Source organism: Nelumbo nucifera, chromosome 3 (genome assembly GCF_055504915.1).
Source record: "Nelumbo nucifera cultivar China Antique chromosome 3, China Antique-T2T, whole genome shotgun sequence".
Lineage (NCBI taxonomy): Eukaryota > Viridiplantae > Streptophyta > Magnoliopsida > Proteales > Nelumbonaceae > Nelumbo > Nelumbo nucifera.
Genome location: NC_142651.1, coordinates 21,340,894 through 21,412,982, shown reverse-complemented (window position 1 = coordinate 21,412,982; position 72,089 = coordinate 21,340,894). Strand labels below are relative to the sequence as shown.

The following is a 72,089-nucleotide window of genomic DNA, read 5'->3' as shown; positions in this document are numbered from 1 at the left end:
CGTTGGGGTCGAAGGACCCATCATACTTGTCCAAAGGTGGGAGCTTGAAATCTCTAGGCAAGGGGACCGCCAGAAGTTCTGATGCGAGGGGGGAAGGAACTGAGAGAATCGGGGCAGCTCTTACCTCGTCCGAGCTCATCTCTTCCTTACCTCTGAGCTCGGGCAAGACACGGGTGGCAGTTCGGTGACTTCGCCGGCGCCTTCGTTGTTGAGTGGGCCTGGTACTGGCGCTGCTGGCCTCTGTGTTGCCGAACTCGATGGGCCCGGGATGCTGGTAGTCTGCTGCCAGGGCGCCGAATCGGTTTTCTGTGAGCGTGAACTCGGAACTGGAGCGCTGAGGTGCTGACCTTGCGGGAGAGGTTTCTGATCCGCCTGCGAGCTACGAGGCAGGGGTGATTTTTCTCTCTCTTCGGCCTGGGGACGAGGCCTGGCTGTTAGGGGGGTTCTGGGGCCGGGAGGTTTCTCCCCGGTGAGGGCGTCCACCCTGAGGGGAGGCCTTAATTGGCTTCGGGGCAGGATGCCGAGGTGGAAGCAGTGACTGGTTCAAGGGTAGTTGGGGGAACTGCTGCTGATAATGATGTTGGGAGATGTTGTGCAGTACTTGGTGCTGCTGGAGCTGGTGTTGCTGGAATTGTTGCATTTGGGCTTGCATTGCCCGCATGCGTTGCATCAGGTCATCCAACCGGTTTTGGCCGGTTGCCAGGGGGACGGCAGTTGGTTCAGTAAAGGTTGTCTCGATCGGGGGAGGAAAGGGGATGCTCGTGGCAGGAAGGTTTACGGGCGCCACCACTTGTGGCGCATTCAAGCTGGGGATCCCATCCACCGAAAGGGGAATGGTGAACTATCCGACGCATGCCACGGGGACTTGAAGTTGTTCCCCGGTGGTGTTTGTCTCCGTGCCACGTCCGGCGTTGCTGGAAGAAGCCATGAGTGTTGGGGTTTTTGAAGGAAAGAGGTTATGAGAGTTTAGGGGGAGGCTTTTAGAAGCGTTCCCACAGATGGCGCCAATTGATGGTGCGCAATTCGGCTGGTCCAAGCTGTCAATGACCTTGCCTCTGAACGGAGCTACAGGGAGCCTGAAACAGAGAAGATGAGGAAGCTCCAGGGGGAACCCGGTATGAATGCTCCGAAGCTCAAGTTAGAATTTCTTTCAAAGGCTAGATAAAACCAGATGGCGCAAAGTTCACGTACCTTGTTCTTGGGGGTAAGGAGCCTTTTATAGCCACCTCGTGCACTCACTCCTAAGCTTCTGTCAGGTCGGGTACGATTACCTCTAGTCTCCTGCCAGTTCGGGTGTCATCCCCTCTGCTGGTCAGAACCGCCACTGCTCCCTTTTGTCGGAGCCGTCTCTATGACTGGTGATGACGGTGGCAGGTGGCGGTGGTAGGTGACCGTTGAAGTGCGCCTGTCAAGCGTCAGATCCCAAGTCAGTCAGATGCGCCGCCCTTGGATACGGACCTCCTCGTGTCAGGTATGGTACGTTTGTTCAGTTCGGCGTCTCGGAGGCGAAGTGTTGGAGTGGCGAACGAGGTGAAGTCTTGGGTTCGGATAGGGGAGTGTCCCGAACTGCCATGAGGCGGGCCAGTTTGGGTCACTGCCTTGTGTGGCTCGGGGCCTAAGGGAGAGTTCGGGCTCCTCGTAGGGAGGTCGGGCTCCTCGTAGGGAGTTCGAGCTCTTAGTAGGGAGGTCGGGCTCCTCGTAGGGAGGTCGGGCTCCTCGTAGGGAGGTCGGGCTCCTCGTAGGGAGTTCAGGCTCCTCGAAGGAAGTTCAGACTGCTGGTTTCTTCCCTTTGGTGCTTGTGCTCTGGGTGCGCTGTTGTGCCGAGCTATTTGCTTTTGCCACGTGGAGTGATTGCGAGGTCGGGCCAAATCTTCCTTCATCAAATAGGATTCAATGAATGTTCTTATCCTATCGTATCTCTTATCTAATGATCTAATCTCAATCTTCTTATCTGTCTAGGATTACATTCAAGACTTTAGATCTGATAAGACTCTCTCCTTGGAGATTACATTCGAGATTTGGACTCTTAACTCTTGAATTCGAGTTGGGCTGCTTCAAGGTACTTCTGCGAGTTGGGCTTAAGTTGTGAAATGGGCTTGGCTGCGAACTTGCTCCGACCTCGGGCTTATTTTTATACTCGATGTGGGCCGAATCTGTCAAAACCCAAATCATAAAAGTTGTGGGACTTTCTTTTATCTTTCTAATGCTTCTTGAATTATTCAATTCGGAGTCCGGAGTTGAGAGTTAGGCCCAGATTACTAACTGTCGCCGAAACTGTGCATAATCACCCGATTTGCCCTGTTTTCTTCCAATTGCCTTCTTTGTTGCCCTGAATCAAAATACAAGAGTAATAAGTTCATTTAAATGCTAAAGTAATGTAAACAGATGAAAATTAGGGGACAAAAATAGGGTTCTTTTCAGTCTCATCAGATATAAACCGTTATACTATTAAAATTATTATGTATTAATCTAGTTAATGGAATTTAGTGTGAGAAATAAAAAATCCTTAAATATGTAATTCAATGAGGGAGAATGGAAGTTAATACTTAACAATAAAGATGTACCATATTTCAAAATGAGATGTATTTTTGTCAAGAAAAAACTAGAAAATCAAGACTCTATTATTACTTTTTATAGTAGTATAGATATAGATATAGATATAGATTAATTTCTTAGTATTGCACATTCCCAAATAATATCATAGCCCATATTATTAAAAGAAGAAATTTAACATTAAAAGTCCTTAAAACATGGATGGCTTCTATTTAACATAACTTAAAAGCTCTCAAATTATATCTAGAGCTAGACATGTTCACGGGCTAGGCCAGACTTTGCGTCTTTATCAACAAAAAATGTCCAGGCTTGTGCCCGAGCTTGAAGCTCGATCTCTACATAAAATGTTCTATTTTTAGTGTACTAATAAATTAATATTATATTAATTTGGTAATAATTTAATAAATTAATAAACTAATTTGTATTTCCTGAATAGTAAATTAATATTTGATAATAATTTAATAAATAAATAGATAAATAATATATATTTTTATTATATGTAATAGCATCAGGCCAGGCTCGGGCCTAGGCCAGCTTATTTGAGAAAGCTCGACCCCAACCTGAAAAATAGTCAAGCATGGTATTTAAAGCTCAGGTCCGAACCTGTGGGCCTGAAATTTTGTCCAAGCCCAAAAAATAATGGGCCAAATTGGGCTGGCCCATTGGCCACTTGGTCCATTAACAGGTCTATTTGGAGACTAGATCTCTTGCAAGATAAAACTATGTTCACATAGCTCCAACCATACACTCGGAATATCTCTTGTACATGAATATTAAATTCATGGGGAGATGTTGCTAGATTCTTTGCTTTCAAAGTATGTGCAGACTTTTTGCTTGAGTGAATCTTGTCACTTTTGGTGGTGTTTGAAATCAATGTTGTTTCTTGAGAGGTACGTTTTGAGAAAATGGTGCTGCATTGGCATACATTTTCTCAGATAACATTTTTTATGTTTTTCTATTTGGTACCATTGTTGTTGCTATTACATAGACATTTTGAATGCCATGTCAACATACTATTACTAGCAATAGTAAAAAAAATGAGAAAACACCAACCACACTTTTCCCAATTTTTGAAGTGTAGTTTCAGAATTCATTTTTCGAAAAAATGAATAATCAAACATCAGGCATATGAAAAAATAGATTTCAGACGTGATTAGGACTGGCAATCTTGACCCTAACCCATTTGACCCACCCAAACCCACCCAATCTATTGATGAGTCAATATGTGTCGAACAATCCATTAGGGTCAGGATGGTGATGAGAGTAGAATTTATCATATTTTTATCTCCAAATATTCTGTCTTTCATACTGAATTAGTACTTAATTGGACTCATATTTGTTGTATTTCGGTTCAGGGCATGAAAGAAGGCATCAGAAGCAAAGAAAGGCAAATCGGATGATTTTTCACAGTTTCAGCATCATTCAGTAATTTGGGCCTAACTCGCGTACCCGAACTCCGATTGGGCTGATTCAAGACCCATTGGAAAGATAAGAGAAAAAGCCACAACTTTCGTGCTTTGGGACTATGTAGATTCGGCCTACATCAAAGTCAAATTTGGGCCCGAAGTCAGGGCAAATTCGTAGGAAGGCCCAATCCGCAACTAAAGCCCAACTTGCAGAAAAGCTTGGCAGCAACCCAATTCGCATAGGAGGTCTAATACGAATCCAAGAACAAGAAACTGAGAAAAGTCCTTTCAGATCTAAATTCTTGAGGTAATCTTAGAAAGATAAAGGGATTGAGTTCACTGGATAAAGAGATAAGAGTAGGATTAGACTAGGACTTTCTATTCTTGCAAGATAAACTTCAAGAGGAAGTAGGAGACCACCCCCTCCCCTTTAAGCTATATAAAGGGGGGGGGGGACCAGCTTTAGCATGACTCAATCTCTGGATTGAATCACGAATTGCAGTGAACTATCTATCAAGAAAAGAGAAAACAAATCAGGAAACTTGGGGAAGGTGATCAAGAATTCAAGAAACCTCAAGAAGAAGGTGGCGGCAAGAAGAGGAGATCTCAGCATCATAGGCGAATTCATGAGTTATTTCTTTCCCTTTGTTTGCTTTAATTCTTTATTCATGAACTGATTTGTTTTTAGCTAGGGCTGTGGGAAGCCTAACCCTGTTAATGAATACATTTTTATCTTTATGATTTATACAAGATTGTGATTTCCATACAGTCTATGAATTATTTTGCTTAATGCGATTAAGAGCTTGGCCACCTCTTAATTGATTTGGTTTATGTGAATGAATCGAGAGAGGAATTCACATAATCGACTGAATAATTCATAGTGTGAATTGAATGGTATATAGAGATTTATATACATGATTCATCTGAATTTAATGGTTTTCCTCGAACTTAATGCACTTCCATTTTGAGAACTCTACTCGAGAGATCGAAGGGTTACCTGATGGGCGTAGTTTTAGTATATCTCGATAGAGAATATTAAATAAAATTGGAAAAACCTCAGCTTATGGGAATGACAAATAATCTTGGTTAATCGAATCCTTCAATATTCATTACATTGGTTAGGTGGACCAAAAGCCCTAGCGATTTCATCCATTGCATATTTATTTTCTTTTTCTAGTTTTTATTAGTCTTTGCTCTTTCAAATTTGAATTGCGATTGTCCAAATAGTTAGGGAAGACTGTGGTTTTAATACATATTTTGTTAAATCCCCGTGGAAACGATATTTTTATACTACTTGATAACTAGTGCACTTGCTACGGTTATATTCATAGCTATCAGATGGGATGGGTCGCGTAGGTCAAGATGAGTTTGGTCAAAGTCAATTGTACCTATACTCGCCACATTACACTTCCAAACAACTATGCCAAATTTCATTTTGTTAATGAAAGCGAAACAAAATAGATTTTAATACCTTTCGTGTTCACATGCAATTTTATACAAAAACACTTTTACAAAAGCAATTTTACAAAGTAATTTTATGAAAACAATTTTACATAAGTACTTATAAAAGTTACTTTTACAAGAAAGTGCTTTTACAAAAACACTTTTGTGAAAGCATAAAAGCACTTATAAAAGTACTTTTATGAAAGCACTTTTACAAAAGTACTTTTACACGAAAGCACTTTTATTAAAGTATTTTTACAAAAACACTTTTATGAAAGCATAAAAGTACTTTTACGGATGTACTTTTACACAAAAGCACTTTTGTGAAAGCATGAAAGTACTTTTATGAAAGCACTTTTGCGAAAACACTTTTGTGAAAATACTTTTGTGAAAGCATAAAATCACTTTTATAAAAGTACTTTTCTGCATTTTTTGTAATTTTTTGGTATTTTTCTGCATTTTTTATAAATTTTGGTGCTTTTTTTTTGCATTTTTCATGCATTTCCTACAATTTTTTGGTATTGTTTTGCATATTTTCTAATTTTTTTGTAAAAGTTTTGAATTTTCCTATAATTTTTTAGTATTTTTTGTATTTTTCTACAAATTTTTTATATTTTTTTGCATTTTCTGCAAATTTTCTGAATTTATCTACAATTTTTGCTTTTTTGGGTATATGGGTTGACCTAACTCGTTTTTGTCACATGACAGACTTGAGAGAGATTATTCTCTCAAAATTTAATACTTTGTGTGTACGGGTCGTCCCTACCCATTTTTTTATTTATAAGTGAGGGTGGGTGGGTTAGTATGGGTGAGGGTTGTTAAAGGTCAATATGATGGGTCAAGTGGGTCAATATGGGTGGGTCAGAGTGGGTTAGGGTTAGGGTGGGTTATGACCCTTTAATTAGGATTGATGATGGGTCATGGTGGGTTGGTGGATCAATATGGGTGGGTTGATATTCAACCTTACCCAACCCAACCCAATCCACCCATTTGCCACCCCTAGACGTGATGTTGATTTGACACTATTTTTTGAAAAAATGGCATTGGTTCCAAACATCCATGGCCATATTTGAACTAGATCCTTGAAATTAAACCCATATTTGATCCATCCAAAATTACAGGTGGAAATTGCTTAGCAATGGGGTTGATAGTGTGCAAATTTCAGTATTTGTTTGGCATTGTGCTGTAGTTGCAGCATTAGAAAACGGTGCTGCTGATATGTAGCTTGGAGAGAAAACGGTGTCTTTATTTTTGTTTGGAATCGTTGCTGCTAGGTAGGACGTTTCCTGGAGAAACAACAACTTTTCTATTTGGTACCATTGTTCCAGGAAATATTTTCATCACTGGTACCCATTATCCAATGCCACATCACTGCCTTGTTGGCAACAACGAGCTGCAGCTCTAGGAAACGCCAAATTTGGCATTGCTCCAAGCCATGGCTTCCTGATTTCCGAGGTGTGGCTTGGATAACTGTTTTTTATGGAAAGGCGGTTCCAAATAAATACCCGTTTCCTGGAGCACCGTTTTTTCCGATATAGCGCTGATGTGGCACCGTTGCTCCAGAAAACGACAACGATGCCAAATAGCCACTCAATCAATCAACTATCGACTTCACTTCAAGATAGTCTAACGATTGGACGTGGATTAGGGTTCAAAATATCACATTTTATTGTGGGGCTAGGTTTAAGAAATTCTACATTTTAAACATTAGAACACCTCCTAACATGCTTATCATTTTTTGTGTATTGTACATGATGATACTTTGAACCATGACACAAACAAGATAAGGTCTCTCAGACACGAGCGACCAACAAAGAAGGATAAAATATAAAAGCCTACCTTGAGTGTTCTGACATTCATATAAATCTTCCTTGAGTGCGCCAGTTAATCAGCCGTCTGGTTTGCCTCCTGATAGACATGTCTATACATCAGACATCTTCAAAACTCGTCATTCAGCTTGATGCAGTTCTTGATGATGTATCTTATCTAGGGTTGGCAATGAGCTGAGCTTTTCACGAGCTGCTCGAGCTCAGCTCGATTTCAGCTGAGCTTGAGCCCAATTTAGTGACTTGATTATTAAACGAGCCAAGCTCGAGCCTAGTAGAGTTTAGTTTGTGAGGCTCGCGAGCCGGCTCGAATATATATATATATATATAATTTTTATTTTTATAAAACATTTTTTCTAAATATTTTTTATAATAGAATATTTAAAAAATATATAATAAAATATTTTTATAAAATTTAAAACAAGCCAAGCTCAAAGTTCTGGCTCGAACCAAACTCAAGCTCGAGCCTGATACTATTCGATTTGGCTCGGCTCGTATCCACCCCTAGTCTTATCTTCCAAGGAGCATGGATCTTCTGTTTGAGATAAGCAATGACAAGTTAAGAATCACCTTCAATAATGATAAAATAATCTCTAAAATTCAAGGCCAAATTATGGGCTTCTCAAGCTGCCCATTCAAGGATAATCTCCCTAGGTTGATTGTGACAAAAACCTCCCTTTTAGTTTTATAAATATGCAATCATGCACCTCCATTCTATCATCTTTCCGGTAATAGAGAGTTAAAGTTACAAAACTGCCCTTACTAAGCATCATTATATCAACTGAGTGGTGACTCGATTGACATATTAGCTGAGTAGTCCCAGCAGAAACATGGATTCGAATCCCGCTATTTCTAGCTATGCTGAAAAGCTAGTGTATTGTATTAAATATCAAAAAGAAAATTGTTAATTTAAATTTTCAAATTAAGTAAACCACCAAGATGATTAGAGATATGAAATTATGCATTCCTAAATTACTAATCTGCTACCCACAAACTGTTTCCATCCTATCCACCACAGGAGTGTATTGAAAACATCTCTCTCCATGATTGACAAGTGAAATATTCCCTACACAGCTGTAATGGCAGATGAATAGTGACGTGGGAACAATTGTGAGCAGCAAATCCGAGCTCAGAATTACTAGAATACTATTTGTTTTCCTAAGGCTGCGTTTGGTAGAGGTATAAAATCGAATGGGGTAAACTTTGCACCTCGGTTCAATTTTACAAGAATTTGGTAAACATGTAAATCGGTGTAAAATTATATTTTACTGTTAAATTACATCGATTATCGATACATCAAAATTTTCGATGTATTTATTACATCTCGCGCGCGCGCGCTCTCTCTCTCTCTTCTTCTTCTTCCCCTTCTCTCTCGCTCGCTCTTCTCCGTGTCTCTCCTGACGTTCTTCCCCATACCCTGCGTCTGTCTGCTCCGGCCGTGTAAATGGTTCCATCGACAGAAACAGCAACGGCGTTTATGGCATCTTTGTGCGCTTTCACGAACTCCAAGCAGCAGAGATCCAATGCCCGCCATACTTTCAAGCACTTGTCCCAGGAAACGGAGGAGTACTCTCGCTCTCTTCTCCTTCTCTCTCTCTCTTCTTCTTCTTCCTCCTCTCCGTCTCTTTCTTCCTCTCTGTGCTCTCTCTGCTCTGCTCCAACGACAAGGACAGCATAGGGCACCCACAAGCTATCCAACGGACACAGCCGCCTTGAGTCCAGTCTCAGCCATGGCTTCCCCTTCCCACTCCAGTGTAGTAGACTCACCGGCCTGGGGTGCAGATCCCTGCACAAACCTTCCAGATTATCCCCACCAAGACCATGCTGGTTTCACCTGTGCTCCACCCCTCTTACATCTCCGGCAAAGACCAGCAAAAATGGAGGCAAGGAGCCCAACTCGTATATACGCTGCCGCTTCTGAATCCTCATCCATGATTCTAGTTTCTCTGTGTATTTCCCTTCCCTCCATCTACGGATATTAATGACCATGACGCCAGTATTGAAATAACACGGCTCTCAGCCTCGAAACGTTTGGGAGAAAAATGCGTCGAACCAGAACTTATCGTTGAAGTAGCTGGTGAAGTTGGCGTGGCACTACTCGGGTGCTCCCAGAATGTGGGTGCCCAGATCAATTTCCCAGAGCTTAGCCACGTCGTCGACCACAATGAGATCAGAATCGAAGTAAGTAATCCGACGAATGCCGGAGGGGAGGGATGGGATCAGATTCGTGTTGAATGTCGATCCAGAACATAACTTGAAGTTGCTCTTCTCTTTTTCTTCCTCTCAGACCAGAACAGGGATGGGACCATGATAAGATTCAGAGCAGAACAGACTTTCAGAGTTTCACTTTTACACCGAAACAACCAAACAACATGAGAAAAAACTTTCAAAATACTCCGATTCAATTTTCCATCCGTGTAAATTTAAATTTACACTTAAAACAAATGCAGCCTAATACATATTTATATGAAAAGGATACAAGGAAACAAAATTCCCTCCCAACTTCGATCTGCAGATGAGCATCAAGGGTCCGGAGGAATTGGATTAACATCAGTGTGGCCCACGCCCCACCAACAGCCCATTTGGACATTTTTTTTTTTCTTTTGCTTGTATGAATAAATTAATGTAATCTTCAGTATAAAATTATAGCATAGGTATTTAACAGACCCTTGTCAATTAATGTAATCTTAAGTATAAAATTGGACAGTTGGATTCATTACATTTATCTTTTAATTCAAGGAAATAATTTTCAAAGTTAATCTTATTATATTTGATTTGTCAATTGTCAGGAATGAAAAAGTTCTTTTCTTTTTTATTATAATAACCATATTTCTGTCCAATGGGTTTATAAAAGTAAGGTATTACTTGTAGGTGTGTGTATGTTGAACGTTTTGTGTCTCAAGTTGGGCCTTACTCTTTTTGTTACATTTACTGAAAATTTAATGTTGCAGCTAAGCCCACTTTGTGGCCCAATATGCTAAACCCACGGAGGAGCCCTTTTATAGTCTTACTGTTGTCGAGTTGCTCCCCTGTGAAACCACGTCTACTTCCTTGTATACATGAACAAAAAAAATATCAAATATTTCGCTGGAAAACCATACATTCCCTATTAGTTCCCATGTCTCACCTCACCTGGTTTTCTGTCAGATTCCGATGATGGAGTATTGCTTGGATGTATCTTTTCTGGCCCTCCATGAACGATGATTTGCTACTACCGGCTTCTCCTCAGTCCTCACTACTCCATTTCTTTTTCACATCACGTAAACTTCAACCAAACTAGACGACTTCGGATCTGCTCCTCATAGACCGCCCCTCAAACCCAACCTCAGAGCATGTTTCAACCTTGCATCTGAAACATCTCGTACTTGTAAATTTTTAATTCATGGGAGATGTTTCAGATGCACAAGCACAGCTGAAACGTGCTGTGAGGTCGGACTGAGGCGCATTGTGTGAGCAGATCCGATCTCCACACGGACATCACTAGGAAAGAAGATGGAATCACATTATGTATGAAAGGAGTTCACACTGGCACCCCACGTGCACATCTCAACGTGTATTAGGAATATCTCCCGTAGTCAATAGAAACTGTTCCCAATACACGGTTAGGATGTACTGTGGAGCACTCTCTGTGAGGTGCAGATGCAAATTCGTATGAAAAATGCCCGAAATCTCTCTTCTTTTCAGCTTCTGTCACCTGTTTCCGACAACCCGTAATGTGTGTACATTTTATTTTTTCAAAATCAGAGGTGAGGCTTTTGTTACGAAACTTTATATTTTACCCTAAAAAAAAGTTAGGATCAGACTACAAAACACGTTCCAAAACCCCCTCATTATCTGACACCACAAAAAAAAAAAAAAAAAAATTGGGATCTCCCCCTGTATGAAATGCATGGTTTTCAAAATCAGACGGTTGGACCAGAAAAACCGGGAACCGGTGAACTGACCAGTTTCATTTTTCCCTAAAACCGTTGATTTCAGTAAATCACTGAACCGGCTGATTAACCATTCAAGCGATTTTGGCCGTATTTCAATTTTTTTAATTTTTTTGTCAGAATGGGCCAGCCGTTCAGATCGAACATTCGGACCGCTCGAACTGATAACCAGACCCCCTAACCGGTTCGGTTTTAAAAACCATGATGAAATGTGCTGTGTCCAACAGGAGATCTAGACTCAAAAGCAAATAAAAAAAAAACATTCCAACTCCATCTACAAGAAAGCCCCAAAATAAGCATGTCTGTTCACAGCCAGACTTGATTCCGATTTTCTAATTCTGTAGTAACACCAACACCCAATGTTCTAAAACCGACCTGGAATCAAAACCATTCTGGTCACCAGTTTTTAGATTGACAATTCGACCACTCAGTTCGAACGCGGCCTGTTCTGACAAAAATAAAAAAATAAAGATAATTAAAAAATAAAGATAAAAAACCATTGAATGGGTCAAACAGGTCAACTGTCTAAGTCAACAGATTATTAACTAATTCAACAGTTTTTGGTGGAAAAACAGATTTGGAGTAAAACAGAACCGATTAGTCCAAATGGTCTGATCGTCCAAATCAACAGCGGTTCGAAAACATTGCTAACACCAGGACAAGTTCACGAAAAACAAGCATGCTGGTCTTTTAATGCGTTAGTTATCATCTAATTCCCATCCATTCCATCCATGCAGCATCATATTCTGTATTCCACAGATTCCTTTCTACTCTTATTTGGATACCATCAACGCAAGGCAACCAATTGTAGAACTCCAAATAGCTTGCCCTCAACAAGTGTTCAGCACTGCTAAACCAAACTCTTCTCCCTCAAATTGCTTCAGCACCCAATCAGTCTTGCACTGAACTCCACACAAGGTAACACAACCTCTTGTATCCAGATATCGAAAAACAAAACAAAAACTGGTCTCCGGCAATCTCATGTCATGCAGACGGGTATTTCTTACACACACACATATATATTCATTTTGTAACTGTCTAAGCAAGATGATATATGATCGTTTTAAAGAACCATCCTCATTAAGCAAATCCAATGACAGTGACAAGGTTGCAGTTGGATAGTTTTTCTTCAATTTCTGTAATAAATACATGCTGGAAGAAAATTACACAACACTTCCTTACACCATTAATGGCATTTTTTTTCCTTTTCCCATAATATTGTGTAGTAGTGTATATATACAATCAGAGAACAAAACAGCTTTACAACATGATCAGAACAACCACATTCTCCATCTCTCCTAATGCTTGCTTCTGTTAATTTAACAATAAACAGGTTAAAGTAGTAGAGGCCTCTGTCAGCGTCAGGACTCTGTAAATGCAAATTTTATGTAAACTATATATGTCAGGCCCCTAGCCCCAGCCTTAGTGAGGGAAGGGAACAAGTACAGTTATAACTCTATACATCATAGACAGGCAAGCGCTCCTCGATCACGACCCGGCAAATGGGGCATTTTTTACACTTTTCACAGCAAGTACTGTAGCACACAACAAAAGAATTAAAATAACAAAATAAATAAAACATACTAGACTAGTCATAATCATAGATGCAGAGTCTAAACCTGCAAAGGATGCGATGCCTGCATGGAAGCAAGACTGTGCTTATCTCTCGCTCAAAGCAAACCCTACATAAGACCTTTTCCTGAACAATGTATTGAAATACATCATGTAAGCATGTAGCAGACATCAGGACGAGGAATTAAAAAAGGATAAGAATAGAATTCTTAAAGGCAATCCCAATCTCCCAACCACTCACACACTTAAAAACAGAAATATCCCAAAATCCAAATAGCATAATGAACACATGGAATTGGATTTTAAGTTATAACTCCATCCTCGAATGAATGACGCCAACAAAAGGAGCGATAGATAGATAGATAGATATAAGGCCATTTACTAAACATTGGTACCAGCTATTTGGGGTCTGGGAGGGGTAGACTGGATATGGACCAACCTTTGGCATTTTGTTGCACAAAGAGGCTACTCTCAGGTATCTATCAAAAAAAAAAAAAAGAGGCTACTCTCAGGCTCGAACCAGCATTTTCATACTTCACAGCCTAAGATTTTACCATTACACCAAGTAATGGGCCCTCCCTATTATGAAAATCTTGGGTTTCCTCACCCTATTAACGCATGATAAGACATTCCAACTTTGTATTGTGGTGCCCCTTTTCGTGGGTCCCATCATGTCAGTAAGGCAAGTTTCCAAAAGTTGCATAAACTCTGTTTACTGTAACTCTGTTCCGTGCACAATCAAATCCGTATGGTCATATTGCCAAAGTATGTTTGAACATTCTTAGAGATCTTACAGACAGAACAGTATATATAGCATAACATGCTATTAAAACATTGGGAGAACACTGTTGCATACATTTGTGGATTTCAAGAAATGATGAGCACTATTACAGTTTCTCAAGGATTCATCAAGTCCGGATGAAATATTCAGAAGTCTGAGGTTCAGAATGGTTACCAAAACAAAGATTACATATAATAAAATATTAATTTCAACTCAGCTTCTTGGTTAAAACTTGATGACAATTCGGGTGAGGTCAAAACCTAGTTTCAAAATTAAAAAGATACGAAATTGCTGTTTTGCATATTCATATCTATCGGGATCCTAATCTGTGGTTGATCCCATAGATCAATTGATTGATGAACATGCTTGCCCTAGTATTGATATCATGACAAACGGCAACCCTTCTAAGGTCATTAAAAAATTCCACATTTGAAATTGGTGTCATCAAACTTGTATTCAATAATCTATACAAGTATAAAAATATCCATGCAGCAGATTGGTTATACTCCAATTCATAAAGCTTAACAATCACAACACCCATTGTAAACATACTTCTTCCTTTTACTGGCAAATAGGGAGGAATAAATATACAACCATCAAATTTAAAAACAAGATCAAAATTTTCAAGGAAATGATGGGAACAACAAGGCAGCTCGGTGCATAAATGCAGGCTGATTATCTTTTTGCCATGAAATTGAAGAGTTAAATAGTTAACGTCTTTTTTATTTCTGTTATTGGCTTCCATGAAATTGATTATCATTTCTGAAAATTAGTCATAACAGACATCATATGATGATATGATATGAACTATTCATGTTTGAATCACACTATACTTCTTCATTCAGAAAATTTATCATGCATCTGTTAATTTTTACTACATCATCTACTGTTTATAGAAGCTTTTGCATTTCAGCCTTCCAAAGTCACCATGTCAACAAAGTAATCAATCGCTGCTATACCCTATGATGCTCAGATACTTGCAAGGGTGCAAATCAGGTTAAATAGTTCAGTTTGTGGCATAAATTCATATCCAACACTCTGTCCAATCATGTCCTTGCCATGACTAGGTAACATAGGCTATATTACTGGAAGATGTTGGTTTACTTAGATCAACTCAAGTGGAGATTTCTATATGAAAACCTAGGAAGAACGAACTGTTTGGGGATCCTAATCTAAGCAATCTCAGAAAGTTCTCTAAGCATTTGAAATCTGTAAGGCAAGTTGTAAGAAATTGATTAAAAAAGACCACTTACAGTGCTTTCAAAACCTAGTCACTTATTTTAGGGAAGCCCTGAAAGCTAAATTAGAAATTTAGAATCTTAGTAATTAGTCTTGAGTCTTGATCTCAGAGAGCCTAGAAATGCATACCAACATGGACACTATCAGAAATGGGGACAACATTTGCTGATGCAGATGTGCAGTAAGCACATACTGAACTATTCTTTTGCCTTTTATTAAAGTTAACATTTCCTGAAATCCAACATATACAGGTACATGTAACATGTCCCATTTAGCATGTGCCTAAAGTATTTTATTATCACCAATTGTAAGGAAAAAGATCATTAGAAATGTATGAAAGAATATTATATACAGAGATTTGTTGGCAACTTGGCTTAGTTACACTAGCCACCCCCTTGTTCTTATAATTCCCCGTAGGGAACCATAACACAACATATTCACCCCTCTTTTGCTAACCCATTTTCCATACTGTTAGACAACTTTGGAGTTCAATTGAAAATATTGTTCAGCTACCCAGCCAAGCATCTATGCTCTCCCTCAGAACCTGTCTGAGAGTCCAAAAATCTATTTTGTTCTGTCTCTGCTACCACACCACCGCTTTTAAGCCCCCTGCCACAATTATCCCTCTATAGTTCAGGGATTTCACCATTCTCAGCCCTTGTAATGTTGCCAACAATTCTGCTCTGGGTGAGTTCTCCGCATCAATGGGTTCTGAGAACAAAGCTAAAATGTTACTACCAGTACTTCTAAAGACCCATACGATGCCGGAAGGGCCCAGGTTCTCCATGCTGTACCAGTCGAGAAGTTCAGAGGTTCATACAGTGCTTTTGTCTTATTTTTAAGATAAATATCATTTTTCAATGGGTTTGACTATGATACTGAAAAGAGTAGTAACAGTAGAAAGGTTTGGACAACCTGTTTTGATATAAAAACTGTAAAGGAAATAAGAAAGGAAAGAGGAGAAAAGGTTTCAGCTAAGAAAGAGGGATGAGAGATAGAAGAGAACGGGAGAAGCTCAGAATTAGGTCTATCCGCCCCTTTCATTAGATTATATACTGATAAATAAAAGAGAGTACAAAGACAAGCATGCCTTAAAAAACACTCTTAACTTAAAACATAAACTAATGGGCCTAAGGCCCAATAACTCCCTAACTATGCTATGTAAATAAAAAACATGTTATATCAGCCCAAAACTCAACACTCCCCCTCAAGTTGGGAATGAATGTCACACATTCCCAACTTGCATAGATCATGTTCCAGCTTGTTTCTTGCAACTCCTTTTGTAAAAACATCAGCAAGTTACAAGTCAAATGCAACATATGGCAAGCAAACTTCTCCGGATGTCACCCTTTCCCTTATAGTGTCTATCCACTTCTATATGCTTCGTCCTATCATACTGAACTGGGCTGTGGGCAATGTTAATTGCTGCCTGATTGTCACAATATAGCATCATATGTTCTTCAGTCTCAATTCCAATACCCCCTAACAAGGAACAAATCTAGAGGAGCTCTGAAACACCATGTGCCATGGCTCTATATTCAGCTTCTGCACTTGACCTTGCCACAACTGTCTGTTTTTTATTCTTCCATGAAACTAAATTACCTCCAACACGAGTACAAACTCCTAATGTAGATCTCCTGTCATCTAGGCACCCTGCCCAATCAGCATCTGTGTAAGCTTCTAACTTCAATTGTCCATGGTCATGGGTGTCTCTTCAAATAGGAAAGTATCCTATCAATAGCCTCCCAATGCTTTACTTGTTGGGTATGCATGTATTGACTCACCACTCACTGCATATGAGATGTCTGGTCGTGTCATACATAAGTATAGCAACCGCCCTACTAACCTCTAAAGCATTTATCATGTGGTTCTGATCAATAGGTGTATCAGCTGCCTTTGCCCAAAGCTTTCCTATTTCCTGTAGTAGATCTAGAACATAATTCCTCTATTAAATGAAGATCTCATGCTTGGACCTTGCCACTTCAATGCCCAAAAAGTACTTCAGCTCCCCAACATCCTTAATCTCAAACTTTTTGTGTAGATTCTTCTTCAGGGCATCTCAATCTCACTCAAATCATTTCCTGTAACTACAATGTCATCAACATACACCATCAAAACTAACACCAGTGAACCCCTCCTCTTCACAAAAAGAGTATGATCAGATCGAGTTTGAGTATAGCCAAATACAAACAATGTACTTCCAAAGCTATCAAACCAAGTTTGGGGTAATTGTTTTAAACCATATAGGGACTTCTTCAACCTGCATACCTTTCCTTTTTCCACATTATTGTAGAAGCCAACTGGAAGGTCCATATACACCTCCTCCTGCAAGTCCCCATTGAGAAAGGTATTCTTCACATCAAGTTGGAAGAGTGGCCAAGAGTATGTAGCTGCTAGTGATAGAAGAATTTGAACTGAACTCATCTTTCAAGTTAAAAGAGTGGCCAAGAGTATATAATTGCTAGTGATAGAATTCGAACTGAACTCATCTTTCAACTTTGAAGAGTGGCCCAAAACTCAACAGCATAGATTTTTCCTTTTTCAATATGTATATCTTGTTTATTTTATTCCTTTTATAGAATGATTTGTTCAGATGTATCACTTAATGATTTTAGAAGTCTTTATGCCATGCTGCATACTCTGGAAATACTCATGCAGTATCAAGTGTCATATTGGGCACATACCATGTTGTTCAGAGGTATACTAGTAGACATTTGGTCTCAGCTATTCCTTCATAGCAACTTCTGTGAAGTTCTAAAACCAACTAAATTACCTCTAGAAATTGCAATTAACAGCTAGACTGTATTCAAAGTTCTAATTCGATCTTTGGCACCAAAAGTTGGAATTAAGATGCAAATAAGATTATAGATTTGATCAAAGAAAGTCAAACAATCCCAAACAGATTTATAGGCATCTTTAGGGAGTTCATGGAATTGATGAGCTTAACATCCTTTCTCTTTCAGAGAATTGAGAAACATGTTGGTGCTCCTTTGTTACATGGGCTTTACATGTCAGAATTGAATAATAGAATGGCATACTAATTCATGATGATCAAAACAATATCTTCACGTTGGAACTTGCAACTAATGTTGCAGTTGTAGCAGATTGCTAACAAGTTACAAGATGAAAGATATTAAATAAATGAATTCGCATCGTGGAAAATAAAAATGTGAGGCAAGTTATATTACATTTTGAAGTCTTTCATACTCCTGCCGACTATATTTTGTGATTTCTGTTTGCTCGCCAAGAGCGACCTGCAGTCTCCAGACCTGATATAAGAGTGAAATTAATTAAAGGAACACAAAAGTCAGCAAGCTAAATAAATATTCGAGCTATAACTGCAAAATGAATGGAAATACACAAAAGGGAAGAAATTTACCTCTTCGGCAAGATCCTTTTTAGGCATTTTCTTCACTATCTCAGGAGGATAACCACAAAATGTGTTGTATCTGCATAATCAGAACATAACAATGCAAAGATCAGAATAAAGAAACAATTGACAGACCTTTTTCAATACATGTCACATACCTTAGAGATATCTTGAAACACAAAGACACAGCAAACAATAAACACATAATAATATTAATAATGCACATCATTATAGGAGATACATCATACAGATACTATGACCATGAGACATGAAACTCCCCATTTTGCAGATCTGCCCTAGCTGTCAGCTATAAGTGATGATAATATATAGCCCACACAGGTAGCCAATTATGATTAATAAAAACCAAAGTAAAACATCCACTCAGCATTTACCACAATTAAATAATGTCATATCAGTTAAAATTTTGTTTGTGGCAGTTGCAAACAAAAGTTTAAGACTTTAATAAATAATCAATCAAATTACAAATTTAAATGGTTTAGCTAGCTTTCTCACAAACTTGACATTTTAAACGTCAAATTGGAAGCCTTTCTTATAGAAAAGGGTAATGTTATTGGTGAATGTTCTTCAGATGCCACATCTAATGGAGTATCCCAGTCTACTTTGGCATCAAATTCTCAGATCTTTAATCCGAAATTTCCCTCTATTGTGCCTGCTACGCAGCAACAGTTTCTGCATGAAACTGCACTTAATGCCCCTACTCCTATAGCTGCAATTCAAGAAAAAGTTGAAAAGGAAGAAAGACAACCAGATGGGTTACCACCTATTGTTGAAGTGATAATATCTTATTATAAAACTGTAATAGAAGTAACTAGAGATGGCCTCCCTAATTACAACTGATCCCCAATTACCCCCTGCTTAGCTAAAGAATCAGCAAATGCATTGGCCTCCCTCCCCACCCTTTGTATAACCAGATTCATATTTCTTGTTAATCATTTGAACTTCTTCATTTCGTCCCTATAACACCATACCACTGAATCTGGATCTATCAGCCAAACCACTACCACCTTAAACTCCCCTTCAACCACCAAATTCTCCAAGGCTCGTCTCTTTTGCAATCTGAACACCTTGTACTGCACACAGCTCAGCCCTTAAAGAGTCCCCACTACCCACCAGTCCTGAGTAAAGCACTACTACATTCCCTTATCTCTTATCAGCCCTAATCAAAATTTCCAAGTCCTACACCAATTTCAGATTTTTGGGGGATAGGAGATTGGTATTGTTTCAATTATTCATTTATTTTCTAGTTGCAGATGACTTTATAATAAAATTTTGTATTTCAGAATTCAATTTCTATTTCAAAATTACTGTTTATGTGTAACTTTTGGACTTATTATTTATAGTAATCCTTATAATTACGATTTTTAGCAACTTCTGGTGTCTTTGAATTTAAGTTAGTTTTAGTAGGATTAGGAAAGTGTTATTAGAGTTCTTTAGGAGGTCCCTATAGGTTACCTATGAATTTATTTTAGTTATAACGCAATTCGAATTTGATTTGGGTAAGTTTCCTAGTCCAAATTGGAGCCTGTAAAAAAGACATCCAAGTTTATAAGTTGTCTATAAAATAGTCATTGAAACTGCAACTAAGGCTGTCAACAGATTGGGTCTGGGTTGGTTCTAGGTAGAATCAGTCCTGAACTGATTATTAATTGGGACAAAAGAATGGACCCAGAACCATCCTGATTAATAGTTGGGTCCTATGGGGTCTTACCTGATGGACCCAACTATTCTGAAAACTATATTTATTTATTTAAATGATAACTTAAAACATAAATTTCGATAATATAATCTCGATAAAAATAATAGTAAAATATTAAATTGTTTGTTATCTATCAAATTTACCATGTTAGACATGAAATATAATAAAAATTATAATAAAATTAGGAAAACATTATATATAATAAAATAATCAGTTTGGGACAAGAAAGAACCGGAACCGACCCAATTATTAATCGGGACAAAATCATGGAACCAGAACTGGCATAATCTGTTCGGTTTGGTTCGCACAGTTGGGCAGAACCGACCCATTGACAGGCCTAACTGCGACTATAGAAGAGTTGGTTTGAAGAAATAAAGTTTGGTTTAGTGAATTCTGGTTGTTGTCAGGAATCTTTCTCCCCTCCCCCCTCACTTATTTCTTCTATTTGATTTGTCTTTTTACCATTTAACAGCAAGAGTTTCTCTCTCTTTCTAAATTCTTACTCATCCCTTTGTAAACAACAAACTGTTTACTTGCCTTCTTACCTCTATTCTTCTTCTGTGATCACCCATAGCCCCTCCCTCCTTCACCCCATAAAGCCCACAACCAGATCTAGAATTAGTAGGACCCCTACCCTGTCCTACATCAATGTGGATAAGTGGGAGAGGCAGTAGGGGTATAAAGCAGGCAGCCTAGATTGATGGTGAAATAGTGGCTAACATATTGCTTTGGAGGCTTCTGGGTGGCTGAATGTTGGGAGAGCCAATGGTTTTCGTTTGACTGTTGGTTTTGGTCTCAAAGAGATGCTTGTATAAATTGTCTCTGCTTTGTTTGGATTGTGGTTGATTGGATATTCCCTCACCATCCAAGGGAGGCCATTGTGTTGGTGCCCTAGAAGCCCTGTTATCTTTGTATTTTTCTCTTGGTTTTGTAAAACATTATTTTATTATGAAGAAAGGACACAAGAATTTGGAAGGGAAATTGACAAGGTGTCTTCTCACTTAAACCTTTTTACATGGTTGCTCAGAGGGAGTGAGGGACAGAGTATAAGAAGAAAATTTCCTATACAAAGCATCCTTCTCTTGGAGAGCAGTTCTATGCAAGATATTGACAAAAAACAATTTAATATTTGGAGGAAACAACCTTGGAAAATGGGTGTTGACTTTGCAGTGTGAGACTGTGAAGGAAGAATCAGTATCCCATCTACGACTATGTTGCCTTTTCTATTATAAGATATGGTGTTACTTTGAACTTCTCCTTAAGTGACATCTGGTTTTCCTCTGACAAAAAAATTTACCAATTTCACTTTTCTTGTTACCAGTTTGGGGTTACAGCAAGAGATCAACGTATGGAATCTCCTTCCATTTTTCATAAGTGGGTTGTGCTTATTAGGCCTCTTCTTTCGGCTGCATCATGGGCTTGGAACTTATCAACTCGCCCTTCGTTGACAACCACCTTGTCCTCAAGGTTGAAAGTTGGGTAACGCTCCATAAAATCTGAGTGGACCTCCCATGTTGCGTCCTCTTGGCAGCAGGTGTCTCTAGGCCATGGGAACCTCCCTAATCACCTTTTTCCCTTTTTTGATCCAACAGTAGTCTAAGACCCATGATGGTTCTAGTTGGAGTGCCCCGTCAGTAGAGAATTCAGGTAGGGTTGGTGAGACATGAGTTGCAGCCCCGATGTGCCGCTTCAAAAGAGATACATGGAAGACAGGGTGTAGATTGGCTAAGGGAAGTAGATCCAGGCAATATGCCACGGGTCCCGCCCTTCCAATGATTGGGAAAGGCCCAAAGAATCTAGGGCAAACTTGGGCCAGTTGCAATGGGCCACCGAGAGCTGTCTGTAGAGCTAAAGCTTGACATAAACCAAGTCACCAGATTGGTATGCAACTTCTCTGTGTTTCCTATCATAATGGACCTTCATTTGTTGTTGGGCCCGATGCAAGTGTTCCTTGAGTGACTTGAGTATCTCATCCCTGTTATTTAGTTTCTCTTCGACTTCTGCTATTGTAGTCGATCCTTGTTCAAAAGGAAGTAGTGTTGGTGGGTCACGCTCGTACAATGCCCTGAATGGTGTAGTGCCAGTGGATATGTGGTAAGTGGAGTTGTACCACAGCTCGGCCCAAGGTAGCCAGCGAGTCCATTGTTCGGGTCTTTCCCTGGTGAAGCAACGAAGGTAAGACTCCAAACATTTGTACACTACTTCGGATTGTCCATCTGTTTGAGGATGGTAGCTAGTCGAGTGGCCGAGCATGGTACCTTGGGCCTTAAAACACTCTATCTAGAAACGGCTCATAAATGTTGGATCTCTATCTGTGATAATGGACTAAGGGGTCCCATGTAGGCGAGTTACTTCTTGTACAAAAACATAGGTGACCTGTGTTTCTGTATATGGGTGGGAAAGGGCTGCAAAATGGGCATACTTCGTGAGCCTATCACCAATAACCATGATAACAGTCTTACCAGCCGAAGGGGGAAGATTGGTGATGAAGTTCATCGTGATGTCTTCCCATACTTGATTGGGAACTGGGAGAGGTTGTAGGAGGCCCGCGGGTGCCTAAGTCTGGCTTTGTACTGTTGGCACACTTAGCATTTACCCACGAACTTTTATACTTGTTTATACATTCCAGGCCAAGAAAAATGTCGATTGATCCATCTATAAGTACGCAAAATTCCAGAATGGCCACCCAAGGCAAACCCATGATAGAGTTGTAACACCTCTATGAGAATAGGTAAGCTTTGTGGAAGCACTAGTCGACTCTTATATAATATGTCGGGGGCGGTGAGGGAGTAGCTTGGGGCTGTTGTGGGATCCTTTAGAAGTGTAGAGCGGAGTTGGGACAAGGCTTCATCTGCGTGGGCAACCTCCCTCAGCCTTTGGGTCAGGGGGTGAATGGGCCTAGATTCCCCTAAGAGATTCAATTCGTGTCGCCAAGAGAGAGCATCTGTTGCCCGATTAGATGGGTCGGGTTTGTATTCCGCCCTGTAATTGAACCCCAATAGTTTGTAGAGCCATTTTTGTTGGTCCGAGCTATGGGCCTGGTGCTCTAGTAGGTGCTTAAGACTCTGGTGGTCCATCTTGATGAAAAATGGACGACCCAAGAGGTAGGATCACCACTTCTGTACTGAAAGAGATACTGCCATCAATTCATGATCATATGTGGACTTAAGTAAGGCCTATGAAGAAAGGACCTTATTGAAAAAGGCAATGGGCCGCCCTTGTTGCATAAGGAATGCATCTATACCCCACTTCGAAGCATCACATTCAATGATAAATTCTTGTGAAAAAACAGGGAAAACTGAGTGTGGGAGGCGAGGATACCGCTTTTTTGAGTTTTTCAAATGCCTCCTGGGACTGAGGGCCCCATGAGATAGAATCTTTGCGAAGCAACTGGCTTAGTGCGTTGGCAATGAGCCCATAATGTTGTGGGTCTGGCTTGAATTTTGTTTGGGTCTGCCATGACTTGACCGACCGAAACAATGTGGCCCAAGTAGTGTACTTGGGTCCTGCCAAAGGTGCATTTGCTCTCCTTAACATACAACCTGTGTACTCGTATTAGACTTAGGGTGGTTTGGAGGTGTTGTAAATGTGAGGCCCGGCTGTCACTATAAACCAATATATCATCGAAGAATACTAGGATGAATCGACGAAGATGAGGCCAGAATATTTCATTCATCTAATAGTTCATGGACCTATATCTGGTGATACTCTACCCTGAGATCCAATTTAGAGAAGACAGTAGCCTGCTTGAGTTCATCTATGACCGGTATTGAAAAACGGTCCTTGATTGTGATTTTTGTTCAAAGCTCGGTAGTCCACACAAACACCACAAACCATCCTTTTTTTTACAAGGGCGGGTGCTAAGAATGGGCTAGAACTGGGTTGTATTAGGCCATTGGCTCTCATCTTAGTAACCATTCTTTCTATCTCCGACTTCTAGAAATGGGGATACCAATATGGTTTTATGTTGGTGGGTGTGGAGCCTGGTAGGATGGGGATATGGTGGTCATGTGCTCATGATGGGGGAAGATTATTTGGTTCTTCAAACACAACAGGGGACTGGTTAAAGAGTTCTTGTAGCTACAACCCTTTTGGAGTGTGGTCAGTAAAGGGTTCTGAGGATAGATTTGGGTCAGACAATTCCGGGCTAATATACAATTGCACCGGCCCATTATCATGATGGCATTGTTTTAACAACTTGGGCTCAAGATGCTTCGGGAGCCCAGGTCGTTGGCCCCTAAACTTGTGGGTTTGGTCTCCCAATGTGAACTCCAAGGTCAACTTGGCCCAATCATGCAGAACTAGGCCTAACTGTCTCAGCCATTGCATTTCGAGTACCATGTCCGCCCCTCGGAAACTCAATGGGTGCAGGTTGACAATTAGATTCGACCCTTGAATCCGAAGCTCAACCCCTCAGTAGATGGTGGTACACGTCAGGCGATGTCCTTTAGCCACATTGATCAAGAAGGCCTCTAGGGGTTCTATGGGAAGGCCCAATTGTCTTGCGAGTACTCCAGTTATGAAATTTAGCGAGCTTCCACTGTCTACCAAAATGGAGATGGGTCGTCCCCGTACAAACCCTTTGATCCTCATGGTTTGGGGGGAGCTAGATCCCGTGAGGGCTTGTAGGGAGATTTCAGGGGAGTCATTCACTGGGTTGTCCGAAATGTCAAGTCCCTGGGTCAGGAGGGTCATCTTCGTCCTTGGGTTCGTCGAATTGTAATAAGTCAAACTAGGGGTTCTTACAACAATAACCGGGACCGAATTTGTCATAACAATTATAGCAAAGGTCGTGTTCCCATTGTGCCTGCATCTTATCCAGGACAACTTCTTCACTGGGAGTGGCTCGGTCCCTGGGAGTTTGGTCGGGGGCTCGGGCTGGTTAGGGGTCTTTAATAGTGGGCCAGGTGGTCAGCTGAATCAACGAAGCCGGTTCAGTCTCTCTTCATGGAGTCGGGGGGAACTAGCCGCTGATAAATCAGTGACCAGTTGAAGGGCCTTCACCTCTATTTTAATATCCACCCATAAGCCTCCAACGAAGCTCCCCACAAAGCCTTCCTTGGCCAACCGTAGACACGGGAGGTCAATTTTTTGAATTCGTTTTGATACTCCTTCACCATAATAATCTGTTTAAGCTTGGCCAGACTTTCATCCAAGTCTTCATAATTCGAAGGTCCAAAACGAGAGCAAATGGCCTTAGTAAAATCTGTCCAGCCAATATGGGGGTGGGAATGCCAGTACCATTGGAACCATAACATGGCTTCTCCCTCTAGATAGATAGAGGCTAGTGCTACTCGCTAGTGTCTTGGAACTTCATGACTCTCAAAATATCATTTGGCTCTAAAGCACCAAGAGATAGGATCATCACCTGAAAACGAAGGAAAGATCACCTTAGGAGATTTGTCGAGACCAAACTAGGATTTGCAAGCACTGCTTGGGTGGAGATTTCTGCTTCTCCATCCTCCTAGTTGATCAAGGCCAGTGTTTTAAAAGCGCAAGGCACAAGGCAAGGCGTGCGCAAAATTACAAAAAAAAAGCTAAAAAAAAAAGAACAAAGTCAAAAAATTCAAAAAAAATGCCAAAAAAATTTTAAAAATGCAAAAAAATAAAAAATTATTAAACATAATGCTAATAAAAAATATAAACTTAAATTTTAAAAAACCTATTATCTAAAATTAAAATACATAAACATAACATGTAAAGCGTATTCAAATGAAAATATAAAAATAAAAGCTAACATATAAAGCATTTTCAAGCATGTAAAACCCACAATCTCTTTTTCTCCTTAATTGCATTGCTTCAAGTAGCTAATGTGATGTAAAACATATTGCATACCCCAAAATGCACCTCGCTAGTGAGCCTAGGCACGCCTTTTAAATCACTAATCAAGGCTGCCTTTTCCAGGTGAGTTGTCATCATCAAGAGCACCTCTTTGATGTCTTTTAGGTCTCCCAACACCTTGTGCACGTCTGCTTTGAGCTTGTCCATCTACTCCTCCGCAACGGATGATCTAGTGGTTGGCATGGTCGACTGTGGATCATCTAAGCAACACTATGATACTACTTGGTGAGTTACTTCTCACTTCAAGGATCCCTTCGAGGGAGATCCGACCTCCTAAAATGGAAAAGAGGGGAAAAGGGGAATAGAAGAGACAAATGACTTGATTCTCATGCTTCCTTCCTTGATAATAGTGCTATATATAGCCATCATTACAAGATCATGCAATAGAGTGTGCTTCTAGAGAGGTTGGCTGACATGGCCTCCTAGTATAGAGATTTACCAGGGGGTGCACATTGTGCCTGAGGGGGTGCTGGTTGATATGCCCACACTAGAACTCTGGGAGTGGGCTATGCTTGGGCATCTTCTGTTTTTTTATCAAGAATTTCTTATTCTTCTTTGATGTTGTTTATGGTTCTTCTCACTCATTAAACATGTAAAATCCAGTACTTTTGGAGCAAAAGACTCCCTTTGGTTCTTTATATGCAATACATATAAACTCATTAAAGAAAACAATGTATGAGAACTAGTAAACCCACTACCTATTTTCAAAAAATGGAAAATGCTAGAAGAACTAATTAAATCAGATTATTGAGGACAAATGGTGAAATGACCAAAGATACAAATAGAATCAAAACAGCAGTAATACAGTAGTTCGAGAACTTACACAAATGAGTGATGGAAAAGAAGGCCAAGGGTGGATGGGTTACAATTGAACAGATTGTCAGATGAAGATGCATAAGATTTGGACAAGTCCTTTTCTAGGGAAGAAGTGTGGGGAGCAATTTCAAGTATGGAGTAATGGAGGTGACAAGATGGATTCACAATGGAATTCTTTAGGCTGTGTTTGTTCGTAGTATAAATACTGGTAAGGGTGTACAATCGGTCGATTCAGTTCAAACTAAAGACCTAACCGACTATTCGGTTTAACCATTTCTAATTGTAAGTACATGTAGTTCACTATCACCGGAACTACGATGGAGATGTTAAAAGAAAAGCGAAGACATCCCAACCGGGACACCTCTGAAATGGCACAATGACACTTTATCAAAGTAATGTAAGGCCCACACACTTGAGATGAGCACAAAAAGCCATCCTACACTTGCAATGAGCATGAAGTGCCATCCAAGACTTGTGATGAACATAAAACACCTCCCCAGACCTACGATAAGCAATCAGCGTCACCTGAGACTTGCGATGAACATAAAATGATATTGCAAGAGCCCAATGCACTATCAACACCTTGCGATGAGCATGAAATGGCAACTCCTGTTGTAACGAACGGAGGACAGACCCCAAGGCCGGCGACACCCGCCTAAGGGAGATTGGCATTCCTTCTGTTCACAACCAGTTGTGACAAGGCACCTCAGAGGCGATTGAGTAGAACACTTGAGCACACCAATCAGATCCATGTCTTGCCCTTGATACGTGTCCACAGGGAAACCTACAAGGGTACGTAGCCTAAATATGCCATGCGAGAATCCTTAGGAGAAGGGAAACTCTGTCCCTAAAGGATCTCGCTGGACACATGGCAAAATCCCAATGCAACATCCTCTCTCTCTCTCTCTCTCTCCTTGTGACAGATTCAAGCAACTACCTCCAGTTTATTGTTTACGTCGATCTACCAAATGCGAAGAGTGTTAATGGGCCCAACATTCCGGTTCCCATTTTACACTCTCATAAACCCATTGGCGTTATAATCCTCGGTGTAGATTTGGTTTTACACCACAAACAAATGCAGCCTTGAGGATGAGTGGCACTTAGGCAAAATATGAAGAAAGTGATAGAAGACTTTCACTCAAGGGTTGCCCTACAGAGATGTCTCAACTCAACATTCATAACTCTCAAATCCAAAAAAAAAGGTGGTGCATGTGAACTTAAAGAACTTCAGACCCATAAGTTTCTTGGGCAGTGTATACAAAATAATTGCTAAAATCCTTGCTTCAAGAATGAAGAAAGTGATGGGTCAAATCATCTCAAACTCTCAAGGGGACTTTGTGGAAGCTTGGCAAATTTTAGACAGTGTATATGATGACAGTTTTATTTCAATACAATGCAATATAATACTTTACTTTTTCAAAAAAAAATTAGGATAACTTTTTTTCTAATTTTTAATGACACAAGTTGGGTTGAGCAGTCATGAATTTTGACCATACACATAGGAAAATACCAACTAAATACACTCTAAGAACATCTCCATAACAACAAAAACAACAACATCTATAATAAGGGTGATTAAATAAACCAGCAACAAGTGAAGATATAATAACACTCACCCAAAAGCCCCAGCTTGGTAAAGTCGAGCTTGTTCTTCTCGACTTCCTTCATCAATTGACCACCAACCAAGCAACCTATTAATTGTTATTAGCAACAATTTTAATGCCATAAAGTGATTATGAATCACGCTAAATGCCCATATGGATTTTCAGTACATGGTATTTAGCTCATAGCTTGAATCTAGAGATAAGGCAATACCTTGATCCATGATGCAAGAACCCAAAACAGTCATGAGCTCTTGAAGAAAATGTGGTGTATCTGCCTGAGCTAGCTCCACTACATAGTAAAAGGACAATCTTCTCTACCAATCTAAACAAGGAAAACAAGACACCGGCACCTTGCAGTATGAAAAGAGGGGAGAAAAGAGCTGGAAGTGGGATATATCTAGCACCAGCTGGAGTTCCCTGAAATTTGAAATTATAGAGGATGAGACCTACAATTTGAAAAGAGTTGTGTTGGTATCCAAAGTCTTCCATGTGACAAATTGGCATCCAATTAAAGCTCTCTTACCTCCAAGTGCATACAAAGCAGAACCTGAAAAGTGATTAGTGGAATTTTCATTATATGGCCACCAATGTCTTGCAGGCCACACAATCTATCTTGATCCTGATCTTCTTCTGAAGAAACCACTAAGTCATTATTCCAATCAAGATATCTATTAGCTGTAGAAGATGAACTGGTTTCTGTGTTGTAAGAATGTCTATGTATCACTGGGTTAGACCATTTTGTGCAAACAAGAAATGCAAAGCACTCTGCAATGCTGCAAAGAGAACATAAAAAATGTTATTTGACACGATATTGTGCCACGGCAACTGCAAAGGAAGTCTCACAGTAGAAGAAAATAAATGGTACCCAAAATTTATAAATAAATCCCACCAACCAAGAGCTCCAACAGTACCTGCAGAATCACATGCAAATCAGATACCAATTTGTCATAAATTTATACTGAATTTTACACCCTGTCTGTAATATAAGGCTTCTGGAGATCCTTACTGCACCAGTTAGAATAAGTTATTCGTTACACAGTGAAGGGGCTAGAAAATCTCAAAGTAAACCAAAAGGTACATGGGTAGAATTAGTAAGAAATAATTTAATCACTAAGAATTTAACAGTGGATATGGCATTGAATAGAATGGATTGGTAAAACAGGATTCATGTAGCCAACCCCATATAGTTGGGGTAACGCATGGATGATGATGATGAGGTAATGATGTAAAGGTTGATTTTAGTCCTTTTTAAGGTCGCTTTAAGTTGTTTGAGTACATGATTCCTCATCACCCTCTTTATTCTACTTAGCATAATGTTTCCTTCCGAAAATTTTCTTGACCTTAACATCCAAAAGGGAAAATCACCAAAAAGGGCATGATCACATCTAGGAACAACCATGCCATTGCTTTTAAGGGATAAGGATCTCAAAGTAATTGCTTTTAAGTGGAAAGGCATTTGCAAGGAAAATCCTCATTTCCTAAAAGGCGTTAAATAAAAGGTAGGGGTTGGAAGCTAGATGAGTTTTTGGAAGGATCCCTGGTGTTCAGATGTGCCTCTTAGAGTTTGGTTCCATCCTTGTTTTTGGTGACCAGCAACAAACTCAGTGGCTAAATCTTATAATACTATTAGGGGAGAGATAGTTTGGGGTCTATCAGACTTCAATGACTGGGAATTGGGTCAAGTTGCTGATTTGTTATCTTTTCAGGACGAAAGATCTAAATCCAAAGACCAGGACTCTCAAATCTGGAAATGGTGCAATGAGGCTTAGTAAGAGTGACAGTTTATTTCCCTTCTAGGGCAGTCAGGTGCAATGAGGCACCTTTAAAGGTCAAGTTTATGATGTAGGTAGTCACTTTGGACAAATTTTTCATGAAGGAAAGTTTAGCTAGGTGTGGTTTGTCTCTAGACAGCACTCTTTGCCCTCTTTGTTTACAGCAGCAGGAATCCACCAGTCATCTTTTTTTGCATTGTGATTTCTCTAGCAGAAAACGGTTCCATTACTGCAGGGCAGTTGAGCTTCAGTAGCAGATCTTTTGAGGTGGCACATCCAAGGCATGAACAAGAAAGGAAGGAGAGTGTGGACTTTGATTCCTCCAGCCATCATCTCGGCTATATGGCTAGAGAGGAATGCTAGAGCTTTTGACTCTAAGAAAGGTTATGTAGACTCTTCATTTTACTTTTTGAGGGACTGGCTCTCCATACAGAGTTTTTTTTTTTTTTGTGGAGAGCTAGGCGTTCTTTTTTGCCTATAGAGTTTTTTACAGATTACTTTTTGTTGTTCATGAGCAGCACTTATATTTTTTACATTACCTTCTTCAAAAAAATGTTAAATAAAAATAATATCCTCTTATAATTTTGAGAAAAGTGAAGTTATTCCTATTAACCTAGGTGGTCATAGAGAAAATTGTTACAAAGAAAATATTTGGATACCCATTATTGTTTTTGGAGGACCTCTGATTGGCTGAAAGCCCCCTTCAGTTTGTTTTTCCTAGCCTTTACTCATTGAATAGAGAGACTGAACTAAAAGAGGAAATGGAGTTCAAACCAGCTGCAACATGGAGAAGAGAGCTGGAGTTTGAAGCCAAAAAGTAGAAACAAGGGAGAGCAAACAACTCAGAAGGCAGTGGAGGAACAAAGGCCAAATACGACAGTTGCTTGCTCTGTTAAATTAAACAAATTGGAATTGGATAAGCTGAAATGGATGAACAGAGTTAACAGTGGGACGTCTTGTAATGAGAGAGAGTTAACAGTGGGATGTTTCAACATTAAGCTTGTTGGGGTGCCATTCAACTTCTGGAATAAGTCGACAGTAGAGACAAAAGTCCATGTGTTGGGTGGCCTGATGGAGGACTGCAGCTTCAGCAATATGACGGCGACCAAAGAGTCGTGGGATCAAGCCAGAGGAGGTGCCTCGTTTGGTGACCATCTTCTCAGAGGAATTGTGGAGGAGGATTTGGGTGCTGACGGAAGTGGAAGCGTTTCTGTGGAGGAGGTGTTCGAAGGTGGAAGACAAAGGTGACATGGAGGAAAGAAGCACACATGGCAGTAACTGAGTGGGAAGAGAAGGAAAAGAAAAGGGAGAACTTTTCTGGGAAGATGAACATTCAAATCCTAGTGAAGTTTCGGGCGGCCACCTTGAAAAAGAAAATAATTCAAAAGATCTTAAAAGTCAAGCGGTCAGACCATCTTATGCTGACATGGTCAAAAAGTTGGGGTTGATGCAGGTCAGTAATAAAAATAATATCATGAGTTTAAACTGGGCCCAGGATCATCGAGCCTTAGGATCGAACCAGGGGGAGGGCTCATGTGAATTAACTAATAGTCACGTGGGGGGTAAGTTAGGGGCAAAGACTGCAGACATTGTTTGGGGTCTATCATCGTCCCCAAAGAGAACTGTTTCAGTTCAAGACTCGAAGAAATCAAAAAAAAAAAAAAAAATTGGCAATGGATGCCGGCCCCCCTACAATGAACAGGTGTTGGAGAAGAAGAATACAGATCGCCCCAATCCGAGATACTCTAGGGAGCAACTGGAAGACTTGGATGTGGAAGATGATGGGTGGATCGACTGTGACTCGTCAGATGGGGAGGAAGGAGACTTGACAAATGATTCTATTGCGGGCAGTTTGGACGACATCTGTAGTTGTAGCCAGCGAGGAAGACATATTTGACACTACTCTCCTTTTCGATGCTGAGAAACTCACAGGAGGAACGCCTTGTACACATCCATCTGAGGAGGTGAAGGGAATAAATAGTGTGGAGTATAATTAGGGCGACGGGGGAGATAAGCTGGAATCAAGTAAGGATGAACATTAACATTATTGAACAATGGGCAGGCCTTTGGCGAGCAGGTAGGAGGCGTTTCTTGTGAGCCAATCAGAGAAGACCAAAACGAAGATGAGCTACAGAGTCTAAGGAGTTTATCAAAAGATAAGCCTCTGACAGAAAATGTATCCCAACTATTAGTCTCAATTAAGGAGATTTGCAATCCTCAGCTTCCAAGGATAGTAAATGCGATAGGTTCTCCTTGCTCCTCTGCAGATCCTGTCTCAGAGTCAAGCCAAGGTATGGCAGTGAATTTTAAGTTTAGTACTAATCCTATTCTTCTGTCTGATGCCTGTGTTCCAGATTCCCAGCTAGCCGTGTTCCCACAAGATCAAGAAAACCTTGGGGTGGATAGTATGGAAAGAAGGAGATGTGTAGAGGGAGAGGAGGAAGTGAGGGAAAGGATTTGGAAGCTAATAGAAAGTTTCTTGGAGGAACTGAAAAGAGAAGAAATTAAGAGAAATAACAGTGGTAGGAGTTTAGGGGTGGAAGTTCACAACGAAGTAGGAGTGAGGATAAAGTAGGGGAACAGAAATCGAGGAGTTAATAGGGAAGGTGGGTGCCAAAAGAAGTGAACAGAATGTGGCGGATGTAGACTTAGTAGAGCAATTAATTGGCTGTAAAGTGAAGAAGTCAGAGGACTTGAAGGTGTTCCAAAGGAAAGGAAAGGAGGTTGGTAAGATTAAAAAGAGGAAATTGAGTGAGGCTGAGAGACTAAGAAGAGATGTTGAAGAAGATAAGGAATTTAGTGAGAGAAAGGGGAGGAGGGGGAGTAGTTAAAGGGGTAGAGAAAGGGGGAAAAAAGAAGTGAAAAAGAAGATTTTAAGCTGTAATGTTCGGGGGTTGGGGGTAGAAGGAAAAGGCCATTAATAAAGGAAGTGATAAGCAGAGAGAACCCGGATATAGTGCTGATCCAGGAGTCAAAATTGATGGAATTTAATGGTGGATGGGCAAGATCACTGTGGAAGGCAAGGGGAATAAATTGGCAATGAGCCCTGCTTGGGGAAGTTCAGGGGGAGTAGTGACAATGTGGAAAGATGAAATTGTAGAAGGGATGGAAGAGCTGATTGGGAGATTTAATGTGTCCATCAAGTTTAAACAAAGGGCAGATGGGTTTGAGTGGGTGTTGACTAATACATATGGCCCAACTAGATATAGAGAAAGGAGTTGTGGGAGGAATTGGAAGACATCAGAGGATTGTGGGATGGACCATGGTGCTTAGGTGGGGACTTAATGTCATAAGATTTTTAGAGGAAACAAATAGTCGTAGGGGTGGGGGGAAACACAAGTATGAGGAAGTGTAACAGTTTCATTAACTATTTTGAACTAAAGGAGGTTCTACTGATGCATGGCACATTCACTTGGTCCAACCCACAAGCAAATCCTATTTGTTTGAAACCGGATAGATTCTTATAGCAGACTGGGAGGAGCACTGGGGGTGGTTACATTTAGAACCCTGCCTAGGGTTACCTCAGATCATTGGCCTGTTGTTTTATTGAGGGAGAATATTGGCAATAAAGGGCCATCACCTTTCATATTTGAGAATATGTGGTTGTTCCACCTGGGTTTTAAGGAGTTAGTTAAGGATTGGTGGAATTGGAGTGCCTAGGGCCAATTGGGAGGGTATGAAATTTCATTGGAAATTGAAGGAGCTGAAAGCAAAGATTAAGGAATGGAATACCCTCCACTTTGGTAGGATTGAGGAGAGGAAGCAGGTTGTGATGAATCAAATTGAGGAGTTGGATGCAAAGGAAAAAAGAAGGTACGTTTGGTGATAGGGATAAAGAAGAGAGATGGGAGTTGAGGAAGCAATTAGAGGACATTTTGTTTAAAGAAGAAGTTAGGTGGAGGCAAAAATCAAGGCATAAATGGGTGAAGGAGGGAGATAAAAATACCAAATTCTTTCATGCAATGGCCAACGGGAGAAAAAGGAAAAACTTGATCTCTAAATTGGAAATTGATGGGGTGCTTCTTACTCAGCAGGATGAGATTGTCAGGCCTTTGTAGAGCATTTTAAGTCTATATATAGAAGGCCCCTAAACCTGAGGATTTGGTTGGAAGGTCTAGATTGGCCAAAACTTTCTCAGGAGACAAAGGAGTGGCTTGAAAGAAAATATGAGGTGGAGGAAATAAGGAAGGCAATATTCTCAATGGACAGATCTAAGGCACCAGGTCTAGATAGTTTCACTATGGCCTTTTACCAAGATTGTTAGGAGATTTTGAAGCAAGACATCCTCAAAGTTTTCAATGAATTTCATCAAGGGGTGATAAATCCAGGGATTAATTCAACTTTTATTGCATTAGTTCCAAAGAAATTTGGAGCAAGTCACTCAAGAGACTATAGACCTATCAGTTTGGCAAACAATTTGTACAAAATCATTGCTAAGGTCTTGTCTAGAAGAATCAAAGAAATACTTTGAGGTCTAAGTTCACAGAATTAAGGGGCATTTGTGGGAAGATAGACAGATTGTGGACCAAATTTTAGTTGCTAACGAGTGTGTGGAGGATCTAAGGAGAAGAAAGAAGAAGGGGATTGTGTGTAAGTTGGATCTAGAGAAAGTTTATGACATGGTTGATTGGTCTCTCCTAATGCAAGTGATGGACTGCTTTGGCTTTGGAGGAAAATGGTGCAAATGGACCTTGGGATGTATTGAGACTTATCATTACTCAATCCTAGTGAATGGGTCTATAGTGGATCATTTCCCTACCACCAGGGGAATTAGACAAGGGGACCCCCTTTCCTCATTCCTCTTTACTTTGATAGCAGAGGTGTTGGGGAAATTAATAGAGAGGGCAGATTCGAGGAACCTAGTGAGAGGATGGAGGGTTGGTAGAGACAAGTTACCTATTACACATCTATAGTTTGTTGGTGACACAATCTTATTCTATGAAGGGGAGGATGTGAGGTGGTTAGAAATTTGAAGTTGGTAGTGCAGTAATTTGAAAGAATGTCAAATCTAAAGGTTAATTTTGGTAAGAGTTGTGTGGTAGGGGTGAACATGGAAGGAGAGATGAGAGATAGGGCTGAGATTTTGGGTTGTGAGGTGTCACAATGGCCTATGATACACTTGGGGATGCCTTTAGGGGATAATCCAAAGAATAACAATTTTTGGAACCCAATAATTGATAGGTTCATGAAAAGGTTAGCCTCTTGAAAGAAGAAGTATTTATCTCTGGGTGGCCGAATCACTCGGATTAAGTCTACATTGGCTAGCTTGCCGGTGTATTATGCATCTGTGTTTAGAATCCCAGAAAAAATAAGTAGAGTGCTGGAAAAGTTGATGAGAGATTTCCTATGAGAGCCAAGGGAGGAAAGAAAAGATCATAGAGTGGGTTGGGAGTTAATCTCCAAGTGTAGAGATGAGGGTGGATTGGGATTAGGCAATATCCAAAAGAAAAATGAAGCCTCGTTAGGCAAATGGCTGTGGAGGTTTGGTGGGGATAGGGATAAGCTGTGGACCAAGGTAATCTTGAGTATTCATGGAGACATGGACAGGCAGATAATGGCTAGGACGTTGGAATTGTGGCAAGGACTAACATGGCCACTCGGAAATCCATACATGCCATTCTTCCTTCTTTTCTGTAATGCATCAGGTATGATCATTGCTTTGGCAATCAGGTTAAATTTTGGGAGCAGTTGTAGGTGGGGGATATACCTTTGAAAGACCAATTTCCCTCTTTATTCTCCCTCTCCCATTTCAAAGGGAAATGTGTGTTTGATTTTTTGGTCCCTTCCGAGTCAAATTTTGGTTATGATTGGGATTTGAGGCTTAGGAGAGGCCTTATAGGGGGTCAGAATTGGGCAATGTTGTGAACTTAATTCAGATTTTGAATGGGGTGGTTTTGGACCCATCAAAAAGGGACAATAGAATTTGGACTTTGTCCCCCTCGGGGGCTTTCTCTTGTGCTAAGTCCTTAGTACAACAAACCAACAATCAATTCAGTCTTTCCCAGTCAAGGAAATTTGGGGTGAGCCGATCCCTCCAAGGATTGGAGCTTTATATTGGGAAGCATTCCTAGATAGATGTCACACATGTGATTTACTCCAAAAGAAAAGACCAAATTGGTGCACCCTCTGCAAGGCGAATGGTGAAAGCTCCTACCACTTACTAATTTCATGTCCTTTTGTTTCTGATATATGGGAATGGTTTAGTTCTTTATTTGGTTGCAGGTGGACCCCTCCAGATATATGAAGCCTGTTTGCCACTTCTTTCCTTAGATGGCCTAAGAAAAGGGGTAGGGTTATGTGGAGGTGTGTGAGGGCTGCCATTTGCTGGACTATATGGGAAGAAAGGAACTCCAGGACCTTTTCTGATAAGGAAAGGAACAAAGAAGGTATCATTGAGGTAATAATGGTTAGGGTGGTGCATTGGCTGAAGTCTCTAGATATGTTTGCTGATGTCTCTACAGTTATGCTACTGAATAGCTGGCTGGAAGTGGCAAATTCAGCTCCTTATTCATCAGTTGCCTCTCCCTTATGGTCTCCACCAGGCCCAGGTTGTGTAAAATTAAATTTTGATGGCAGTAGTGAAGGTAATCCCGGGCCCTCGGGTGTTGGTGAGGTGTTCAGAGATGATAATGGTAAGGTAATTGCTTTGTTTTCAGGCTCCATTGGGAATGGTGACTCTCTAAGAGCTGAGACCAAGGAGCTGAATATTCATAGACTAATTGTGGAAGGAGACTCTAAGCTGGTTAAGGAAAACGAACTGTGGAAATATGCAAATGAGAGAAGGGAGGCTAAATGGCTAACTAGAGGGTTGGAGGTTCAGTTTCAATAGGTGAAGAGGACTGCAAATACTTTTGCAGATACGTTGGCGAAACAAGGGGTGGGAAGGGAACAGATGTTTTGGGCTGTATTGTAATTTTCTTTTCTTTTCTCTTTTTCGGGAGAGTTAAGCCTCCTTACCTCTTCCCGGATTGTTGTAATATTATTGTCCATTAATAAATTGATTCTGTTATTGATCAAAAAAAAAAGTTAAATATGCACCCAAAAAAAAATATCAAACCACTTTTGGTTTATCTCTAGGATATCCAATGACATGGAATCTTAAAGTTCCATCTATGAATAAACTACCATGAATTTACACAATCAAAATATCCAAATCTGTGTTTTTTTTTCAAATTTTCACTGTAAACAGTATAGAAAAAATCTAAAACCAACTCCTGAATCTACAATAAAAATTCCTCTATAAGACTAAACCAAGACCTATCAGATTCTAGGATAAGGCTGCGTACATCTGCCCCTCCCCAAACTGCACATTGGCGAGAGGCTAGTTCACTGGTCTTCCCTTACACCATTTCCAGTGTGCCGATGTCAGTGGGTACTGTCTATTGCTTCTGTATCAGCATGAACATATGAAGAGATTCATATTGCTCTATAGTAAGTTACTAGCTTGTAATATTTTTCTTCCTTTAACAAAAAGAGAGGAAAAGAGAGATCAAGTGAGAGAAAAAGTCGGTGGTCTAAGCCCACCCTAATACTTATTTATACCTTTTCTAATAAATAGTAAATTACAAGTATAACCCTGACACCAAAGAGAAATGACCAGATTATCTTTTTAGATCAATATGCTAAATCATTGCATTCACCTTACTACTGAAAGACTGCCTGTGGAAAACAAATTAGAAGTTTAGAAGCACAAATCCAGGTTGAAAGCATGCCAAAGGTCTGATAAAATAAATGAATAAATAAATAAAAGAGAAGAAAAGAATTTTCACCAAAGAGAAAGCAGTGCAAAATTTCAAGGAATATGGATAAATTACCAGATAGCTTCAGGAGGGTGAAGGTTGTAGCAGCAACAAAGAAAACCATGGAGATTGCGACCCAGAAGTGCTAAACATTTGAAGAAAGAAGCAGAATAGAAATTTATTATCAGTTGACAATGTCCAAATATTATATGGACGCACAGATTATACTACATATAACCAATGCTTTTCAGAAACTAAACACTCCAATGTCGTGTATTAATTCATTTTGTATTTGTTTTAACAAGTAAAAGCATTGCAACAAATTTATTAGACCAATAAAAGCACAGGCTTAATTCAAACTAGTGATTTTCAATTGCATAATCATTCAATTGATTTAGTAAATCAAAACAATGCAAGCATGGACCAATTTCAAATTGCAAGCATCTAAAGCAATATTCAATGGTGGAGACATCATCAAAGAGAAATAAATTTCATATTTTTTTATCAACAATAGGAACATGAGATTTAATTGAAGATAGAAGCTTTAGCAATGGCAAGAACACTTATAACAGGAGAACAGCATGGAGCTGACTATACTACCAAGAGAGGCATTACTACATAATTAAAAAGTTTGCTCAGCACCTCAGCCAGGCGTCCCCCATAATAATTCCAACCAACCTACCCCATTTCTACCTCAGAAGTCTGCAAAAACATTAGCAGAGCAGCTAACGGTTGAGATGCCCCAAAAGCCTACTCTCCCTTGCAATTGACTGATGAGTCCCTTTTCCACCATTTGCAGGTAGGTTGAATAGCACTTGCTTCCTTGATCAGTGCCTCTTGTATCCTTTCATCACCAGCTTTTTAATAGACTTCTCAGAGTGCCCAAGATCACCATTACGTTTTAATTGAAGATAGAAGCTTTAGCAATGGCAAGAACACTTATAACAGGAGAACAGCATGGAGCTGACTATACTACCAAGAGAGGCATTACTACATAATTAAAAAGTTTGCTCAGCACCTCAGCCAGGCGTCCCCCATAATAATTCCAACCAACCTACCCCATTTCTACCTCAGAAGTCTGCAAAAACATTAGCAGAGCAGCTAACGGTTGAGATGCCCCAAAAGCCTACTCTCCCTTGCAATTGACTGATGAGTCCCTTTTCCACCATTTGCAGGTAGGTTGAATAGCACTTGCTTCCTTGATCAGTGCCTCTTGTATCCTTTCATCACCAGCTTTTTAATAGACTTCTCAGAGTGCCCAAGATCACCATTACGTTTTAATTGAAGATAGAAGCTTTAGCAATGGCAAGAACACTTATAACAGGAGAACAGCATGGAGCTGACTATACTACCAAGAGAGGCATTACTACATAATTAAAAAGTTTGCTCAGCACCTCAGCCAGGCGTCCCCCATAATAATTCCAACCAACCTACCCCATTTCTACCTCAGAAGTCTGCAAAAACATTAGCAGAGCAGCTAACGGTTGAGATGCCCCAAAAGCCTACTCTCCCTTGTGATTGACTGATGAGTCCCTTTTCCACCATTTGCAGGTAGGTTGAATAACACTTGCTTCCTTGATCAGTGCCTCTTGTATCCTTTCATCACCAGCTTTTGAATAGACTTCTCAGAGTGCCCAAGATCACCATTACGTTTTAATCCAATGTCCTGTGTGCTTCTACCAACCTTGGAACTGTCATGGACTTTCATCTATCCTAGACAATATTAATTGGAAGTTAGTAACTAATATTTCTGGACCACCTAGGTTTCCAAAACCATCTACTGTGCCCATCTTATAGATTTGCCACTTATGAAAGCTCATTTAATGACCCAACTAGCAATCCCGCTCCCACATGGGTCAGCTACCAAAACAGTTTCCCAATCAGGTCAAGTAGGGAATTTCCCTACACACCCTACCTATTTTCTTTGTCATGGAAAAATTATGTGACTGATCTGATCATCTAGATCATCTATCAGATAAAGGACCTATTGTATCAGCTTTCCTATCTGCCATAGAGCTTCAACGGTACCCGAAACTCTGAAACCCAATTCGAGATCCAATGCGATTACTTTGGGTTCAGATGGTCCAGACAGATAAATGAATCAAACTCGGATGCTTCAAGTAGGTTGATAATTGGATTGAATTCAGATGTCTTGCCATTTGAATATAAATACAATATTATAGTTGGGGTTCTAAGTTTACCAAAACAACATTCATCAAAACAAAAGTTTAACAAAACAACCAACATTTATTCAGATTCTTTGAGTACCATCAACAACTCAACTATAGAAGGTACTGAAGGAAAGAACAGTCACCACTTGCCATCAACTGTTGCTACTCATTGTTGACCAAAGTACTGAACAGAAGTCTGTGACTGTTACTTGCTGTAATACAAATGATCTGATGTGGAGAAAATAATTTGTACAAACACTGAAAACCCCAAACTAATTTTGTAGATTGCTGTTTTGCTACTTGAGTACTTCTTACTTTTTTAGATCTTTTTTTTTTCTTTTAAGCTTTTGAGATCTGGGGGTTGGACAGTTGGGCATCCCATGGCTGTCAGACATAAGTAGGAAATTCAAATTCAATTGAAACAAATTAGGTTTTGACCAGAGATGTCTAGCTTGTACTGCTGGGGCACCACCTAACTTCTTGCTTCTTATGCTAAGGAATATATGGGCCTTATCTTTTTACATTTTTTGTTCTTCCTTTTGCTTCCCATTCATTTCAGTTCTTCACATGCCTTTCCATTTGGTGCATTTCACCCTATACTGCAGGTCTGCAACCTAGCGTTTTAAAATGCATACTTGCATGGACAAGGTGCATTTTAAGGCATGTGCTTTGCTTGAACATAAGTTCAATCCCTTTTAAAAGGTGAGCACTTGGCTGAGGTGCAAGGTGTGACTTAGGCATGCATTTTTTATAAATTTGCATTTTTAGTTATGTACTTTTGTAAATTGTTGTGTTTTAAACCTTTGTAATAGTATATTAAGTTATTAACTTCTAAATAACCTTTTATTGGCACTTATTCACTAGCAATGATGTATTAACTTAAAAAAAAAAAAGCAAAACAAAGACCTTTTGAATACCTGAAGCCCTAGTTGTTGACTTGTTGCAGATGTCCGTGGCAAATTTTCCAGTAAATAAGCAATAAAAATATAACTAATATTGATTCCTAACACTAAAATCGAATGAACTGCAACCAGATTACCAAAATCACAAAACCGACTGCTTGCCAAAAATTTAAGTTGGGGGTGTTGCGTCTGAATCTTGAGGCTTATTGGCCCTCTACCTCCAATACATCAAGAGTGCAAGATGTCTAACATCAAATACAATAAGAATACGATTAATTTCATGTCTCACCTTGTTCCTTGCACCTCAGGTGCTGAATGCCCTTAATGCATTTCTTGCACCTCTACAGAGAAGATACATAACGGAGGGCTTTTTATCTTAAACTTCAGGAAATAGATTGAGAACATGGTGCAGACAAATGCACACATGCGTACAGTAATGGGTATATTGGTTGGGTCATTTAGGGAAGTCCCTTCCATGTGGGGAGTCCCCCTGATTCCTCATCCCACCCCACCCTTGCCTTTATCCATGGAAAAAATTTGGGGCAAAAATTCCTTGCTACATACTCAAAATAAAGCCTCGTATATGAGCAAGTTTATATTAAAAAATAGAAGTTTAGATGGCTATAACCGATTGGACATAACTCCAATACAAGGTTGGAGATAGGGCTGATTAGGGCTATAATCAGATTGGATCTACCTCTATTTGAGTTTAATTTGAATGAAGAAATGCCTCATCCAAGTTCGATCCAAAATCTGAATGTTAAGCCGAATTTTAATTCAATCAAATTTGTTGGATTTTTGGATCTAATACGAGTCTGATAAGTTATCCTAAAAGACATTTTCTTCCACTAGATGTTAATGTAAATAAAGAAAAGTCTTTAAAAAATGCAAATGTTAAATAGAAAACATGAAGATTGATCTAATGGCCTTAAAGCAAAGGTGCTTTGAAGCCAATAAATTCAAATAGAAAGCTGCTCATTAGAAAGCTACGAGTGATAGATTGATTGAAAAATTTGAAATCCAGTTTTAGGATGCACAAAAAATGATTAAATGTTTGGAGGAGAAAATAGAGTGGGTTTGTAGGATGCACAGAAACACCCAGTATCTGGCCACCCAAAACTTATTCAAACATAGAGTTAAATAGAGAAAAAACAAGAGTTAGGCAGGTTTTTGTTTGATGATGGAAGCCTAGCAAACATAACTAGCTTCCTTAAACTAAAAGCATTACATGGAAAAGAGAACCATTGGATGAATAGTCTGGAAATAATATGTATATCTCCATGTAAACGCATAGACATTGACCTACAGAGGTCTAGACTCTGGACCAATGCACCCCAATCCCATAAAGAAGAACTAGAGGTGGGGACCAATCCTGGGATTTGGGCTTGAGAAGAGGCCTAAGGGATTCTGAAATGGGGATGGTTGATGATTTGACCACTCAGTTAGGGGAAGTCTTTATTGATCAGTCTTGTAGGGATAGCAGGATTTGGAAACCTTCCCCTACAGGTTTTTCAATTGCTCTTCTTTCTACAACATTTTGCTTCAGACCTCTAACCTTGCAGGGAAATTTCCTTCAGAGGAGGTGTGGGGCAGCCCTATACCGTTGAAAATCAATACCTTGGATTTATTGCAGAAAAAGAGGCCAAATATGTGCCTCGCCCCCCATGTTTGTAGTCTCTGCTTGGGTTCTGGTGAGACAATTTCACACTTATAAATCTCATGTCCCTTTGTGTTATTTATTTGGTCTTGGTTCTCTTCTCTCTTTGGCTGCAGGGTTAAGGGTACAAGTAGGGTTAGCCGATTCGAAGAATTTAGACAGCACCTGGCCCAGGTCCATTCAAATTTTAAAAAATTCTCAACCCGAGCTCATCCAAGTTGCACCCCTAACCATTACCAATCAAAAAGAGTTATCAGCATCAATGCAATATAACAATCTAGGAAGAAGTTGAGTAATTAGCCAACAAAACTTACAGGAAGTGTTTCCCATATTGCTTCGTCGCTTATGCTTTCTTCATCTCCAGGCATTAGAGCCCTACACATCCTGAATCAGAATAAAAAAACACTGGTCATCAGCATTGAACTAAACTAAAAACAATTGCTCCAAGCATCAGCCAGAAACAGCAAATCAGAAGTTCTAAAACTAGAATAGAGACATTCTATTATATTTTTATTAGTAAAATATAATCTTTTTTACAGATAAAAGTCATATAGTTCAAATCTTTGTAAAGCTTATACTTCCTTTGTATTGCTTTTGCACTAGTTAATGTCTTTTCTTCTATATTATTCAGATTTTATATTACTGCCAAAAAGGAAAATAAAAAATATGACCACTTTAATTACTGCAATTGATCAAATACCTCAAACAGTCTTCTTTTATAACATCAATAAAATCTAATGACAAAAAATACCTGAAATTGTCAATGAGAATGATTATTTCAAATGCCAACAAGGGAAGAAAAACAATCTTCAAGTTTACAGCTGCAAAACCATGAACTGCACAGAAGGGGGAAAAAGGATGAAATAATAGAAGATTCACTGGTGGAGTACAAAGCTCACAAAGAAATAACAATAATATGAAGGCTATTACTTATTAGAAATTTAGAATGGACCTAAATTCCAAATAATGTCAAAAGTTTAACCACTTTTCATGTCAACAAGAGCATTTTTCATGCTGAATAAAGTTTAGAACAAAATGATAAACATGAAGATCAAGTAAATGACATCCTCTAGAAGTGTACACTAAAGCCTGACCCTTGACTGTTATTACCATAAATGCTCTCCAGATATATACAAAGAAGCAGTTCAAATGCAACGAGCAATGGTGTTGCAACGACAGCATGACAGGGTGCCCACTGTTCAAGAAAAAGAATTGTATAGCACTATCACCACAGTTGAAAATATTACAAGTTAACACTAAAAACCATTTTCATAAAATAAAAACAATTTCTAAAAAAGTTATAGAGGCATTATAACATACATGCCGATCACGTGGTATTGATGGAGCAGGTAAAGAGAATCTGCCTCGTGCAGTGACTGCATGAAATAGACATAGTGGGGCAAAAATGATCCTGTGTGGTTAAAGTCAAAACTGGTAAGTAGCCAAAAATCAAAAGTAAATAAAGGATAAAAATAGAAAACTAGTTTATTCTTTTGAATGCAAAGTGATCTCATGCCCAGCACCCACATGAAGACATCACCATTCACTTTTTTTTATCAAATACAAGGAACTTTAACAGAGACAGTAGCTGGCTGATAGAGACATAGAGAGTATGAAAGTAATCTTCTCTTTTTTTCTTGCATACGGACAGTACCAGAAAGGTTCCAGTAACCAAGTGCCAACCAAAAACATCATAGATTTGTTTGCAAACATGAGAATTAATATTATTCAATAACATGCCTAAAAGATGTTTACATATGACAATATGTTTTTTCCATTTTCCATGGCATGGCTGAATTTGTTGTAAAGCCAATAGTTAATCCAGAAAAGTCTATCAATATTTCATAGATAAAAATTAACCACAATAATCAACTTAGTCATTAAGTGATTAAAGAATATCACCCTATTCCATAAGAAAATGAAAAGGTATGGTCACTTGCAATTCCCGAAAAGTCTCTCAATTAAAAAACAAGGTAGTTACAGAGATCAAGTCCCTTTGCCACTTAAAAGATTAACAAAACATTGATTCCTTTTTAAGCAGTACAAAAATGAACAGAATAAAAAAAAAAGTGTGAAATTAAGTATAGCAGAAATTTACAACTCATAGATAATAGGATAAGCAGTGGTGCACGTTGCTTGCTAATGACAAAATTTCAATTGATGAAACTAAGTAGGGATTAAATGCTTATAAAAATAGGGATTAAATGCAACTCTATAGTTATGAAAGAACATCAAGAATATTTGTTTCTAAATAAGTCAAACTATGGGAATATTTACATATATGGTAGAAAGTAGAAACAGAAAGGTAGCCCCTATAGGCACCTCAAACAGAACATTTATTATTTGTGTAAGTTATATGAGAGAGAGAGAGAGGAGGAGGAGGAGGAGGAGGAGGATGTTTGTGCAAAAGATAATTGTAGGACCGCTTTTGGGGTAGCAAACCAACCTATAATGAGTGAGCCAAGTGAAGTACTTTAACTCCTAGAAGATCCTTAGAACTATATATAAAACAGGTTAAAGAAATAAAAGTCATACATTTTCTATCTCTTGATCAGTAACAGTAAAAATTTCGTATTAATAACACTATAAAGAGCACCAAAAGAACTAAAACAAAGTAACAGACATGGAGGTCCTAGATCATTGGCCTCCAAAATAAACACCTAATCCAAATGCATTAGAGGATAAGCAAATACTTGAAATTTGACAGTTGCTTACCAATAAAAAAATAAAACAAAAACTTTGGTGTTGTTCTTCTTATCATGGAAATCCAGGCACCCAGCTCTTCTTGAGTAGCTGGATTCTTCAGACTTCAGAGAATACTCAGGTAATATACTTCAGCTTTTCAAGTCGAGCAGTGAAAGGAAACTCTCTGGGAACTAAGTCTCTTCCACTTTTTCAAGTCCAGCAGTTGAAGGTAATAGTAGTTCAACACTGTCGAGTAGAAAATGTCTGGATATCTTCTAAAGAAGATAGTCTTAACCTTAGAACCCTTAGCCACTTGTCAATGAAGAAGCTAAGGCTCAGTTTGGAAGGAGTAAAAATGCAAATATGTAGAGTGAAAAACCTTGTATTTTGTATTATTTGTATGTACTTGTACCGTGCATATTTGGATTTGTACTCTTTCCAAACTGAGCCTAAGGCTTTGTCTATTAACCTGAATAGCCCATTCAGAATGACTCCCAGGTTGGCAGAGGGATGGTAAGATCAGAGTTAAAGGTGGGGCCATGGGGGTCCTTGCAGCCACCTGCGACAGGGCATGGGCAAGATTGCTAATGAAAAGTTAAATTTGCATTGTCAGCCACGGGTTGTTTTACTTGTTCCCTACAGTCTGGCCTTAGATTTAGGGGTTTTCTTTCACTTCACTCAATAAAGTCTCCTTGATCATCATTAGTGATTAAAAAAGGAAGATGTGATAGTGGATTCCATGGCCAGGGCCCAAGAGGGTGTAGAATGAGCAGTGGTTAGACATTTTCAAGGTGTAAAAGCAAGGCTAGGCAACAGGGGAGCGCCTAGGCAATGGATTTTTTTGGTTTTTTTTTTTGAATAAAAACCAAGAATTCTATCCCCCTAGGTTCCATGGAAACCAGCTACCATCTTTCACAAGTAATTGTCTATAATCTTCATAGAAAATGCATAAACTTCATTTGAAACATAGAAAATCAACATGTTTATGAAAAAATGGAAAAAAAAGAAATTTCAGAAAATAGAGGGGCTGAGCCCCTTTTTTTTGTCCTAGGAAAAGAAAACAAAATCAGTATGTATAAATTGGACAAGTTTTTAGTTGTTCACTTGTTCCTTACCTATTGGTTCACGTTTTGAAGTCTTTGAGGGTTCAAGACAGCACATATGTCGATTGAACCCCAGAAAATAAGAAAATAAGAAAATAATAAAAATAAACTAATATTTTAACACAAAAACTGAATAATTTAGTTTAATAATTTATGTTTTATTATTATAATCTCAAAAAAAAAACAAGAATATAAAAGTATAATAGTACTATGTACAAAATACCTTGGTGATTAAGTGAAGCAATCCTCCATGGGCGCCTTGTTGCCTAGGCAGACACCTAGGTGTCACATTGACAACGATTCTTAAGGGGTTTACTTTGTATTTGGGGTAGGCTGATCTCCTTTGATTAAGCTCTGAACTCCAGCTATGGAGATCATTTGCTCCGCATTATTCTGTACTTTATCTTCTAACAAAATTGTGATCTGTTGCTGATCAAAAGATAGAATGAAAGAGAGAGAGAGAAGAAACGCAAGAAACATAATAGTTTGGCCTGTGATTCTATTGAGACACAAGAAACACTGATTCCAAGCTTCACACTTGTATATTTATTCTGTAAACCTATGAATATGGTCTCAGAAGTGCTAGCACAGTACTCTTTTTCTTTTTTTTTTCTTTTGTAGCATACTTCTGTATCTCAACAGCTAGATATTGATCTCATGAAATATAATGTCTCAAGGAAGTTTCAACATTAGGTGGAATATACATCAGTAATCCAAGGCAGAGTCTCTCATCTCTCATTATAGTTCTTTATGTGTGTGCAAGGGGAGTCCAAGTCGCTTGTTACAAACCCAACAGGTATATGGATATGGTTCCTGATTATGTGTGCACAAGGCATACACATGTTTGCCTTGGTATATGTGTGCACAAAAAAATAATTCCACTGCTAGTTCTTGCTAATGGTACTAAAACAGATTATTACGGAAATCAGAGAACAAAAAAGAATAACCATGTGCATTCACCAGACTGCTCACGATAAATTTCATTTCCCAAGAGACCTTATCTACAAAGTTGTCTTTCATAAGAAAGCGTTAAAGACAATTCCTTTTACATGAGAGTTTCTGCATCTTCCAAAAATTTTTCCTGCTTCAAGTGGATAAGCATTCTTGAAGACAAACTGAATACTCGAGTGACAAATAAAAAATGTTTATTGCCTATGGGGAAGAAAACTTAAATTCAAGTGGGTCCACGAGGTAAATCTGAATCCCTAATATTGAGAAATCAATAGTAGTCATTGTCCAAAGATTTTGTATGATTAAGAGAAGGTCTTCAAGAGGAAGAGTGCATAAGAACACCTCCCAGGAAGAAAAGCCAAAACAAAAAACTAGAATTCTGTCAGTGGGCATTATGGAGTACAAAATTCAATCTTCCTAACATTTCCTCATCTGGCACAGGGTATGCTTAACTGCTCAGAACAATTAATGACATTATGACAATGTAGTCTGCGTGAAGCCACATACATGTTGGTTTAAAAAACAATAGATTTAATGAACTCCTGATCAGATCCTGGCGTTTAAACATGTTTAAAGAAGACACATCTCGGATAATTACGATTTTCATCATTGAATCAATTTGTTGCATTTCATGTAGATGTAGGAATTAAACTATGTCTGACCAAAAACTGCTATTAAAAGGTGAAAAATCAAGCAAGAAACAAGTGCCCTAAACTTATGAAAGAGCCCATCCATAACCATAACTAAATGAACTGCATATAACTAAATTGTAGATTGTAAATAGAACTAGAGAAACAATAACTGGAAAATAAATCAAATTTCACTAAAAGGCATGCTTTTCATTGAAATCAATTAATTGACTACTACTCGGCAATCAGCCATCTCATTGCATAATATTGATCGAATTGCAAATACTAACCTAAACAAATAAAATGCATGCAAGCCCAACAGTAACAAGCCATTTCACAAATTACTACAATTTTCAACCAAAATCAAAACGACGCAAATCGGAAATGAAAACTAACAAACCCAAATATAAAAAAAAGGTCAAATTTTTATTAAATAACAACATGTAATTCGATAAATTACTGACCACCATGAGCAGAGGACGGCATGATCGAGCTTGAGCACGAGCAAGAGCGTGAAAGTAAAGAGTAACCCATGGGCTGCGAGAGCCTGAGCAGACTTTGCGACTCTCCTCCAGTTCATCGCCTTCCTTCGAATCATAACCCCTTCTAAAAACCCAAAAGAAAGGACACGCCGAGAAACAATCAAATACCCGCCCTCCTTCTCACTCTGTACGGAGTCAACTCAGTGAAGATTTAAAAAGAAACAGAGTATGACAGTTGAGAGAAGAGTAACCGTAGAGCGACGAGTGGCAGAACCAGGAAACCAGATGGAGGAGGTTTCAGTGGGCGCCATTGAAGAGACCTTTCGAATTGCAGCCCAAGAATTCAATATCATCCCTTTATGACTTCGCATTCACGCCAAAGCTAACGCCTTTGGCTTATTATATTAGCCCCTGTTAAATCGTTAACTCGAGCGGGAATTTAGATCTTACGGCTGAAAGCCTGAAATTGACGAACCAGTCCAGTCTTTTGTAGTAAAGACAGGGTTAATATGGTCATTTGGAAAGCTTTTGTCTGGTTGTGAATTATTATAATCAGTTATTTAAGTAAATAAAAAGTGTGCCTCCTGTTGGGTACCCTTTTCTGAAGAATCTAAGGAGCCTTTCATTCAACGGCTAAGATGAAATGGACCTACACTAGATCATATGGACCAATACAGAATCTGAAGTCTGAACGTCCCCACACGGTCGGCATACACAGTAAAATGGAGATGGCCAACCTGACCAAGCAGCAGACGTTCGCCCCACTTTTCCGGGTCCCACTTGGCCCGCATGAACCTACATGAAATGGATCGGGTCATGGATTCATTGAAATTTGAAAGAAAACCAGACATACCTATGTTTTTTATAAAGCTTGTCAGCTTGCTATTAAACCCCGAGTATAACCGGGTTTGTTGAACTGTTCTTGACCCGAGCCGTTTTCTAACTCTGCTGTATGTCATGAATATTTGAAGTAGGTGTACTATTCTATTTTAAATACATTTAATTGGTTTAGCTGTCAGATTCTTATTCTTATCCAAAACATTTTGTTTTTTCCTTTTTACAAGTAACGAAACATTAGTAAAATAGAATTAAAGGTATAAAATAGCTGGGCATATGACATGACGGTTAATTAGCTGATGCGATGCCATATTCCTTTCCAAACGGTGCTTTCAAGCGGCCCACCATGTATTCAACTTGGCATGTTCGATTTGAACCTATATGATTTAATAGTTAGCACGCTAATACATGAGTTTTCTTACGGGAAAAGCAATCACCATCATCATAATAGGATGATAGCATTATCCTAATTTTACGGGTTTGCTTTGTCGTTTCATTTAAAATTTATATCTAAATATCATATATTGTTAGTAATTATTTACATAGATGTCATATTTGTTGTTAGATATGAGTACTTAAATCATTTAATTTTACTCTTACCCAAAAATTATTTATTTTTTCCTATTACATATATCATTAATTTTTTGTCTACCTATTCAACTTGTAATTGAATAAATTGATCCATTTTTCTCAAGTCTTTTATTTATTTATTTGCTGTTTTGAGTGAAAAGCAATGGATACCTAAATTGTTTTTATTAGGCTTTCTCTTATGTAAATGTAAAAGTAGCCAAAAAACTTAAATATTTTACATAAAGGCCTAAATTTAGGTCTTGAAATTTTGTTTTCCAAGTTAACATGATTAAACTATGAATCAGCATTAATTTTTTCCTCCATAAGGAGAGAATTTTTAGTTAGGGGATGCAACTTGGGGAATTGAGAACTGCTGTTCATAGAGTGCTTCTTACACCAACCTCACAGCCACACCCCACTGTGTATTGGAATATTTATCCAAAAATAATAAATACAAGTATGGAAATATTTCCAATGTACAAGTAAGGCTTATAGATCCGGGCTACAACTTGAGATCGCTCAAGTTTAAAACTTGTTAAAATTTGAATGACATTCTCTCAAAGGCCTGAACTCAAATGCAATACAAATTCTTCAAATCGAATACCTGACTTGCACCATTCTTACTTATGATATCCATGTAAACAGCATCATAACATGCAATAAATTCTTTCTGGTAAGTGGTAACCTTCCCAAGACTAGTAGTCTATATGAAATGGATCTATTTGATCTTGTTTGTATTAAGGGCGAAACATTAAAAAAAAAAAAAAGAATGTTAACACAGACCAGGAGAAAAGCTGAAAAGATGGATGGGATTTTTAATGATATATGGTTAGTGTATAGCTTTATAGTGAATAAACTATTACTGAAGATGATAGTGACATAACTGCCATCTTTAGGGTAAGATATTTTGATGGCCAACCTTATGATCCGCCCAATTTTGGCATCTCATCTAGTCTTTTTTTGGTAAGTTCTCTTCTGGGTTCATGCACCGTTCAGATAAGTAGTGAAACAAGTCGTTATCCGTCCAAAAATCTCTTTTTCAATCAATCCATTTATGTGGGATCTAAGTAGAGAGCTTGAACTTGCACGACCCCAAGGTGAAATCTTCTGGCTGCTACTACGGATGTAGTACATAATTAAAAATAAAAAATAATTAAATTATTCATTATTTTATTATTTTTGTTTTGTTTAAGTTTTTTATTATTATTATTTTTTAATTATTTTGACAAAAATAATAAAATAATGGATAATTTCTTTATAACTAAACAAAAACATTTAAATGAAAGGTGCATTGACTAGGACATGTGTCACACAGTTATTACGTACTGTACTCATTCATTATGCTTACCTAATAATATACCTACAACATCTGGACCCACTATGGATACAGACCATTCATTAGACAGTAAAGCCATTGGATTGCCCAGATTGCTAATCCCGTGGTAATAGGATCTCTTAAAAGCAAAAATTCTTCGAAAATACTTTGAAAGGACAAGGTCACACGTCCGAAACATTTTTTATGAATTTAACATATATGTATGGAAGATATTCCTAATATACGGCTAAATATGATATTTGCATTCTCCAAATTTTTGCTTTTACAATATTTGGGCTTTCAAATCAGACAAATAGCCCAGCTTATTGATGATCTTCACGTTTAATACTAGTCATTCAAACTTCAAATTTTAGGGTCCGTTTGGTTCGCGATTGGAATCAGAATCGGAATGGCCTATTCCCCCTACTTGTTTGGTTCATACAGGAATCGAAATCGGATTCAGATTTATGCTGTTTGGTTCATTAAGAGGCAGGAATCAGAATCAACCTGATTTCCAATTTTGCCCCTAATAAAAAATAAAAATGCAGAAAATGCATGGACATACCAAAAAAATTTGCAAAAATTGCAGAAATTACAAAATTGCAGAATTTTTGCAGGAAAATGTAGAAATTACAACACTTTTGCAGAAAATTCAGAAAAATGCATGGAAATACTGTAATTTCTACAGAAATTTTGAAGAAAAATACAAAAATTACAAATTTGCAGAAATTTTTCGAGAAAATGTAGAAATTACAACAAATTTTCAGAAAATTCAGAAAAATGCATGGAAATACCTAAAATTTTGTAGAAATGGCAGAAAATTGCAGAATGTTACAAAAAAAAATTGCAGGAAAATGCAGAAATTACAACAATTTTGTAGAAAATTCAGAAAATGCATGAAAATATCAGAAATTTTGTAGAAATTTCATAAAATTATAGAATTTTGAAAGAAAATGCAAAAATTACAAAAAAAATGTAGAAAATTCAGAAAAATGCATGAAAATACTAGACATTTTGCAAATAATTGTAGATAATTACAGAAGTTTATAAAAAATAAAAATACAGAAATTTTGTAGGAAAATTAAGAAATTACAACAATTTTGCAGAAAACCAAGTTATTTCTTCATGGTCTAGACTCTTGGTTTGCAAAGACTAGGATACTAGAATTTATTTTTCTCTGGAACATGAAAGAGATGTGTCAATTTACCACTACAACGAGTAAAAGTTTACATAGATACCCAAGTGTATTCTCTTCAAGAAGCTAATGTCATGCTTGGGCAACTGTCAACACTGCAAGCCATAATGTTCCTATAATCTCGTGAGATTCTAAAGGAGTCATAGACCTTTCCATCACTGCTATTCTTGTACTCAAACAACAGATTTGAGTGGTCAAATGTTGTAAGCTTTATGAATCCAAAGTCCCGGTCCTTGTAATAACTCCATCTAGTATGTATTTTGGTGAATTCTGCAAGGCTAGCGCCTCTTCCCCCAACAACTACATGGATGGTTCCATTCAAGGGACCTTGATAGTATGACTTTCTTTATTGGTACAAACATTCTGTAACAGAAGCATGACACCCATTGTTAGTTTATGAGGTGAAGAATCTGGATGAACTAACAAGCATGTTTGCTACCATTTGAAACATTTCAATTTAATATAGAAGAGGTTGAATGCTCATTTCTACAAGATATGATAATCTACACTAATAACAAATCAATTAATAGACAGTTAACCATTATATGCAAAAGGTATTACAGATTGGATGTTGGTCAGAATCCTTGAGAGGAAAATGGTAACAACAATCCATCCCTAAAATACCTTGGAAATTCTAATTCTAGAATAGGAGTTTGACACATGGACTAGAAAGATTTAACAGGGAATTTTTTAAAGCTTATAATGTTAGTAAGTCTGAAATTTGTGTAGAACCAAAGAATCAGGGAGCAAAGCAGATTGTCGTTTTAGAATTTTTAAAGCTTCAGTGTTCCACTCATCCTCCCTCACACCTACTGGGGCTATTCCTAGATCCCCACAAATATGTACCAAGCTGTTATATAAAAATTATATAATTAATTGTTAGAACATTAACCTAACAAGATTTTGAGACTATTTCTTGAAAGTTTGGCTAGAACACAGACATAGTGATAACACATACAAATGTATATGCAAAAGGAAAAAGCTACTTACACTGAATTGGGCCACAGGTCCTTCAGAAAACTTGTGTATGCCACCCCACTGCCTAAACTCAACCATTGTTCTATGATAGATGGTTTGGGTAGGCAAGGTAAGGTTGATGATGCTTACAGATTGTTTGAGAGAGTGGTTACCGGCTTCTAGAGGAAATGAAGACAAAGGGTTACCAATCCATAGTGGTTACATATGGATCAGTCATTCATGAGCTTTCCAATATTGATAGGCTTGATGAAGCATACATGCCCTTTAATTGAAGAAGTAAAATCAAGAGTAGGCATATATGTATTAAGGTATAGCAGTCTTATTGATGGTTTTGGAAAGGTTGGTAGAATAGATGAGGTATATCTTATCATGGAAGAGTTGATCCACAAGGGATTGGCACCTAAAGTGTACACATGGAACTGCATTCTTGATGCGCTAGTGAAGACGGAGGAAATTAATAAAGCCCCTGTCTACTTTCAGTCAATGAAAGACCTTAAATGCACCCAAAATGCCATCACTTAAAATATTATCATAAATGTGTGCCCAGAAAGCCAAACCTCAATTGTTTTTTAACTGATGTCATCTGTGTCAAATAAAATTACAGATATTATGAATACTTTTACTTTAGGTGTGTCAAATACACATCCAAGAACAAGCTTTTGCTTTTTAGGTACTTGTGGATGTAAAGAGAAAATTTATGCAAGAAGAAAAAGGTAGCTAGTTAACTACTGCAGTACTTTTTTTTGCAAGTTACAAGTTGTCTTTTAAAAGAACTTTAGGTGTTTAGGAATGAATAGGGAGTTCTATTTTTATCTGTTTTAGTTTATTAAAAGTTCTATAGGTTGTCTAGTGGGTATTGATTTGTTTCTGTTTTTCTATTTTATCTAAATACCTTAGGTATATTATGAATAATTTTCATTTGTTTGCAGTCAATTATTGGGCTGACTGCTAGATATATCTTAGAATTGGGCTTGTCTTGAATCAATCAATATACCTAAATACCTTAGAATTAAAAATTGTTTGTAGCTCAATATGTAAGATTATTGAGCTAGCTTGTCTTGAATTTCAAGAAATAAAAGGGTAAGATAATGACAAATTCTATTGGTCAGCAAGACAACAAGACATTGGACTGAAACTCATCCCACGAAAAGAAAAAAGAAAAGAGAAACGTGTGGACTCATTTGAACCACATCTCAGCTGCTACTGTTAATTAGAATAAACATGACACCAAACCTATTAACCAATCCAGATAGAAATCGGGATAAAGTGGTTGCTTGCTTGTAACTCTAAAATCCCTTAATTAATTGTCACTATTCATGTATAAGCAGACTGTTATCTAATTTGAAATTAGATTAGAATGTTATTGTACTCTGATGAACTTGATAGAGATCTTTCAAAACTTATTAGCTACAAAGATAGAGCTGAATCAGGTAAACAATAAAATAAACATAGAAAAATTCGAACACCATACAGAACTAATGACCAAATAACTCTACTCACATAAGGATGCATTACAAACTGAAATTGGGAAACAAATTAACATGCATTCAGACCTGCTGTGGTTTGGTCTGGTCTGCAACGGAAAAAATGGGGAGGAATGAAAAAAATAAAGTGAGAGAGAAGGAGAGGAAGAAGAATATGAAAGAGGAGAGAAAAAAAATTGATGGTGATTTACCTCATCGTCACCGTTGCCTGAGTTTTAGTTCAGATCAATACTTCGAACTTCAGCTGCCTATGGAGGGAGTGACGAGAGAGGGGAATGAGGGTTAGAAAGTTGGAATCGGGTAGGGAGAGGTTTGAGGGGTTTTTTTTTGTCATTTTAGTCTTTTCTTTTATTAAATAGCGGGAATGGGATTCTGATTCCGGGGGGGTGGGTCGGGAATGGCTGGGGATTGCCATTCTGCCCGGAATGGAAATCGGATTCCGTTTTCACCGAACCAAACGTTCCGATTCCGATTCCGATTCCGGACCTCTATTCTTGCAAATCAAATAGACCCTTAATTTTTAATAAAATATCACCTATAAAAATGGAAATTTATTTTGCACGTGATAAGGCATATTGAATCCGATATTTTGTCTTGCCATTAACAGAGGATAGTGTGAGGAATTAATCGTTTTCCCTTGCTGAATGCTTCTGATACCTTGCCATCTCTTTTTAGCCGTTGTTGCAAGTTGGGCTGAGCCAAGTTCAGAACAATTTCTTTTGGCTGGCCCAGTTTAGAAATCAAGCCTACAGATTTTAGAAATCGTTGGTTATAAAGGAAAAGGCCCATCATACAAGGATCTATATACATACGTAGAACGGTAGAAGAACCAAATCAGAAACACTAAGAAAAGAAAAACTGCCACGGTGAGAAAACAGTAACTCTTCAAAATTCAGAAGGAGACGGTTTTGGTTTCAGTGAAAGATTTGACACTTTTTAGGGCTATGTTTTGGTTTAATGGAAAAAGTAGGAAAATGCAGAAAAATTTATACAAGGTTTGTAAAGGTTTCTTTCCCTTTTCCTTCCTTTTTCTACTATTTCCTTCAAACCAAACACAACCTATAAAACACTCGAGGGAAAAGCTACACTAACACGTCGATGGGAAAGATATGGAGAGAGCAATAACTTCGCATAGAAAAGGAAATAGGGAGGGAGGAGAAATGTAGAGTGTTCTCACATTTGATTATTTATTGAACTTGGACCATCACATCTTAAGCTTAATAGCTTATGGTGAGGCCCACCATGTGTTACAGTTAATGGCTTTTGTCATTAACTGAGCTTTTGCCAATTTTGAATGGGCCCGGCCCATAGCCCAAGCTTGAATCAGTATGAAATTTCATGGCTGAACCTGAACCCGGCCTTGAACAGGTCTATTTCGGGGACAAGTTTGCTGGCCGAGTTGTTTAGAGAAGAACTCCAATCAACCCAAGAATATTTATTTTATTTAAAATTTCCTAAATGAGTCCACATATTCCCTTCTTTAGACCAGCTTGTCAATGGGTCAGGACCCAAAAGACATGAATCGATTCAATTAAGATTGTTGATTAAATCAACGGTTTTTGGTTAAAAAACGATTTTAGGATGAAATGGAACGAATTACCTGACCTATTAGCAAATAAGTATGTTCTTACCAAGTAACTGGTTAAAAGTATAACTGCCAATTATAATATGATGTTATCGGGTCAGATCAGATAGTGCCAATTATAGATCCCATTAAGGTTTGGTTTGAAACTAATTCTGCACATTTACTAATTATCAGGTCGGGATTGGGTCTAGTACCCTTGTCCAAACCAGACCCAGCCTATTGATAGCTCTGCTCCAGACTTGTATTCATGGCTCAAGGTTCAGCTTAAAAGTCATTGTTACAATGGCCTAATTAACCAATCCCTTCTTTATCGAGGCTTTTCGCTTGAAATAAGGCTTCCATATAAATGGTGTCATTGATGGGAAGGAGAACAAACCTCCGGATATATAGTTTGAGTTCACGCTTGTACAGGAGAAAGTAAATAAGTAAATAAATAGAAAGTTGGGGAGCTTCACAGAGACAGTTATCAATAGTGTAGTTGAGTTATAAGAAACCAGATATCCTTGCTTTGCCCATCTTCATTCTTCAACATGATAGCTATAGTAATGCTTATTAACCCATTATTATATGGTTTTGATTTATTAATTTGCTTTCAAGTTTCAATCCATATATTGGGTTTATTTTTCTTCATTTAAGATATGGTGTGTATATAATGCTTGACCATGAGCATGATTTTGTTTCTTTTATGTAGATTTGATGCTATCAGTTATTATTATTATATTTAATTTAATTCATTATAAGGGCAACTCTCACCGATCATTATGAGCATGCTTATGTTGCATTAAACCATGAAAGCTGGTCCCTCCAATGAGTTTGGCTTTTTTGAGGGCAAATTGGTGCTCACACCCTTCGAGCAGCCCCTTGCAACCTTGCATTGGGAATATCTCCCATAAAATAAATCACATAACTATGGAGATATTTCCAACGCAAGGCTGTAAAGGCTGTTGGAACGGGCTTTGCCCTGACTGAAGCCGGACTGCTCTCCAATGGCATCCACTGGAGAAGGATTTTAGTTGGGTATAGGAGTCACCAATTTTTGACCATTTATGCTAAAGGTTGAAAATTTCAAAAAAAAAAAAAAACTATTGCTATATATCTAACTTAACTATTACAGGCAGAAACAAGATCAATGCTATATGTTAATGTCATCGAAATTCAAAAGAAAGAATATAAAAAATGACTAAAAATTAAGAAAATAAAGGACATAGAATCAAAAGCAAAAGAGATTACTTGCAGAACAGATAAGAGAATTTGTTTGATACAAAATCATGTTTGTGATACTGATACTGTAAAAACACTACCAGGCTACAAGTGTTGCATATTTGGACTACATAGCTGTTGCATCCTAAGAGCTAGCATTTTATACAGGGTGCAAGTAGTGTGCAACACTTATACAGACAATATGTTTTTGTGACAATATATACCTCATACTTGTACTGCGAAATATGTTTTTATATAGGCTCAGTTTGAAAAGAGGACAAATACAATACAAATACAAATATGTAGAATGTAAAACTTAATTTGTATTGTATTTTGTATGTATTTGCACTGTACATATTTGTATTTGTATTCTTTTCAAACTGAGCCATATAAATCAGAACTTGTGAAAGATATAATTAATACAAATAGTTGGTTTTTGTTTTCCTCATAAAATTTTGGGAGGGCCAGGCCCATGTTATGCCCAAATAGTGAACTTAATCACCACCCAAGGAAAACAAATGCTAATGCCATGATTTGATTGGTTTCATTTGTGCACTTAGCTTCTTTTCAAGTGGTTATCCTTCTTTGCCACTAGTTAGGCTTACTCCCTCCCCCCATTTAATAACATATTTATGCAGCCAGTGCCTCCAGTTGCACCAGGTCTGCTACTATAAATTACAGAGACATGTATAATGGGCTACATATATAACCAATCAAGAGTGACTATGCCAATGATCTATACACTTGGGGATGGCCCATTGTACACACCTTTGGAGAGAGAGAGAGAGAGAGAGAGGATGATATGAGGTCAGAAAGCATAAATTGCAGTGATAAGAAAATTCCTCCAACCAGACCCTACCCTGATTTTCTCTATACCAAATTCATCCTGTTTGGGGCAGGTTGTGGATTTGTTACCCAATTAACCCCCCATCCATGTTGCAATCCCTACCTAGAGCTAGGAGTGGAGATCGGCTTCCATCAGGGCAAGCCCATGCTCCATCACACCATCCCAACAGCCTCTTGCACCCTTGCATCGTGAATATCTTCCTATGAAATAAAACATATGAGTGTGGAGATATTCCTAATGCAAGGCTGTAAAGGCTGCTCGAATGGGTATTGTCCTAATGGAAGCTGAACTCCTAGGAGTGGCAACACAATCCACTTATTTCTATGCCCTTTTCAAAGGGATGAGTTGATTAATTAAGATAGAAAACTGTAATATCAATCTCCACCTGTCTTGAGCTATGTGCTTCAATATTGCCATTAAACAAAACTGTCAACCCTTATAAATCATGAAAAGTCGTAAACTTTGGGAGATGAAATTTAAGAAGACCTATTTAGCTTAGAAGATATATATAAAAACTGAAACATCTGAAGTAGGTTTGTCACTCTTGTTTAATTAATGCTATATAAGGCTTGCAAATGATACACTAACGCAAGAATATGGAGTTTTAAGTCCGCTGGACCGCTGCACCATAGTTGCAGCATTTTCTTTTCTTTTTCAAAATATCATGTGAACTGCTTTTTTTTTTTTTATTGCCATATATAACTGATGTGCACATATTTCATTAGGGGGTTGCAAGTGCAAAGAGATTTCTCTCAAGAATATGGTGTTTATGGAGAGAGCACATCTTCTGCAACCACGATTGCAGCACTCTTGTGATCCCCAATGAAACACGGAAAGGTCAGTTATGTAAATAAACTGTTTCTTAATTCTGATATGCTGCTGGTGTGTATATGTTTCATTGGAGGGCCACAAGGGGCAGCTGCGAGTCTGCGACCATGGTTGTAGTAGATGGGAACTTGTTTGTTGAACACATTGATTTAAAACATGAAAAAACTTCCAGACTTATATGCACCCATGCAATCTATTAATTTTGGAGGTGTTTGGCAAGTCTTTTGGACTTTTTGAAGATAGGAAGACCAAAATTTGGCCAAAGGTGGGAAGCTAGAAAGACCAATGCCCTTAAAAATCGCATGAAAGCTGAAAATGACCACAAATCTAGTAGCTTTAAATGAAGCTTCCCGTCTTTCTTTAAAGACAAGGCCACAAAATCTTATTACATCTTTTGGTCATCTAGGTTGTTAGAAGATCTTCCTAAAAAGACTTGTCAAACAGCACCATTGTGTGTATGATGATTCACATTTGAATTTGATTGGTTGTACATAGCTGCGATTACAATGTAGAATTTGAACCTAAGGAATGCAATAAGAATAAGAAGACACACTCTCTGGGAACCTCTAAAGTCTAAACATGTCTAATTGTAGGCATTTCAATGATATAGGATAAGATTTGTCAAAAATTAAAGAAACACATAGCAATTCATTCAAACAACAGACCAATATTCTCCTTATAAATGAGTAAATATATATTCCCACACTCCCAATAAGAAAAAAAAAAAAAGATACAAAATGAGAAAAGAAAGCCCAATAATATGTACATTCCCTTCCCAGCTGAGCTGAGTAGTTCTCGTGACACAATAGACGACATACTCATCCTGGGCTAGCTTGCAGTTCATTTGCATGTCTCTTTTACTTACCCTGTTAGGGTTTTCACTCACACACACACAACACAAGATGAGAAGACAACTCTGTACGAGAAGAAGACATGGGTTGACGACTTGGGATTGGGACGTAGCATGACGATAGAACATCCCGCCACCTCTAAAAAACAAAACCCCAACTGCATGTAATGTAATGCATATACCAACTGCCAAATCCATGTCTCTTTCTCTCTCCAAAATTCTCTCTCTTTCTATCTCTACAGGCCAAGGCCAAGTCCAAACCAATGTTCCAAAACAGATACTAATATATAGAACCAGAAGACAAACCAACCAGAACCCATTTTCCTTCTATCATGCATTCTCTCTTCCTCACTTTTTGTATGTGATGGAAATACATAAACACACTCGAAAAGAAGCCAAAGTAAAAAGGAAAAAGAAAGCAAGAAAAAGGTTTTCGTTTAAAGGAGAAGTCAAAGAGACCTGTGTTCAAGCATGTTGATATTAGTCCTTTGTCTCTTAATACACCCTGAAGCAGACTCGTCACCAGCGGTTCTCTCCATCACTGCCTTGAGTGCTTCTTGGATCGAACTTATAGTATACTGTTGCTGTTGTTGTTGCTGCTCGTTGTCCTTAGATTCTTCTTCCCCAGTGATGAACAATACGTTCTTCACGCGTCCCCCAAGTGTGGTGATCTCGGCTTTCACTGTTCGAAGTCTCAGAGCTTTCAGGGTCTTGATAAGTTCGGGCAAGAGATCAGACCTGTCCTCACAACATAGAGAAGCTTTAATTATGAGCTTTCCATCTTCATCTGAAGCATCGACCGTGAGCTCGTCAACCTCAGTTGGGACTGGACTCACTTCTGCAATCTGGGATGTCTGACGTTTCAGTTCTTTCACGTGTTGGATCACTTCCGCAAGCAATGAAGCCTTGTCTGTCTATAATCAAGAGCAAAACTATTAGAGACTAAATAAACTTGCACTTTACAAAAGTTAGTTACCATCAGCCAAGATTAGTTACAAGTTTGTTAGTTAGTTTTCCTTTTTTTTTTCTTCTTCATTTTGCTGTATATAACCCCTTTGTAATATTTTTCAAATCAATAAAGAGAATTATCTCTCTCCAAATTCTAATAAAAACCAAAGTTAAAACATAGATAAATAGACAGAGAGATGGAGGGATCAACTAGTTCTAGTTGTTTATTTCTGGAGCTTTTGATGTATGGAAAGAAGAGACGGGATTGGGAATTATTTTATTCTTGTAATGGAGCTTTAATGGGAATTGTTTGTAGGAGAACTTAAGGGTCGAAAGGCACGTTCTTTGGGACTGACAAGGTTGCTTCTTTGTCTTTCTCTCTTTCTCTCCTTAGTTTCATTCTTCACCGGCAAGAAATTTCTGTGGAAGCTTTTAACTGATCTCTGGTTCCTCTTTATCGCATCAACTGAGCGACTTTAACGCTTATTTATTTTTCTTTTGGATTTTTTTTTTTGTTTGAATCCTCGGAACTACAAAAGCTTTCAATGAAGACCCCATAGAAAAATACAAAGGAATAAATACATAAAACTATAAAAGAGAACAAAAAGAAAGAAAAGAGAAGAGGATGAAGAGAAGAAGATAAGAAGAGAAAGAAAGAAGTTGCACTTACTAAACTGATAGTGCAGATCGAGGACCTATATATAGAGATCTCTGGATCAAATGTGTCAAGATAAAATTTAACAAAAGGATAAAGAAATCAACAAAAATAAAAATCAAAATCCGACATGAAGGCTTGAAGAAACTAACAAAGTTTTCGTTTTTTTTTCTCTTTTAACTACTTACTTTGGTCGTGTTAGGAAGCAAGCTACGCAGTTTAGCAAGATGGTTATTAATTCTCTCTCTTCGTCTCCTTTCGGCCTCGCTGTGGCTCTTAGAGGCTGCAAGCGCTTTGGCGTCCATGATCTCCTGAGCTGTCATCTTACCCAACTCTGCCTGAATGCCAAAAGGAGAGGAGCCAGGTTGAACCACCGGACCGTGGGGATCTGATATGAGTCGGAGATGGTCAGATGATGGACCATCATAAGCAAACTGTAGAGCAGAAGCTCTTCTGCCGAATAAGCCACCGTATGGTAGTGGAGGAGGAACAAGAAATGGGTCGTGGTCTCGAACTGGGTTGGTTGAAAACTGATGAACTGGGTTGAATGTGTGAATGGGAGGGAGAGACCACGGTATGATCGGAGAGAGTTCAGGGAGGAGTAACCCACCACCTCTCCCTGCAACCCCACCTTCATAGCCATCACTATATTGCTGTTGGTGGTGTTGTTGAAGCTGCTGCTGTTGGTGTTGGATAAATAATTGTTCTTGTTTGCCTTGAATGCTCTGGATAGTCTGAGAACAATCACCTTGATCTTCTTCTTTCTTCGCAACCATATCTAACTTACTCTTTAATCTGTATCTAATCAATCCCAAACAATAACAAAACTAGATCTCTCAAATTCAAGAACAAACTTCACACTTGTTTGACATTTATCTCTTGCTCGTTAAATAGAGATTACTTGGTTTAGTCTCACTGGATGAATAGAGAAAAGGGTAATTGAGAAAGTGATCAGACAGATGTTGCTTGAAATGTGATGACGGTTCGTGGTCTCTCTCTCTCTCTCGTGGAAGGAAGAAATTGAGAAAAAAGAAAAGGCAAAGGTGAGACTCTTTCTATCCTTTCTCTTCTCCTTGGTTGTTCTGCCACGCCTTTGTGCTACCCTTTTTTTATCATCCTCGCCTATGCTTTTTTCCTTCTCTTTGTGATTGTTTCTTTTCCTGTTGTATTCTGGGCTCTGATCACTCCCTCTCTCTACGAGTCTAGTGTGATGAATCTATCTAAATGACGACCATATGTATATGGACACTCTACTACATGGTAGTAGTCTCTTTCCTTTCTTCTCACGGCACTCTTTCTCTGTGTCTGTTGGGTTCTCTCTCCCCTTTTTTTAATAAAATAAAAAGGGAAAAGTTTGTATTTAATACGTTTTCTTGTGGTTAATACGAATATTATAATGCATGAGATATGTTTGTTATTGGTTCAAGGTGTATAATTACGCTCTGTGACTGCTGGCGCAGCAGCAGAAGAGAAGGGAACACAACAACAACACAGTGAACACACAACACACCGATTGTCGACCGACCAAAGACCGAGCCGGACAATGATAAAAGGTTTCTCTTACCTCGGTCAAGCCCCCACATTCCTCCCCACTCGCCATTTCCATGCTGCTTCCCCAAAACCACGTAATCATTGTGTCTTGGAACACACTCCTCTCTCTCTCACAGCTCCTCGATTTCAGTTGCATAATTTCCAGGGAATCCTTTATCGAAAATAAGAGCCAAATTCATCAATACCCATCACCCCATTTTAAGTTCTATTCTCTTTATTCATCTGTTAATTCTTAGAAACTCAAACATATGGAGCAAAATTCAATAATTCACTATTGGACAAGTTCATTTCTCCTTTTTATATGGGTCCCCCTAGCATCAGTAGAGAATGGTCTCCTCACTCGGATAAGCCTATTTCCGTATTTCTTCTAATCCCTTCTTTTGTGGGGGAGAGGAGCTGAGGCACAGGGTAGGTAAGCTCAAACATTGTCAAAATCTTTTCAATTTTTGTCTCACAGTCCTCGCATATGCCTTCTATGCTGATCTTTCCAAACTATGAAATGCAGGAAAAAAATGTCAAAATTCATCCGTACCCATAACTCAAATGCTCTTTTTCTTTTGGGCTGGTCTAGTCTCCCTATTTAGACCGTTCCCTGTAGAGGGTCGGGACAAACATGGGAATGGGATTGATCAAATTAAACGGGTTTAGAAGCTGCTCTATATCCTGTCCTGCTTCTAACTGTGAACTCTAACGTGGTTCATATTCTCAGTCTGATTAATCCAAACAATTCAGCTCTTAAGGAGAACAATATAGATATATGCTCTTCTGTGAAAAAAACCAATCATGTCCATGCCCCATTAGGTTAATGGGGGGTGAAGAACAGTTTTGGGCCCATAGATTTGTGGATCAAAGCACACAAACTTTTACAAGTGACCAATTGGCTACCACACACCCACAAACCCATATTTTTTTTATTTAAATAGAAAAAATGAATAAAGCTAATCAGTGCACATGACAGTTCTATTGTCTCCGCTTCTGTTCAGCCCTTCTTCTTCTTCTTTCCTTAGTACCGACTCCCTTTTACCTTATTGGGTCAGTCTAGTTAATGTTTTTCTCTCCTTCCTGTGTTCCAATTTGCTTTGGTTTGGAAGTTTAGAGAGAGGAGTTTTGGACCTTTTTTGGTACACGCATGGGTTGCTTTGGTCCCCATTCCTTTTTGTGTTTCATCTTTAATTACTTTTCTATTGTTTTTTCTTTTTTCGTTTTTGTCTTTGTTATTCAAAGATTTGATGATGACCCTTCCACCACAGCAACGAGAGAGGGCTTAATTAGAGTGGGGTTTATCATGACATCATCTCCACTGTGTCCTGACGTTTATGCTTCAAGCACTAACAAGTTCTCAGTTCTCACCCCATCCCTCTTTTATGGCTTACAACATTTCTCTTATTTTGTTGTTTAATATTATTTGATTATTTCTGTATATTAATTGTTCCTAGCTAGTCTCCCACCATAAGTGCGTATTTTAGTAAAAAACTCCAAGTGGGTTCCTTTGGGTTGTTTTTACTATTAGACTTGTATATTAAAATCAATTAAGTGAGCGTGGATGAACCATTTTTTCCTTACTGGTTAATGGGTCAATGCCTTCAATATAAAAATTTTCAGAAAATAGAAAAAAATACAAAGACCCAATAACCCATTTATCGGATCTCATGGGTCAATGGTTCAACCATCAAGGTTGCTAGGCATTTATAAGTTTTTATATAATAATATAACGGGTTAGGGTTTTAAGCCCCGCAAATTTGAGCTTGTCTTGTACTGCCGGTTTTAAACCTAGATAAAAGAGAAGGGTTGCATCATTTTTCATGTTAGGGTGTATTTTAGACTGAAAAGGACTTAAATTAAGTATATGTTTGGTATCTATGCTGAAGATACAACAGAAAATGGTGCTATTGATGTGTTAGTTGGAAGCACCATTATGTTTTCTGAGGAAACAATGCTTTTTTTTTTGTTTGGAAGCGTTGCTACCAGGTAGGACATTTCTTGGAGCAACAACAATGCCTTCTGTTTGGTATCAATGCTCCATATCTATTTTCAGCACTGGTACCCCTTATAGGAAGCCTACATCACTGCTAGACCTGTTTATGGGCCGGGCCGGGCTTTGACTCTTTATTAACAGAAAAATGTTAGGCCCGAGCTCGGCCCGACCAACGGGCCTACAACTTGGGCCCGAGCCCGGCTCTGATAAATAGCCTGAAGCCCGAGCCCGAGCCCGAAGCCCGACCTAATAAAAGAAATTCGAATTTTTCCCTATTCAAATGGACATTTTTTATTTTAATTTAGATGTTTTTTCCCCTATTTAAATGAACAATGAGCCTACAAGTGAATCAACAACATTCTCAAATCAAAAAATTTATTCAAATGGACATCACATAGGGTTTTTACTTAGGTTTAACTATAGGTCGGGCCGGGTTTACTTAGGTTTAACTATAGGTCAGGCCGGGCCGGGCTCGGGCCGAGCTATTTTGGCAAAGCCCGAGCCCGGCTCAAATTTTATGCGAGTCGAGCTTTTTGGCCTGAGGTTAAGCCCGCGGGCCAAAAAGCCTGTTCAAGCCCGTTTGGGGGTCAGACCGGGCCGGCCTGTCGGGCCACCCGGCCCATGAACAGGTCTAGTCACTGCCACATCATGTTCTCATTGGCAACAACGAGCTCCAATCTGAAAAATTAAATATCACATTCAATGTTTCTCCAAATCACGCTTTCTCGATTTCCAAGGCATAGCTTGGAATACCGTTTTTTTTTTATAAAAAAACGGTTTCAAACATATTGACATTTCCTGGAGCACCGTTTTTTTCCAATATAATGCTGATGTATCATCATTTTCTGGAGCAACTACATCAACGCCAAACAGACATCAATAAGTGATTAAGCATCAATAATTTAATAATGGATATGACACTAAATGAAATATAATGATTAAACAGAATTTATGTAGTTGACTTGATATAGTTGAGACAAGGCTTAGATGACGATGAATAACTTAGATCACTGGATCTGGACCACTAATGGGTAAAAAACAAGGTTTAAGTATACATTCTCCATTTAAGTGTTCATTCCCCATGATTCATCATATTCATATCTAAGTTTGAATAAAATCAACTCTAGAGCTATGTTTAAAATGTCGAGGATTTTTTTAGCAAACAGTATGGCCTTCTAATGAACCCAGAGAAAAGAAATAAAGGGCATGTTCTGATATTAACGCTTACATGCACAAGCTTCCACTATTCCTGGATGAGCCATACCCCTCAAAATAATTAAATCGGATGAAACAGAATTAACTACTTACATTCAGATGCTCAGAGTCAACATCCATTTGTAGTTGTTTAGACAATAACCTTCAACATGTCGACCGAATGCCAGAACAAGAACAGTTCTCAGGGGATAGCCATGACTACTGAACCATTAATTAAACCATTTTCTATATGGTGTGGCTGAAAATTAAAGGACTTATCAGTCTGAACTAAACAAGTGTTCTTAAGGCCTAATTTTATGCACAAAAACTTGATTTTTTTTTTTTTTGCTCCAACCCATTAACCATGTGTACTGCTTCCAAATCATAAAAGTAAGTGAGAAAAGGTTGGTGCCTTTTCCTCAAAACATCTATTTTATTTAATTCTTTACTAGTACTTAGTAGAGGCATGCGTGATGTATTCACAAAAGACACAATGAGATAATAATCGCCTTTAAACAGACAAGTTATAATAATTGTCTTTTCTATTCCTCTTAGTGGCGATTTCATAACATGAAGCTCCACTCTGAATGAATTGTATTAGGGTGCATTTGATTTATGAGAAAATTATTGAAATTTATAAAGTTGTGGGACAATGCTTAAGGTGGCATGTGGTTCATCACTGACAAATTAAATAAAATTTTCTTTTCTTTCTTTCTCAGCAATCTCTATGAATTTTATAGAAATTGTTACACGTAAATGAACCAGTGATAAAGCAATACATCATAATGACACATTTAAAGTTGTTAAAATCTTTAATGATAATTACACTTGATAAAATGTGAATCAATAAAAAATAAATAGACCAAGTGATGTCTTTAAAATGATTGATTGAAAATTTAAGAATGCTTCTTCTTCTTCTTCTTCTTCTGGTATCACATGTTACGTACACATCATGTTCACATCACAAGGGATTTTGAAAGAGTGGGGAGGGAGCACTCAGGATTTTTTATTATATCCACTCTTTACCCGCCGTGAATTGGAGCCACACATCTCTATTATGAATTGAAAGATGAATGTATGACTGCAATTCATGGCGGATAGAGAATGAATAGAAAAAATGAATATAAAATCTGGGCTGGAGAGAGAGAGAGCAGGATTCACACGGGTCCACGCACTACTGACCTTACCCTAGAGAGTGGCTGTATACAAAGCCTACAATTACATGGATATCGGCTAAGTAGGGATTTAATTGAAAGGGCTAGACAGAATATCATCCCAACCTTTATAGTTGCTCTCAGATTGAGACCTACATCCTGTAATGGTCCCAATGCAGATGCTAATAAAATTAGTTCATTTTGTACTTGTGTTCTGAGGCAACAATTAACAAGGTCCATTTGAGCTAGCAGCTGTGAGACTCAGTAATATGATTCAGTCCCTTGGACATTTGGACCTATTCGATATTTAATCTATTTCTCTCTCTCTCTCCAAAGTTGGCAACTCAAATTTTGCTGTTGTTCATGGAAAATGTGTCCTAGTATGAAGTTTGTCTGGTTCCTGTACTAGCTAGCACCTCGATTCACGTACTGTACCAAAACAATATCCTAGCAACTAGCATCTGAGGTCGAAGCACTTCAAAGAAGCCATTTGCTCGTCCAAGCAGAAGCAGCTGACATTTACGACTAAAGGAGAGTCATTTTCAGCTTCAACTTTTACTACTTTTCTTCAACTCAAGCAACCATAGTACATACATGCAAAAGGGTTTTCCTGTTCATGCACCAGAAGATGTTCCCAAACGTAAGTTGGGCTATTTGGCCACCCCTCAATATCTTGCCAATTCCTAAATCTTCCACTACGTACACTACTGCACAAATACTATTCCCCCCACTTGGATTCCCTTCATGGGTCCCATCACCAAAGCGTTATTAATTGGTCGGCAGATTCCATTTGCCAGGTGTACAACTAAGTACTTACATCTAGAGATCAACCAGATTGGTAGGGTGGGTGGGTCAGCCAGTCCGGCCGGTCGGAGGAGCAGTGGTGTGCTAAACTACCTTCTTTTCCTGTCGACTACTACTCTACATTTACTTTACACGGTCCACCGGTTTATCTGGGTGAGTTTACCAGTGAACCTATTTTAAAAGTTAAGAATACTCTTGATGCTTTGTCTGCCATTTTTTTTCAGATTTCAGACCCAACATGTTTTGAGGGCCCCTCCCCCAGTCATTTCATTTTGGTCCGGTCCACGAATAATATTTTTTTCACTTTTATTAATGGAAACACCGGTTCAATCCTTCTAACACTTGCCGTGCTTTGAATTTTGGGAAAGCCCCTCTCTGGATGTCATTGTCAACGGGTTAGCTTCGGTCTGGTTCTGTTTCAACCCGTACCCAATTTGAAGTAACACCAACCCCAACCCGAACACCAAATAAAATGAAGAGGGCCTATCCCGACCTGACCTGTCCCGTCCAATATATAAATCAAACTTATATATACACAAGTATTTTTTGGGGTTTAGCACAAGTTCACCTTAACCTAAATCTTACCCGAAACCTAATTAAGGCTGATCCTACAATAAGCCAATAGGGTCGGGTCAGTGCGGGTTTACCACAAACCCCGACCTATTCTTAGAAGCCTGAAGGTTTCCTATTACTATAATAAAAGGAAAAGAAAAAAAGGAAAAGTCTGTCTTTTGAACACGTTAAAATTTGAGATAATTATTAACCTCATCCAAACTAACCTTTATCAGGTTTGATATGATCCTATTTCTCCAGCAGCAAGGGTGAACACTGAACAAGTATCTGATAAAGTCCCAAATTGATAAAATACAATACATTTCATATTAAGGTCCCGTTTGGTTCATGGGAGTAGGGGTCTGGACTTGGAATCAGAATTGGATGGATTATTCCGATTTCAATTATTTAATTGGACAGAATTGGAATCCCATTTCTATTCCTACTGGAATGGCATTCCCCCATTTGAGGGAATGACCATTCCCTGCCCCTCCCTTAAAAATGAAATCCCATTCTTTCTGGTTCTAATTCTCATTCCCATTCCTGATTGAACCAAACAGTCAGGCAGAGGCAGTTGGAGCTTGTTGGCATGCCCACTATCAAGTAGGTAGTTGAACCATGTGGCTTGAGCGAAGGCTTGGGTCTTCTGATTCTTAAAAGCCGAGGGTATCGTATCAGGCTGGTATCACAGAGCAGCAAAAACATCCCTCTCCCATCTGTGGAAGGATAACGAGTCAATACTCCACTATCCTAACAAATGCCTTAATAGATAGTCCAATTACAAAGCCGATACTCCACTATATCGGGCTCAGGCTTTTAATCAGCTTTATTTAAATTTTGACAAAAGCTAAGCTCGAGCTCGGCTCATAAACAAATCTATCCACTACTCTCTATATTGAGAATTATCTGTACTTTAATATTTATTTATTTATTTTTAACTTCAAACCCCTTGATAAAAACCTAGCTTATTGGCTACTATTATTATGATACCGGTTGATGGTCATAAGTGTTTCCGACTTTCTGCTAACATGTCTTTCCGTCATCATAAATTTACAATTTGGTTCAATTCATCTAACTTTAATATACATACGAATCCAGCTCTTATTGAATTAAATAGGAATTTAATTTGGATCAGATCTAACTCATTTATAGCCCTAAGCCTCTAATGAAATCCCTTGCCATGGCATTGCTTGTGGGCCTCATGTAACTGCACCCTGCTCTACCCCACCCCCGATTTCCTTAATGCCTAATATGTAATACAGAAGAAAAAAACTACACGAAATAGAATAGAATAGAATGGATTTGAAGTTATATAAACTTTTAGACCATCTTAATTGTTCATTAAGATTGATGAGATCCATATTAGTTTGTCGAGGAATACATGCATATTGTAATTCTTCTAAGTGTATTCCGGTAGCTCAAACTTCACATAAAGTATTAAGATATGCGCCTCTTATGTGTTCCTATCTCAATAGTAATCATTTGAGCCTTGGATTTATTAGTTTTTGACATATTAATTAATGGGATTTATATGAATTTTCTTAAGCTATATTTGGTTTGAGGAAACTCATACAAGGTTTGTAAAAATTTCCTTAACTTTCCTTTCCCTTCCCTACTTTTCCCTTCAAACCAAACACAGTGTTAGTATATTCATGCATATTTTTATTTTTCTTTTCTTTTAAAGTATTTACAAGAATTCCCTATCAGAATTCGCTGATAGGGAATGTCAAGACATAGAGATCCATCTTCTATTTACAAGTCGAAAAAGCAAAATGATGAGCCGTAGCACTGTCTATCCTATTGACATGTAAAATTTTATATACATCAGAAAAAGAGATCATGTTCTTCAATTGTGTCTGATTTATTTGCTTCATAGCAGCTTCAGCATCAGACAAAATAAGAACCTTTTTGAAGTTCTTATGTTGGGCAAATTCCAAGGCCTTATAAGTGCCCACCATTCAGCTTTAACTGGTGTGGAGCATTATGATTGGTTCCACAACATGCTGAATAGCTATTGCGTTCAGCTAAACCAATCTCAAATTAGTACCAGACTTGTATCAGTGTAACTTGTATGTGGCTCATAGGACCCATCCACATATATTTTCACTTGAAATTCCAAATCATTAATTGATATTACATTGCTACCATAGTAAGATTATTTTAATATATTGGAGACTGATGATCAACAAGAGAGAGTGCCTCTCATTGAGAAACATAAACTGCTACAATCAATTGCTTTGGATTTGGATTTTTATTTTGATAATATATAAAACCGTTTTTGCCATCCCAAATGAAACAAAGAGCTGCATGCAGTGGCCCCATTAAATAGCTCCTCTCTTTCTTCATCAAAGTTGACAACTTAGATTATTGTCATTGTTTGATTATTTCAACTAAAGGGTTGTTCATCACTAATTTCAACCCAAATTCAAAGCTAACCAAATGGTTCTTGCAAGGTGACAAGTACAACATAGGTGGTTGATTGAAAGATTCTGCATGTTGTTAATTACAAAGCAAATAGATCTTATCTTCTCGAGGTAAAAAGCTTAGCTTCAAAACAAATAGATCCTATCTTCCTGACGTAAAAAAAAAAAAAAACCCTAGCTTCAAAACAAATAGATCCTGCATGTTTTGTTACAGAACAGATAGATATTTCCACAAGAACAATTGGCAGTCATATGGGATTTTTTAGTAGAAGTGGGCAGATATATATGCTCATGAATGTTCTACAAGTAGATTTGATAGTATATTTGCAGGTTTTATTGTTTCTCCACAACTATCTTGATTTAAATTTTGCTATTTGGATAAAGCATTAAAATGTGTTGGACCCAATGGTCACAGTTATACACCTATCTACATTTCATCTTTAATTTGCCAACACATGCAAATTGCCCTATTTTATCTCTTGTAGCACTTGTACTGTCTGCTTCCCACCATATTGAATTAGATGAAGCCTATTTGAGATTAAAGATTGACTTTCCTCTCAAGTATTTTTCCTTAATTACTCTAGCCTCTCCATTCATCTGCTCTTCTAAATCCCAATCCCCCCATATTTTTTGGACATATATCAGAATTTCTTCCATCCTATCCAATGCATTTTATATGGTTCAGTCTCACCTTTCCACCAAAAACTTATTTGAATGCATTATATATAGTATAGGGGAACACATCATCTTGCTTCCAACCACAGTATTCCTAAACAAATAACCTTCCTCCTATCTCAATTATCTTTCATATAATTAGGGGACCACTCCATTTTACTAAGAATGAATTAGCTGAACTTTTTTTTTGGGAATGGATTAGCTAAACTTGATATCTGTTTTATGGGCTGTAGGACCAATCAATATGCCAATGCCAGTCATAAATGCAAAATGACTGG

General features: G+C 38.4%; 2 protein-coding genes, 1 long non-coding RNA gene and 1 pseudogene across 4 annotated transcripts; all 4 read right to left on the bottom strand.

Annotated features, from left to right (window-relative positions):
- Positions 1–8,545: 8,545 nt before the first annotated feature.
- LOC104603381 (putative galacturonosyltransferase-like 3 pseudogene) lies at positions 8,546–10,423 on the bottom strand (annotated as a pseudogene).
- A 1,903-nt stretch (positions 10,424–12,326) lies between these two features.
- On the bottom strand, positions 12,327–48,578 carry LOC104601217 (uncharacterized). Of its 2 annotated transcripts, XM_010264490.3 has the most exons (15): positions 48,443–48,578; positions 48,174–48,315; positions 43,662–43,752; positions 43,452–43,536; positions 43,093–43,177; positions 42,656–42,725; positions 37,687–37,756; positions 28,966–29,011; positions 28,624–28,873; positions 28,312–28,517; positions 28,113–28,187; positions 18,132–18,201; positions 17,941–18,021; positions 12,780–12,859; positions 12,327–12,695 (listed from the first exon to the last, which is right to left on the bottom strand). In XM_010264490.3, the coding sequence occupies exons 2-15, from the start codon at positions 48,305–48,307 to the stop codon at positions 12,617–12,619; spliced, it is 1,422 nt and encodes a 473-aa protein (XP_010262792.1). In that variant the 5' UTR covers positions 48,308–48,315; positions 48,443–48,578; the 3' UTR covers positions 12,327–12,616. The 2 variants fall into 2 exon arrangements, with proteins under 2 accessions (XP_010262792.1, XP_010262783.1); XM_010264481.3 differs by having other exon boundaries at positions 48,174–48,570.
- Positions 48,579–52,055: 3,477 nt separating this feature from the next.
- LOC104601210 (uncharacterized) lies at positions 52,056–55,199 on the bottom strand. Its single transcript, XR_735836.3, has 2 exons — positions 54,762–55,199; positions 52,056–52,471 (listed from the first exon to the last, which is right to left on the bottom strand). It is a non-coding gene; the product is annotated as an uncharacterized LOC104601210 (long non-coding RNA).
- A 4,447-nt stretch (positions 55,200–59,646) lies between these two features.
- On the bottom strand, positions 59,647–62,506 carry LOC104601203 (transcription factor bHLH30-like). The gene is made up of 2 exons (XM_010264465.3): positions 61,672–62,506; positions 59,647–60,794 (listed from the first exon to the last, which is right to left on the bottom strand). The coding sequence occupies exons 1-2, from the start codon at positions 62,257–62,259 to the stop codon at positions 60,330–60,332; spliced, it is 1,053 nt and encodes a 350-aa protein (XP_010262767.1). The 5' UTR covers positions 62,260–62,506; the 3' UTR covers positions 59,647–60,329.
- Positions 62,507–72,089: the final 9,583 nt, after the last annotated feature.

Excerpts from the sequence above, each read along its gene's own strand:
- LOC104601217 (XM_010264490.3), bottom strand. The coding sequence starts at position 48,307 with ATGATTCGAAGGAAGGCGATGAACTGGAGGAGAGTCGCAAAGTCTGCT. Across the intron at positions 28,518-28,623 it reads TGCTTTGTATGCACTTGGAG|GGAACTCCAGCTGGTGCTAG; the intron begins GTAAGAGAGCTT and ends TTCAAATTTCAG. Across the intron at positions 12,696-12,779 it reads AGGCATCGCATCCTTTGCAG|TACTTGCTGTGAAAAGTGTA; the intron begins GTTTAGACTCTG and ends TGTGTGCTACAG.
- LOC104601203 (XM_010264465.3), bottom strand. The coding sequence starts at position 62,259 with ATGGTTGCGAAGAAAGAAGAAGATCAAGGTGATTGTTCTCAGACTATC. Across the intron at positions 60,795-61,671 it reads TGCTTCCTAACACGACCAAA|ACAGACAAGGCTTCATTGCT; the intron begins GTAAGTAGTTAA and ends TCTTGATTATAG.